Source organism: Crinia signifera, chromosome 8 (assembly GCF_055691185.1).
Source record: "Crinia signifera chromosome 8, ASM5569118v1, whole genome shotgun sequence".
NCBI classification, from domain to species: Eukaryota; Metazoa; Chordata; class Amphibia; order Anura; family Myobatrachidae; genus Crinia; species Crinia signifera.
In genome coordinates this window covers 58,623,656-58,690,538 of record NC_139224.1, presented here as the reverse complement: position 1 = coordinate 58,690,538, position 66,883 = coordinate 58,623,656, and the positions used below count along the sequence as shown (strand labels likewise).

The window sequence follows — 66,883 nt, the reverse complement described above, 5'->3', positions numbered from 1 at the left end:
GTACCACACATATATGCCCCCACAGTGACAAATATTCCCCCAGTGCCACAGATATGCCCCCACAGTGCCAAACATATATGACCCCACAGTGGCAGATTTGCCCTCACAGTGCCACACATATGCCCCCACAGTGACAGCTATGCCCCCACAGTGCCAAATATGCCCCCACAGTGCCATACATATATGCACCCACAGTGCCAAATATGCCCCCACAGTGCCACAGATATGCCCCCACAATGCCATACATATATGCCCCCACAGTGGCAGATATGCCCCCACAGTGCCACACATATATGCCCCCACAACTCACTGTCTGTGTCTTGGCTGCTGCTGCGCTGCTGCTGCGTTGCTGCTGCTGCTGCTTTCCTGGGGACTCGGAGGGGAGGGGAGCGGAGCGCACATGATCACGCACCTCGCCTTCACAGTGTTTGCCTGAGCCGTCAGCCATTCATAGCTCGCGGGCTGGCTCCTAATTGGCTGCCGCCCGCGAGCTCTGATTGGCTGACAGCCAAGTGAGCGAGGGGAAGGAGAGACGCGATGCGCTCCCCTCCCCTCCCCTGGGAAATTAAAAAGCTGTGGCGCCGCGGACGGGGAGAGGAGGCAAAGGCGGCGCTGGGGGGAACTGCCAGGCGCCCCGGCTGTTTAACAGAGGCTGACAAGCCGTGCGGCGCCCCGGGCTGCTGCACGGCTTGTCCGCCTCTAAAAACGGCCCTGTTTGGATGTAACGCCCATTTCCCTTCCAGAAGTTTCTCCCTGCTCAGAAAATCCGCCTCCACATTCTGGATACCCGGGATAAACACTGCAGAGATGGCCGGGACATTCTTCTCTGCCCACTGGAAGATCCTGCAGACTTCCACCATTGCCAATCTGCTGAGCGTGCCCCCCTGGTGATTTAAATAAGCCACAGCCGTGGCATTGTCTGACTGTATGCGAAGGGGAAGGCCCCTTAGTCTCTCCTCTGCCTGCGACAGTGTCTGCCAAACTGCACGCAATTCTAGAACATTGATTGGTAAAAGCGATTCTGCTCTGGACCACAGACCCTGAAGTCTCAAGTCCAGAACGACCGCTGCCCAGCCCTGGAGGCTGGCATCGGTGGTGACCACCAGCCACTCCCACGACTAAAGAGACTGACCCTACTGAAGAGAATCCAAGTCCGTCCACCAAAGTAACGATGTCTTTGTCTCCTGAGTCAAAATCACTGTCTCTGATTTCATGGTCTTGGGATCCCCTGACCAACAGGCCAGAATGTTCCACTGGAAAGGCCGAGAATGGAACCGAGCAAACTGTAGGGTTTCGAATGTTGCCACCATCTTGTCTCGGAGTTTTAGGCACTGCCACACCGATGGTGTAGGAAACTGCAGAATCGTCTGCACCAACTGACAAGTGTTCCTCGCTTTTGCTTCTGGAAGGAAAACATGGTGAAGATGTGTGTCCATTATGACCCCCAGGAATGTAGTGTCTGAGTAGGACACAACTGCGACTTCTGCAGATTTAGAATCCAGTCGTGGTCCTGCAAAAAACGAATAGCTGTTGAAAGATTCAGCTGTAGTTTCTCTGCTGACTCTGGTTTGAACAGCAGGTCGTCCAAATAAGGGATTACTACAATGCCCTGTAATCTCAGGGCTGCCGCCATCACCTCCATAATCTTTGTAAATACCCTTGGGGCTGTAGCCAGCCCAAAGGGAAGTGCTTGAAATTGCAGGTGTAAGCTCCCTATTGCAAAACGCAGAAAGGATTGATGTTCTCTGCAAATGGGAACATGCAAATATGCGTCCTGAATGTCCATGGATGCAAGGAATTCCCCTTGCTCCAGGCTCAACAGAACCAATCTTAGGGACTCCATTTTGAAATGGTCCACCCAAAGGTGTTGATTTAACGATTTCAGATTCAAGATTGGTCTGAAGGAGTTGTCTGGTTTTGGTACCAAGAAAAGAATGGAGTAAAACCCCTTCTTTTTTTTCCTCCTGCGGTACTGGGACCACTACCCCCTTCTCCAGAAGAGACCTTGCCGCCCCCAGCAGGGCCGTTCTGCGGTGTGTCTCCCTGGGCAAGGGAGTAGATTGAAACCTCCTTGGAGAAGTTTCTTTTAAGTTGATCCTGTAACCCTGGGACACTATGTTGAGGACCCACGGATCCTGGTTTAACAAGGCCAAGTGTCCCTGTACCGCAAGAGGCGACCCCCACACCGATAACCGACTGGGAAGTCTCTGTCCTGTCATTGTGCAGGTTACTCATCTCCCTTGGATGCCTGTTTCTTTGAAAAGGCTCCAAAACAGGACTTTGCGGATTTCCCTCTTCCTGCATTGAAACGCCCCCTACCGGCATGGCCTCTAGAGGATGTGCCTTCTCTAGAGGAGGTCCGAAAGGAAGACCGGAAGACAGCAAACCTGGAAGAGCTACCCTTTGCTCCTGACGTGGGAAGGAAAGTACTCTTTCCCTACTGTAGCTTGTTTTATAATGGTTTCCAACTCCGAACCGAATAACAAATCTCCATTAAGCGCCAGGGCCTCCAAAGATTTTTTGGATTCACGATCAGCCTCCCAAGCCTTAAACCATGAAACTCTTCTGTCATAAACAAACACCGCTGAGATACTAGAAAGCATTTAAACTGCTTAACATGTATATTCTGCTGCTGCTTTAAGCTTTTCAGCCAAAGCGAATGCCTCTGTGTCTGCCTATAAGCCGGAACAAAGTGTATTTGCCCACGCAATCATGGCTTTAGACACCCATGCGGAAGCAATTACAGGTCTAAGAGAGAAACCCACTCCCTCAAATGTGGGTCTTTAAATGCCGCCCCACCTTGTACACGTAGGAGCGTGGCTTTTGAAAGTCTGGCAACAGAAGTGTCTACTAATGGGACTTTTTACAGAAAACAACAGTGCAAAATATTAGGCGACAGTACTGAATCGAAGTATGGTGTGTACTTAACTGTCTGCTGGGGACCACAGGTCAGCGGGGTAGCGTGGCTCAGGAGAAACTTGTCACTCTGCAGTAAAACCTTCAGCTCCGCAGCCCAGTGCTTCCAAAGGCGCCCAAAAAGTGAAGAGACCATTGTCCCTACCACAGCGGGGTCTGTGGCTCTTTGGCGCCATCTGCCCCTGTAGACCACTCCCACAGGCATCTTTTCCTGTTTCCAGTGCCTCCCCTTCTGCTGGGGATCACTTGGAATCGCCCTCCTGGGCTCCTGTGACAGGCTGCGCCCTCCAAATGGCGTCCACCGTGTAAGCCCGACTCCAAGATGGTGGTCGCCATCGCGGGGACGCCTGTTCCCTTAAGTTATAAGTCTGTCTCCGAGTCTTACCATTCATTTTTTATGCTATTTTTAAAGTTTTTTACTTGTATACCTTTCATGTGTGGGCAATCATTTTCTAACGAGGTCAATCCAGACCAATTAAGGAGGGTATTTATACCCAGACCAAACCATGTGGCAGTCACCTTGAAAAAGCTGTCCTGGAGTGACAGCGAAACCGGTTGGTGTCACCTCAGGGACCTGTCAGAGATTTGCCAACCCCATCCTGCTTAATCTCTGGATCTGCACCAGCACTTTCCTGGCAATTGGACTCTATTTTCCAGCACATTGCACTTTATTGAGGAGTATTCACCGTCCAGTCAAAGCAGACTGTGACCCCTCTTGTGAGCAGTGAGGAGAATTAACATTCGGGAGTGCCATCCAACAGGCATAACAGTCTTCTAGAGAGGATCCCCCCAAATCGCAGCCCCCCAAAAGGACTGGGACACCTCCACTTATTGCTTGGATTACAAAAATTCTGGACTCCATCTTCCTCCTCCTGCACCAGTGCCGGGACTGTATGAGTGACAAGAGCAGGTTATATTACCCCCTCATCATTCTGCTGACAGGTTCCCCCCCCCTCTTTTATATATTTGCCACACTGTATATATATACATATTTTTATATTACATGTGAATAATAAATAGTTTTGTTATACTTTTATCTAATTGTGTCATTAAAACAGCGCTGCAAATTATCTCTTTTTCCCTACGATCCCCCCCTGCGGGGAGCCGGTTTAGGGGTCCCCGGGCCCCAGAAAACTTCCTTTCCATGGAAGTCAGAAGCGCTGCGCAGGGAGACCAGACAGTGTCTCCCTGCGCACAGGACGCGCTTCTGTCAGCTCCTGCTGCGCTCTGAGTTTGAGGATTCTCAAAGAATCCTCACACTGTTCCTGCCTAACTGTGTAAGATTAATAAAATAAACACTATCTAATAATAAACTAATAAACACTATAAAACCTCACTAACACTATCTCTATCCTATTTTAATTACATTCATTTATCTCTCTCTTTTTATATAGCTTCGGGTTCCTATCACTAATTATTAACACTTAGTATATCACTGGCATGCCGCACTGGGCTTCCCAGCTTATGATGGTTTTTTGGGGTGCCGCACCCTGCACCTAGATATAGCGCTAGGGACCCCCAATATACAGAGAAGCCTTGACGCGGCTTGGGGGCATAGCATACACCTGCGCAGGTATATGTAACCAATATCTCTGAATTCTATTATCATGTAGTGTTCTAGATTGGTTACTAGCATTGCTCAGTGTGCTGAGGGAAAAAATGTCTTGTTTTACTTACAAAATATATGGCATACAATGCCATACAATGCGATGCGATTATACATTGTATAAGCACCCTAATGGGGGCTTACAATGTTAAATGGACCCCCACGCCACCCCCACTATGAACGTTAACCCGAAGCGTGGCGAGTGCAGCGAGCCCGCGAGGGGCGGCGGTATGCGTCCTCTGACCTTTTCATACCCCCACTATCCACATCGGCGCAGAGTTGATTCTATATGGTGTGGCGAGCGCAGCGAGCCACCGAGCCCGAAGCGTGGCGAGCGCAGCGAGAATACATGTAAAGTAATACGTGTCCCCTCCACGTCCCCTCAACTCCACGCCAACGTGGATAGTGGGGGTATGAAAAGGTCAGAGGACGCGTACCGCCGCCCCTCGCGAGCTCACTGCGCTCGCCACGCTTCGGGTTCACCTTCATACTGGGGGTGGCATGGGGGTGCATTTAACATTGTAAGCACCCATTAGGGTGCTTAAAAACACCCATTAGGGTGCTTATACAATGTAACATCGTATATAGGGGCCTCAAATCGCATCGCTGTGCATCGGGTGGATGGCATGCGATGCGATTAAAAATCGGGCTCCGATGGGCGCCGTGATAATACACAAGTACCATCGGCTGATATCGGTCCATTGCGCTCTCCCGTGGATCTTTTGCTAAATCTTCTGACCTTACGTGCTGCATGAAAGATCAGAAGATTTAACAAAAGATCCATAGGAACGCACACGGGATCTTAAGAAAAATCTTTGGTAAAGATGTGCGCTTGCCTGAAATCTTTTGTCCAGGACAAAAGATTTCAAGGCTAATTTATGCGCACATTTTAAGATCGTGTGGGCACCTTTAGACTTTAGCACCAATTAAAATGTTTAACTTTGCAGTCTTCACCACAAATCAACAAAGAATAGATGTCAATGGGGCAGATGTATGAACCAGCATTAAGTGCAGAAATGCACTTAACGCTGGTTAACTGGGGGGATTACGATTACCTGAAGTGCGCTAGTGACAGCCCGCCGAGTTACGCTCGGCGTGGCTGTCCCCTGCAATCACCCCAGTGTTTAGTGGCCGGGGCGATGTATTAACAGCTGCCCAGGCGTTAATACGCCCCGGCCGCTTCGCCAGCTCAGGGCTAGCGTTGTCCTATCCCCCACTGCAGGGACAACGGTCCTGCTTGTGGCTTGGGCTGCACTGGAGATCTCGCGGTTTTAGCATACCCATTAGAGCCGGCCGGGTGAGAGAGGGAGAGTGCGCATGCACGGTGCGCCGGGGGAGCCGATAAGGAGAACGCTGAACATAACGGCTTTCCTTATCTGCCCCAATATTCCTAGAAAAACTGTACTGCAGAGCAAGCGTGTCATATAATGTATGTCTACATCTAACAATAAGGCCTTGTCTACAGAAGTAATAAAATTGCAGGGAAACACGTGCACTTATTCACCCCCTATCATAGATAAAACATAGAATAACAATTATTTACAGGTAATCACTGACACGTCAAAGGAATCTGTCTTCTGCACCTGGCTTGGACTGTCTCTTTAAAACAAGACGTACTTGCTGGCTGCCGCTAGGGCACATTGCTAGGCGCCGCGGATGAGACGAGTCAGGTGGGTGTAGAAAGATGGCTTCCTGTTAGCTGCCTTGGGAGCACCAAGGTGGTAGATCTTACGCACTTAGAACTTGACATAACATATAATTACTGGGATATGATTGATAATGTGCATTTGTTCCGTATGGTCCGGGTGACTAATTTAGGGTTGCAGCAGTAAGGGCAAGTCTCTCGCACAGCTTCGGCGCTAGGATGTGACGTCATCACCAGACAAGGAAGCGAGGAATAGGTGGCGGCGCAGCACGTGTCGTCTGTACAACAGTGTGCTTGTCTAGCGATCGTGAGTTTCTTTTCGTCACGTCTAATATGATACTTTAATTATCGTGAGTCTGTATTGATTCTGGGACATGTAGTTCCGCTGTGCTTTAAAGGAACAGGTTGATTAGACTGTGTATGCGTGTAGGAGACGTTGTTGCACATGCACAGAAGCTGGTTGTTGGTGTAGGTCTGTGTGGTTCCCAACCTCAGTTCTCAAGGACCTCTTAACATGTCACGGTTTCCAGGTCACGCGGAAGGTGCACTTATTATTCACTGACACATTTTTACAGATCCACAGGTAGAGCGATACTGTGTGAAAACATGGAAAATATGAACTGTTGGGGTACATGGGGACTGAGGTTGGGAACCACTGAGTAGGTGCCCATAGCAATGAATTAGCATCTAGCTATCATTTATTTAGAACAGTCTCTTAAATGACAAGTTAATTGGTTGCTCTGGACAACTTAACTATCTTATTAGATACTCCCATTCCCAATCATCTGTACAGTAACTCCAGGATTGGGTTAAAACTGGAAAAACCTGGAATGCTAGACTGGTTCCTGCCACTGAGGAGCCTGTATTGCATATCACTCTCTTGGGTAGGGATGGCCATTGATTCCTAATTATCGATGGTTTATGGCTGATGAAGAATAGTTTTGCATCGATGGGTAGAACACAATGGCATACCTCCCAACATGACCCATTCCAGGAGGGACACAATGCTCTGTTCCTGGACATCCCTGTTCATTTATGATTGCCATCACCTGTTTTAAACAGGTTAATGGATAACAAAAGTGTCTCACCATAGGTGATTTTAATCATAAATTAAGATGAAGTCCAGGAATAGAGCATTCTGTCCCTCCTGGAGAGGGTCATGTTGGGAGGTATGCAATGGTTTCCCTCCATTGATGGCAAACATAACTGAATAGGGTACTTGTTTCCTAGCACGGCCACAATCGCGGGCATCGGGTGTCATTTTTAGTGGTCTGCGACGCGACCGACGCGATGCCCCCGATTTTGCCATTGAAAAAAGTCAAAATCGCGGTACGCGTCCTCCGACCTTTTCATACCCCCACTATCCATGTCGGCGTGGAGTTGAGAATAGAATAGTGTGGCGAGCGCAGCGAGCCACCGAGCCCGAAGCGTGGCGAGCGGATGCGGATACCTTCACAGGTAAACGCGTCCCTTCGCGGGCTTCACAGGTATCCGCATCCCCTCGCGGGGCTCGCTGCGCTCGCCACGCTTCGGGCTCGGTGGCTCGCTGCGCTCGCCACACTATTCTATTCTCAACTCCACGCCGACGTGGATAGTGGGGGTATGAAAAGGTCGGAGGACGCGTACCGCCGCCCCTCGCAGGCTCGCTGCGCTCGCCACGCTTCGGGTTCGCGTTGATCGTGGGGTGGCGTAAACTACTTTTGGGGGGACATTTCACTGTTCAGGGGTGTTTTTTGGGTTTTCTGGCCCATTTACCATTGTTCCCTATGATGATTTGGGTAAATTGAGCCATTTAACATTGATTCCTATGGGAAATCGGGGGCATCGCGGGTAAATTGAGGCATTTAACATTGTTCCCTATGGGGAAATCGCGGGCATCGCGTCGGTACCATCGCACCCGATTTTTTAGTGCATGCGATGCCCCCGATTTTTCCTCACGATCGTTGTGGCCGTGCTAGGAAACAAGTACCCTGAATAGTTTATTATTTCTCCCCAAGGGGCCAGGAGTCAGAACACACTGCACATAAATACCGGATCTCAAGCAGGTTTGCAGTGTGAAAGCAGAACAGAGAGCTATAAGACAGCGCAGTGCATATGTAACGAGCCGCTCATTACATATGCACTGCACTATCATAGCTAATGCCTGAGTCCTATATACCGGTTCAGAGCCGTTCATACTGCATAAAAAAGTCTCTGAACCGTGTAGGACTCTGCTTTTTACCCGTTTGCAAATACCGGTTATTTGTAACCGGTAAATGCAGACTGGTTCTTTCACACTGCAGCTCTAACCGTTTTAAAATGCTAAAAAAAATCGTCAATATACCGGTTAAGAGCTGCAGTGTGAAAGGGGTATGAGTATAGCTCTGCCCCTGACTCCTGTAAAGCCCCACCCCCAGAGGCTAATCAGTCAAAGTAAATTGAAGACCATCGATACGTAAAACCATTTATGGTCATCCATTGCATAGTTCCCCCCCAGGCTTTTTGCTCCAGACCATTCTGTTTTTTTTCCAATCTGCGTAATGCACAATCTGCGGTTTATATCATTTTTTTTGAGCCAGCTTTAATGAACAATAGCAAAGACAAAATCAAAGTAAAATAAAAAAAACTTTTTTTTTATTTAATTTATTTTTAGAAATTCTTCAGACTAAAGTAGTTTGCCTTGGTCTCCGGTAAAATGGGGAAAAAGAAGAAAGTGCACGCTATACGACAGGAGCTGGTATTTGATGAGGAAAAGAGGACGTAAGTGCTAAATCCCAGCATACAGTATAAGATGTGTTTTAATAATTCACAATGAAACTGCACATAAATGTTACTGTAAATTACAAACTGTAGTTTATATATGGTCCCATTTATAGTTTGTCATAATTCTGTTTATATATAAATACCTATTTCTATCATTGTGCAAATGTTCCAAACTCTGCCCTTTTGGAGTAAATCTGGGTACACGGGATGCAGTTAAAATCCCGGCGGTCGGGATCCCGGCGTTCAGAATCCCGACGCCGGAATCCCGACCGCCGAAATGCTGACACATTCTCCCTCCTGGGGTGTCCACGACACCCCTGGAGGGAGAATAAATTAGTGTGCCGAGCGTAGCGAGGCACCCGGCCCGCTGCGTGGCGAGCGCAGCGAGCCCGCAAGGGGGGGCGATCCACGTCCCCCCCTTGTCGGCATTTCGGCTGTCGGGATTCCGGCGTCGGGATCCCGACCGCCGGGATCCCGACCGCCGGGATTCAATACTGAATCCGGGTACACACCTCACAGATATATCTGCAATCAGTCAACCAATTCAGGTAAGCATATACACTTAGGATTAATAAAAAGAAGACAGAGGCAAAGGTCTATGATACAGACATCATTACACATCATCGGCTGTGCCTGCAGCACAGCCACTACCACATCTAGCTCTTTGTACAGGTGACCAAATGACCACCCATACATTGGGCTACAGGGACTGGCATCAATGCTGGGCAGTGAAATTTAAATGCCTACCCATTTGTGATGTCAGCAAAGACACTATTCTATTCTATACACTTAAGGCCCCCATACATTATGCGATTTGGGCCTGATTTCACCCGATTCGGATGAATCGGGCCGTGAAATTGTCCCAAATCGCATATTTTGACACCCTGTCCGACCCGATGCGCGGTCCCGTGCGGATCGGAGTCGGGCAGTCGGACCGGCTGCACATAAGATTTCCTAAATTTTATGTGCAGTCTCCAGGCAAGGTCAGCAAGCGGGGGACGCCGGGGAACTGCGGGAACAGCCGGGCAAGTCAGCAGGCGGGGGACGCCGGGCATGGGGAGAGGCTGGAAGGGGCAGCTGACACACACACAGACAGCGGGCGGGGGAACGCCGGTGAACCGGCGAGGGGGAACAGCTCACGTGCTGGGCAGGAGGACCAGGCAGCCGCAGCTTCAATACAAATGAATGGGGAGGAGGCAGTGATTGGCTGAGAGCTCTCAGCCAATCACTGGCTCCCCATTCTTTGTATTAAGTTTTTCTTCCTTGCAGCTGCGGCTGCCTGCCTGGTCCTCCTGCCCAGCACGTGAGCTGTTCCCCTCGCCGGTTCACCGGTGTCCCCCCGCCCGCTGCCTATGTGTACACTGCCCCTGCCAGCCTCTCCCCATGCCAGGATCACAGTGTCCCCCCGCCTGCTGACTATTTGTCAGCTTACCCTGCCCAGCTGTTCCCTGCAGCTCCCCAGCGTCCCCCACCCGGCTCTCTCCCCTGCAGTTCCCCGGGGACTGCATATGATAAATCCATGAGATTTATCATATGCAAAATTTGGCACATCAAGTGCCTAATCGTGTGCCCCCCTCCCGGGGAGTTGCAGGGGAAATCAGGTCCGACTTGTCCCTAGGACAAGTCGGACTAATGTATGGGGGCTGATTGGCTGCTTTATGTGTCTTTGCTGACATCAAAATGGGTAGGCATTTAAATCTCACTGCCCAGCAATGAAGCCAGTCCCTGTAGCCCAATGTATGGGTGGTCATTTGGTCACCTGTACAAAGAGCTAGATGTGGTAGTGGCTGTGCTGCAGGCACAGCCGATGATGTGTAATTATGTCTGTACCAATAGATCTTTGCCTCTGATTGTCTTTTTGTTTATTAATCCTCCCCTAGCTGGTAGTATTTCATTAACATAGTGTTGCAACTCGATTATGTCAAGTTGTTTCCACTTGGGCTCCTGCAGGAAGGATGACTATTTCTTAAGGTCCATACACACTGGACAGACTACACAGTTTGTATAGACAACAATGATGGGGGAAATCGCTTGGCTAAAAATCGCTCAGGGCATACACACTGAGCACTTTTCGCCCGTTTCATTTTTTTTTCACTGGGTTAGATGACTTTCCATAGCAGGATGCTATGGAAAGCCCGCCACTCATCTGCTGATAATACTAGCAGATGAGCAGAGGGGCCAGTGATGATGCGGGAGGCACGTACACAATGGGCTCAGTCGCCCAGTGTGTATGGGCCTTGACAACTTATACCTGTAACCAGCAGTTCCCAAACTTTTATGAATCACAGTGCCCTAACGTACCAACATTTTCATCACGGTAACCGTAGGCCAAAGGTTTCTTATGGCAAAATTCAGAAATAAGAACTGTTGAAGTAAATAAGTTGTGCTTACCTGTTGTTCTTATGCTCAGTAATGTGGTGGTTGGAGAGTGATGTGCTTTTGTTTATCCACATATTTTAAAATTGGCAACTACCAGAACTGATCCTCATTGCCTAGAAACAATCTGAATTGGTGCTGGGCGACTAAGTCTGGGGCCACAAATAGCAAACCGGCCTGTCCCGCTGCACCGCACGGTGACTGCACACAGGCTCCTATGTGGCCCCCCACACATTAGCTGCTGGGCCGCAGCCGCTGCCTCCTACTATAGCATGCTGCAGTAGGACGAGACAGCTGGATTTTGAGAAGAACATATACATTGAAATGTATGTATTCACACAGTGTGGCTGTGCCGTACTGTGTAACGCTAGAAATCAGGTCAGCAGTGGTCAGATCCTGTTCTGCAGGATTTGGCCATACTGCTTTGTGTGACCCCCACACAGCCTCCTTGTTGCCGAGTGGGTTCCGCTGAACTATGACGTCATCCTAACTCAGGTCCCGCTATGTGTGGCCTCAGCCTAACTCGTGGCACTATTGCATGTGTCCTGTTGCACCCAGTTTCATAACCATGACATTTTTACATGTGCTATCAGCACCATTGTCTTCAGTATATGTACTTACATTTGCTGTGTACCAGTATTCAAAAATTCATGTTATTATTCAGTTTTCACAAACAGCTGTCCAAAAATATACATTGCTTGCTGTATATGTAGGGAAAAGCATCACCCTTTATTCTTCTGATAAACCCCTGAAACTTACTGTAAGCATATTCATTTGACTGAAAGTTCTTGTATTTTATGGCTAGAGTTCATGTAAACTACATCTTATACCCCTTTCACACCAGCCTAATTTGCCGGGATTACAACCCTGCTATGGAGCAGGGTTGTTCCAGGGGACCTGGCCGGTGTGAAAGGGATAGGGGGTACTTACCAGGGTTGCCGGTCCTCGATGTGCTGTCACGACGGGGATCCACACAGGCCGCGGGTGCAAATTACAGAAAAGATTGTGGATAAAGATAACGCAGCTCTCTGGTGCCCTTACTGCGCCGGAGAACTGCGTCATCTGCGCCCGCCGCCTGTGTGAATCCCCGGCCTGCACCGAGGACCATCTACAGGGGTTAGTACTCGCCGCCACACTTAAGCTGCCTCCCCGCCGCCAGCACGCCTCCTTCCCACCCCCTTTACACACCAGAAAATGCAGGGACTTTTCTGGTATGAAAGGGGCCAACCTGGGAATGGCCCGGCATGATCCCTGGGCCATATTCCCGGGTGGGACCCTGCATTTTCTGGTGTGAACGGGGTATAAGCCTCCATTGCTTATCTCTTGTATACTACCTCATATCATGCCCAATGTTTGCCTGAACACACAACAAATAATTTCATTGAAGGGTTATCATAGATGCAAATGTGCTGTAACAGTCAGTCTAGCTTCAAATGGTCTAATACTAATGAATGACTATAAACTGTTGCTATGGGTAACCACACACCTGCACTTTTATGTTAGTATACCCAACCCTGTGTGGGGATCTGAGCAACCATTTACAAGCTTATCCATCTGTTGTAGGGAATATTTGACTGGTTTTCATAAACGCAAATTACAGAGGAGGAAAGCTGCCGTGGAGGAGATCAAGCGCAGGATTAAGATAGAGCAGAAAAAGATGAGAGAAGAGGTAAATGATTATCAACAGAAAGCCACCTTTTATAATTTGTTTGATTAGCAGGACTTCAATATATTGTGGACAGGGACACCTGATTATCTGATGGGAGCATTGAAAATGAATGTAAAATCTCACAAATTGTAAAGGACTAGGAAGCAGTTTTCATTGACACTGTAAAGCAACACTTACATTGCCTTTAATTAAATAGATATTCACTGAGACTTGTGAACTGTCAACAACATATGTTCCTTCCTTACAGAGACATAAAGAATACGTGAAGATGCTGAAAGAGAGAGAAGAAGCTTTAGGTGAGCAACTGTCGGACATATTTCTAGATTAGGTTTTAGATCATTGTGAAGTGTAATTACAACCAGTTATTTATAATACTGAAAACCGCTGCTCGGTCAAATTAGTAATGCCCCACAGGTGCTGAAAGGCAGGAGTGCGATGTGATAGGGCCTTTTTGAATTTCCCTGGTCCAGAAACATGGCTTTTCAACCTGGGTTAATCCTGGGTCGGATCAGGGTAGCTGTGCAGTGTGAACGGGTGACCCAGTCCTATTTACACTATTGAGGATGCCGCTCCACCCCTCCCCATCTGCCGTCAGCGACGGGGCTTATTGTTAGGTTGCTGTGGGTAGTTAAAGTAGTAGTAGTAGCAGTAGTAGTACGTTTATTTATAAGGCGCCGAAAGTGTCCGCAGCGCAGTACATAGCAAACAAAAAAACAAATTACAAGGTAACGTACAGGGTGTGTTGAAAGATACAGTATAAGTAGGGGTATAGCTGGTAGAACTAAAATCAGCATCAGTTCAGAAGTAGGTGTCAAAATTGTCAAGGAGACTGAAGATGAAGTAGAGGAAGGAAAGAACAGGACAGGAGCACAGGTGAGGTAATGAGGTAGGGTGAGTACGTGAGGAAGGAGGGCCCTGCTCATAAGAGTTAACATACTAAAAATAGGTGAGTGGACGAACGAAATACAATAGGATAAGTAGGAACGGAGGGGAACGGAGGCAGGATAGGAGGATCAAAAGAGGTTAGGAGGAGGGATAGGCTAGTCGAAAAAAGTGGGTTTTGAGGGAGCGCTTGAAGGAGGTAAGGGAATCAGATAGCCTGATGGGTGGTGGGAGGTTGTTCCAGTGCAGGGGGGCAGTGCGAGAGAAATCTTGGACACAGGAGTGGGAGGAGGTGATTAGGTGAGAGGTCAGTCGGCGGTCAGCGATGGAGCGAAGAGGACGGGAGGGAGTGTGGATAGAGATCAGTGAAGAGAGGTAGGGAGCTGTGGAGGAGGAGAGAGCCTTGTAGGTGGTGGTGAGGAGTTTAAAGAGAACTCGGAAAGGAATGGGGAGCCAGTGAAGAGATAAACAGAGGGGGGAGGCGGAGGTAGAGCGGCGGGAGAGGAAGATGAGCCTAGCAGCAGCGTTAAGAATGGATTGGAGAGGTGCGAGGCGGGTGAGAGGTAGCCCAGAGAGAAGGATGTTGCAGTAGTCAAGGCGGGAGATGACAAGAGAGTGAATGAGAATTTTGGTCGCGTCAGTGGAGAGGAATGGTCTGATGCGTGAGATGTTGCGTAGGTGAAAGCGGCAAGACTGTGAGAGAGCACGAATGTGGGGGGTGAAAGAGAGGGAGGAGTCAATGATGACACCGAGGCAGCGCGTTTGGTCGGTGGACGTGAGCTCTGTTTCACCAATGCTGATGGATATAGTGGGAGAAGAGGGGATGTTCGGGGGATGGAAGATTAGAAGTTCAGTTTTAGCCATGTTTAGTTTCAGGAAGCGTTGGGTCATCCAGGCTGAGATGGCCGTGAGGCATTCGGAGACCTTGGACAGGAGTGATGGGGATAAGTCGGGGGAGGAGAGATAGATTAGGGTATCATCAGTTAAACCTTGCAAATGCCGGGTTGTTCCTGGGACGGTTTATAAGAAAAATGAGTGGTGCGCTATCACTAAGCAGCCGGCACTGGGTTGTCAAGCCCAAAATATCGTATAGGAAAAAGGGGGGATGTGCCGGCGCTGTCTGCTTCAATAAAGTATACTCAATGGTTTTGAAAAAAATGTAGAAATTTATTTATTACATTAAACTAAAACATTTCATATATAAAACACATAATTATGTATGCATACATATACACTAAAAAGGGGGGATAAAATCAAAAGATTTACTTGAAGCTGCGGAATATCACTGCTGTAGATTTTGGGGTGTAAAGCAGTATGCACAGTACAAAGTCTATGACTTCAATTGGGGAAATAAAGTTACCATCCTTATGGTGTTTTGCCTGGATATGGATTGGTTCCAGGAGAGTGACTCCAGAGTGTCCTTGCCTTGATGATATAGGCTCCCTATTTGGCGATGTCCTCTTATTTTGGCTGGAATTAGGGATATGGCGTGTACCCCAGATGAAGGTCCAGTTGGAGATGAGGCTCTTTGTCGTCGTCGGGACTAGGACTGGTCACTTGTAAAATGGATGGAGGGTCCAAATAAGAATTATATCAGGCTCAACGCGTTTCCCCGGCTGTATCAGTGGCCGGCTTCCTCAGGAGCAAGTGTGGACTGGTATTCCCAGCTCAGTTTAAATAGCAGTTGGATTACTCTCTTGATTGGTGTTTGATTGTTACACCTGTTCTATTAAGCACCTGTTGTGGTGCACTGACATTTACTCACATCTAGGTATGCATATAAAATAAATTATACAAAATAAAATAACCATTGAGTATCAGTATTTATAACTATCAGTCCTGGAGGCAGATAGGACTGATAGAAACATTTTGAGCACAATAAACACAATATAAATGAATAATGCACATTTATTATGGTCACGTGACCCAGAGCTTATGATCAGAATAAGTGATCCTTACGTAATAGGCCTTTCTTTCACATCTTTATGTTCCGATTCTTCTCAGTGCGGCGCGGGGTACCCAGAGGCACCTCCGTCCACCTCCGATTGCCGGTATCGGTGGTATGAACGGAGAAAAACCTGTAGGTAGCCCGCGCCGCGTCCGCCGCGTTGCTTAGGAACGGGCGCGTCAGCGTGACGTGTCGTACAAGGTGACGACGCACAGTGTGACGCTGCTCCGTCCCGTGAACGAGGAGACGCCGGTCCTGCCCCCAGCTCCACAGGGAAGCGTGCGCCCAACGTGCATTAGCTTGCTGCACGTGAACACACGCCCCCCGCGTTGCCGGGCAACAGTGTTCCTGGGACGGACCTGTGTCCAAATTCCCGGTGCGACCCAGCATTTGCAATGTAAAAGTGGTTTTATTTTATACCACTTTGTGTGGCTAGGTCAGTTTTAATTTTATCGTATATACCAATGGAAAAATGAGGGAAGGTATTCAGTAGGGCAATGTCCGCACGGCAGCGGGCGGCCCCATTAGCATATGGGAACGCCTAGTGTTTCATGGGAATTCCTATGAGAAAGCTGTGCGTTCTTATGCTAATGAGGCTATGACGCGAGTGCAGGGGGGGGGGGGGGTTGGATGTCAGCTGCCCACCCATTTCTTTCCCAGCTTGCATGCATATGTAAGAGACTTGAAAGTCACTGTTATATGCGTGCACGCACAACATCTTTCGATAATTCTCTCTGCACAATTTACATCTGCCCCACCTGCAGTGCACTTGGTTTTGTCCATTTGAAAAGGAATTTGCCTTTGCGAGTGAACCAGAGGGCCAGTGTGTGTACTTATAAGGAAAGGCTGTTATGTGGATTTAAAAAAAAAACAAATAACGTCCAAATACTTGCTGGGGTAGCCTTCCAATGATGTAGGAAATCAATACAGTAAGATAGCGTAGACAGGCGGCACTCTCCAGACTTTGGGCAGTATTCAATGAGGCTATAAGGCGAATTTCTGACTAAAACGGTGAATCACCCTATTCAATGACCATGATTCACCGAGTAGCAATCGCTATCTTTTTATGGTGAAGTGGAATGTGAACTTTTAAAATAAAATGTTTTGTTTTTTACAATTGGTGTCAAAAAATCTGGAATTTTATTCTGAGGAGGGGCATGCTATTTTTATTCATGTGCTGTAAGCACATGAATATATATTTAATTTAAAAAAATATATTTTTTATTTATTTATTTATTTTGCACAGAGCAGCCAGTCACTTCACCCGATCATTACATATTCATGATCGGGAGTAGTGAATATACCCGGTCCCCTGCTGGCACCCCCGGGGGGGGCAGCCTGTGCTGCCTGGCACCCGGGGAGCCCACCTCCCCCCCCCCCCCCCACAAACGTTCTGGGGCAGGCAGGGAGACTTCCATCTCCCTGCCTGCCACCATCCTCAGGCTCCCTGCGGCGTCCGCCGCAGGAGCTCAAATTCGCCATTCAGGGGCAGCGAGCCCCTGACTCGTTGAATACCGGAGCCGGCGAGGCTCCGGAACGCAGCGAGCAGTGGCGAATGTGCAGCGAATTCTAAACAGGATTTGCTGCAGGTCGCCGGTATTCACATTGAATACCGCCCTTTGTCAGAATGAAACAAGCCTTTATTGATCATGAATATATATTAAAAAAGTTATTTTATTTTTTCTTTAGAGGAAGCGGATGAAGTGGAGAGGTTGGTGACCTCAAAAACAGAGTCTCTGCTGTACGACCATCCCAATCACACTGTAACGGTGACAACCATCAGTGACCTGGACCTGTCTGGTGTTGGTCTCCTTCCCCCTGGTAGCAGACAGGTATGATAATAACCACACTATTGCCTGGGTTCTTTATTATTTTCATACTGCATGTTCATGGAGGCTACCAGTGCATTGACAGAAAAGATAAGTGGATTGGTGTATAATTCCGCAAGCAACCATTTGGTACTTGTTTCCTAGCACGGCCACAACGATCATGATCGCGGTCATCGGGGGTAAAATCAGGGCCATCGCGGGCATCGCATGCACTAAAAAATCGGGTGCGATGGGCCAGACGCGATGCCCGCGATTTCCCCATAGAGAACAATGTTAAATGCCTCAATTTACCCGCGATGACCACGATTTACCATAGGAAACAATGTGAAATGGATCAATGTACCCAAATTATCATAGGGAACAATGGTAAATGTCCCAAAAACACCCCTGAACATTAAAATGTCCCCCCAAAAGTACTATACGCCACCCCGCGATCAACGTGAACCCGAAGCGTGGCGAGCTCAGCGAGGCCGCGAGGGGCGGCGGTACGCGTCCTCCGACCTTTTCATACCCCCACTATCCACGTCAGCGTGGAATTGAGAATAGAATAGTGTGGCGAGCGCAGCGAGCCACCAATCCCGAAGCGTGGCGAGCGGACGCGGATACCTTCACAGTTATACGCGTCCCCTCGCGGGCTTCCCAGGTGTCCATGGCGACGCGGACACCTGTGAAGCCCGCGAAGGGACGCGTTTACCTGTGAATCTATCCGCGGAGGACGCGTACCGCCGCGGCTCGCTGCGCTCGCCACGCTTCGGGTTCACGTTGATCGCGGGGTGGCGTAAACTACTTTTGGGGGGACATTTCACTGGTCAGGGTTTTTTTTGGGGGTTTCTGGCCCATTTACCATTCTTCCCTATGATGATTTGGGGAAATTGACCCATTTAACACTGTTTCCTATGGGAAATCGCGGGTAAAGTTACCCATTTAACATTGTTACCTATGGGGAAATCGCGGCCATCGCGTGTGGACCATTTAAGCATTTTTAGCCGCACACGACGCGACCGACCCGATTTTCACTGTTTTCAATGCATTTCAATGGAAAAATCGGGGGCATCGCGTCGGTCGCGTCGCAGGCCCCTAAAAATTACCCCCGATGGCCGCGATTGTGGCCGTGCTAGGAAACAAGTACCACCATTTAGTTTACTGCAGGAAGAAATATTTGCGATAAACTTGCTTATACAAGTAAATTGGATGGAGGTTCTGTCAGATTGCATCATTTGTCCCTACTTTGTAATGCCCTGAACGATGGCATCACATGCAGTGGTTTACCTCAAAGGTTTATAAAAGCTGACCACCAATAGCCACAAATTGCACCATTATGTATGCGCACGTGGCCACAGAACAATGGCATTATTTGGGTTAAATTGTTGAAAATAATTAGATGTTTTTTACATTAGTCAGTCATCCGCTATCCGGGTACTGTATGCGAGAAGTTACATGCCATCTTCACTAATACACTGCAGTGTGGCCCATTTATATGGGTTACCATATAAGAAATATCAACATAACTGTTTGTGTGACCAGCAATATGCTAGTTATGCTGCTTTCAGACCGCATAACTGGCTTTGACCCTGTATTTGGAAACGTTTCCAAAAACGGGTCTGCCAGATAAAACCCCTTTCACACCGCAGCACTTAAACGGTATATTACCGTTTAAGTGCCGATTTTTTGACACTGGCAGACCCGTTTTTGGAAACTTTCCAAATACAGGGTCAAAGCCAGTGCAGCCTTCAGCCCTCCCCTCCGTGCAGCTCCCCCCCCCCCCCCTCGCGTGTCGACCGAGAACATGTCGACGCCCCCCCGCGCATGTCGACGCCCCCCGCGCATGTCGACGCCCCCCCCACCCCACCCCGCGTGTCGGCGCCCCCCCCCCCCGTGTCGACTTACCCCGTGCCGGTACCTCCGTTGTGGACTGCAGCTCAGTATGCTCGGAAAGCACTTATGAAAAAAGTGTCTTCCAGAAAATGGCTGCCCCATAGGAAACCCTGTTTAAAAAAACTGTCTTCCGTATAGGGGGCAGCCATTTTCTGAAAGACACTTTTTTCATAAGTGCTTTCCGAGCATACTGAGCTGCAGTGCCGGGAACCACAACGGAGATACCGGCACGGGGTAAGTCGACACGGGGGGGCGCCGACACGCGCGGGGGGGTCGACACGCGGGGGGCCGTCGACACGCGCGCGGGGGGTGTCGACACGCGCGGGGGGGGCTCCAGTGCTGTGAATACTTAATGAGCGCTCATTAAGTATTCACTGTGCTGAATTTAGGACCCAGCTCATTGGCTGGGTCCTAAATACCGTTTCTGAGCCGATTTTTGCGCTAAAATACCGGTTCAGAAACGGGTAGGACCCTGCATTTTAACCGGTTAGAAAAAACGGCATTTTCTAACCGGTTAAGTGGGACTGGACCTTTCAGACCGCACACATTACCGTTTTAAAACGGTAAAAAAACGGCAATTTACCGTTTTAAAAGTGCGGTCTGAAAGGGGCATAAGAGAAGACCATACAGCCATGACTGTGTACTGCAACCTGGAGCATTTATTAGCTGTAATTGGTTAAAGCACTTCTGTTTTTGCTACCATAGTTAAACAGTGCCCTCTAGAGGACAATTTGGTTATAAAAGTCAGCTGATGCATTGCAAGCTATAAGAGTGTGTATTTCAGGGAACAGCACCATAATCCGTTCTGGGTGTGATCAGGGTTAGGCTGCAGGGGAGAGGAATTAGGGAAAGGGTAAGCATTAGGCTTATGTTCTTTAGGAAGAACTGATGGGAATCTTACTGTCTAAGTGCCGGTGTCTGCATCCGGACTACCAGCATCCTTAACACTAGGGGTCCCATAACGCACCCTATTGATGTTCCAGTGGTTTCTGTACTGTCCTATTCCATGCAGGCCATTTGGGTTTAATTTTTTACACACCAAACATATATTTATTTTTAGATTTCTTGTACCTATTCTGGTTGGCACTGTTTTTATTATTATAATTTTGCTTTGACTTTATGTGGGCTTTTTACTTATTTTATACAGTAAAACTTCCTGTAAATTGGATTACCATTATATTTAGATTCTTTCTCTTTAAAGTGCATTTACAGTAACATTGTCTTGTGGTGGTGTAAAGGGACCTGCAGAGGAGGACTTATGTGTTATGTGCATGAGACAGTCTGTGATCTATATTTTCTACAGGGAGAAGATGAAGAGACAAAGGAAGGGGCACAGCCTAAACCCACAGTCCCTCTGCCCAAACAAGCTGGGAATCCGTTACTGTCAAAGAGGTAAATACCTGATGGTTCTGTAGCTAGGAGCTTCCCGCTGTGGTTCTCCACTCATTACACCTTACACCTACAGATCTTACACAGGTGGTTAATGTATCAAATAGAAGCATCTGGGTAAACCAGTCAGAATAGAGCAATGCTGAGACTATTACATCAGTGTTTTTACGGCTGGCAAGAGACCTCAGTGTCTTTAAAGTAGTGGTGATGGCGTGGCCACCTTTGGTTAAGAATTGTGGCAATTTAATGGCAATTGTTTACAGACGTGTGCAGAAGTGCAGTACACATAGATTGGGTTATGTGTGTGTGTTAATTTGAAGTACAAGGGGGGTAATTCATACTTGCTCGCTAGACTGCGTATATTTGCTGCCTAGCGAGCAGGTAAACGCCGCCCCACCGTCGGAATCCCCCATGCTACCATGTGAGCGAATGTGCATGAAACGCTGGGCGCGCCCTTCAGAACGCCCCCTGCCTGTCACTCGGGCATAGAGCACCCCTGGCTAATAAAAAAAATAGCCGTAGGCACTCGCTGTGGACATTTGCATATGCGCACAATCTTGTATGCACAGACCCCCAACATTGGGGACGGGGATGAATTTGAACCTGTGTGAACAGGTCTGAATCGGGCCCCAAAGGATAAGCAACTACAAATGTCAAACTGCAGCACATTAAAGTAAGCAATTAAGGAGCTGCCTGTAAATTGTAGGGTATGATTTCTGGGCATAGTTTCCCTGAAAAATCCACATCAATCCTAATCATTACTTCATGGTACTGCGTGATGCCCTTCCTCCCATATTGAAGTGCTTGATCCTGACAGAAGAGGTGTCTTGACAATGCCCCGTGCACAGAGCACCTGTGGTTGGTTTGATGAGCATGACACTGATGTCGGCCACATGGCATAGCCTTCTCTCTTACCAGGTCTTATTATCATCTAGCTTCTATACGATACTGTGGAACAATGGTGGAGACAGTATTTGCCCCCATCATGGATTAGATGTCTGTGATCCTCCTGTACAGGCCACACGTGGTGGATCAGCACCATATTAACTTACTTCATATTAGTATTTCCATTGTTTTTTTTGTGTAATAAATGTACATTAGGTAATATGCCCTCTCTCCAAAATACTATTCAGTATCTACTTTCTCAGATTGCTGCTCTTAATATGTTCGTTCCCAGAAGTAGCACTTTAGTTAGCCCGTGGCTTATACTGGTCATAAAACGATTCCTTGTTTTGTAGTAATGTTTTTCCCCATAGAAAGAGGCTATGAAATGCTATTGCTTCTATATGGGTTGCTGCTAGCAGAATGGGACTTACCAGCATTTCTGCTTATTAACCAAATACAACAGTCCCTAGGATTAGTTGCTGCAGTAAATGATCTGTGAGAACTCATTTAATTAAAGCATGTTTCTTGTGTATAATTTATAACTCCTATTACTGTAAGTCCCATTTATTTAATAGTTTTTATTGTTTTATGATGTTATGAGGAGAATCTTTACCCAATTGCTTCACACTGAAAAAAAAAAACAGAATACCACATGGCTCCTCCTACTTCCCCTCTTTGTGTTTCTCTCTCCTGCTCTTTTCTCAGTTTGTAGATTTTGGCAGGATTTTCTTTGATTGACAGGTCAACTGTTTTATGAGAGATACGGACTCTAGCTACTGATTATTACCATATGTCTGACTTGTACTAGTCCAATATCTGTTATTGTGTTCCCCTGTACTGCCTGCTTATATGTTTATGCAATAAGTGTTTTTATTAAAAAATTTTATAATTATAAATCATGACTATATAATGTATCCTGGTGTTTTAGGGTAGACAAAAAAAATATAATGAAAATCTGGTTTCAGGTTTGTCAAAAAGCACTGTATGTATGTCATAGTTAAAAGTGCATATATATAATTTTTTTGCACGCTGGTCTAAGGCTAGACCAGGCTGACACTCTGGATACTGACACCATAAATAAAGAAACTATACCATGTCGGGTGCGGTCAGCGTTTCTGAGGTCTTTACTACCTCTTTCGTCAGGGCATATATATAATATTTTGTTTAAATATAACATCTAGTATAAAGGATAAAACGCCATGTAAACCGAAGCAGCATGGTAAGTGTGGTGGATTTAATTTCTGCCACCGTGCACTGAGATTCTGTCCGACAAAACTCTAGTTTGTATAGATTGTAAGCTCCACTGGGACATGAACTGGAAAGCTATTCCTGTGCTGCAATGTGTGTGCTGTCTATGTAACTGTAAATAAACCTAATAAGTGTATGTAAGTGTCTATGCTTTGCCTGATATTTAGTGGAGATGTGATCTGTCCTTGCAGGATTTGCAGTCTCACAAAGTCTCTCCATGTTCGAAGTCAACGTAAAACGAACAAGCGCCCATCAAGGAATCAAGAGAGTACAAAGCAAACGGGAGTGAAGACGTCTGGACGCACGAGCAAAACCCAGCGCAGGAGACAGACTGGCAAAACTAGGAGGAACAGAGACTAGATATTCGATCTGTATTCCACATGTATGCTCTGCTCCAGCAACACACAGACTTTACACCAACGACGTGCCAACACCAACTTACTGTGGGTCTCCAGATGATTACTATTCAGTCTATAAGCAAGCTGGTGTTCATTCAACAATGCTTCACAATTCTGCAGGGAGAGCGAATTCCCAAATTACAGAGCAACATGATAAAGATTGTTTTTACCGATCATTTTTGTTTCCTGCTGTTTGTTGCCTTTGATGTTTGAGTCCTATCACAGGTAGCAATTTGTTACAGGTCATTCAGCCTCTACTGGCAATTAAATGGATTGAAGGTCCAATGGGGAGTCCCTGTGCTTTTCATAGAGCTACTCTGTAGCAAATGAGGAATAAGGGGGCGTGGCCGCTTGTTTAAAAAGCTCCAGGTACTGTGTACGATATGTGTATGACAAGACAAGTGGTTCCCGTATCATGATACAGGTAACAGAAGGGAGGGGGGTGGGGAGTGAGGGGGAGCTGTGTTCATATTAACCATGTAAGCACTGTGCATATATATGGCATGCAGTGCGGGAATGAGATTCATGTATCATGGTTTTTGTTTACAAGTAAATGGCATGTTTGCGGTAATCTAGATCTGGCACATGTTCTTGCAGTCCATTTAATATTTCTATCATGCACATAAAATTTCTTTATATTTTAAGTCCTCACAAATGTTTTTCTTCAACAGTCTTGTTACTGGGACTCCTCCATGAGTGAGATGCTTCATTCCCTATGTTTGTTTGTATGCAGGATAAGTTACTAATTGTCCATTTCACAAGTATTTACAGAACAGCATTGCTATAGGTGTACTCACATGACTCGTGTATGTAGGTGCGACCAGTGAGAATATATAAAAACTTTTACTTGGTTTTAAAATAAATGATGTTTAGAAACCGTCTTCTTTATTGTACAGTTCTCAGGGTGCTCGGAGATTGTGATGTTTCATATGCAGACATAAACTGTGTCCTGGAAATATACATTATTTAGTGGTAGAACAGGTGTAGTTGTTTTGTAGCTCTTGTACGGGTATGTATACCCTGGGGACATCGGTGCTATAGGACTGAGCTGTGATCATACAGGATATATATGTATATTTAATCTTGATAACAATGTATTTTCTAACAATAGAGTCTTGTGCAATGTGATACTTGTTTCATCATTTATAGCACTCATTTGAGGCCTGACCAAGAACATTTTGTATCAGTGTTGGCGATTATAGTGCCAGAACATACAGTGGGAATTTGTAGCCTGCTCATCTAATGCTGCAATTTTATCTGCTCCCTGGTCTGGGCCAGTCCTCCACCACAGACTCTTGGAGGGGCAAAATAACATTCTAATACCCCTTTTTACATTACACAAATAACCTGGGTTATTACCAGGTCGACCCGGGTTTAGGTGCAGTGTGAAAGACTCAGACTTCATAACCTGCATCGACCAACCTGGCAATTCCATCCGGGTTTTTACGATGGGTTTAGACCCCGGGTCTCCCTATGTATAATGGGCAACCCAGATTTAGTGTTACAGTGCCGTGCCGGGTTGGGCCCGCACCGGCTTTGCCATGGTAAAATGGTCTGAATATATTCTAGGACACAAAATGATTGCGTTATGAGTGTATTATTAGTGTTTCTTTTATGGGAGCAATGATTTCATTTTGTTAAACATGTATTTCATGATGTAATTACAATTTACAGTGACATTAAAATGAAATATTAAAATGTATTATTGACAAGCCATAATCCTTGGGCCAATTTAAAATTGATTGTGAATAATAAACTGATTGCCTGCTGCTTCCTATACAGGTGTTTACTCACCCCTGAATAAGGCCCCTTTCATGCTGAACCAGGATATTGCTGAGTTGCTGACTTAATGACCCGGATCAAAGTGCGGTCTAAATCTTCTAACCTGGGTCGAGCAACCCGACACTTTGACCCAGGTAACAAGAAGAGTTAATCCCAGGTTGCCCTCTGTATAATGGGTGACCTGGGTTTAATGTGAATGCGCCAGGATCCAGATTAAGGGTGAAAGCGGCATGTCTGCACGGTACTTATATGTTAGTTGGGCGCCCATTAAGCAATTTGCTTAGTGGGCTATTCTGCGTAGGGAAATCGCATTGCATGGGCCATGCAATGCGATTTTCCTATGTAATTTATTCACTGTTCTCTCAGCCCCGGGGTATAGCATTGCATTGCATTGCATCTGCCGCAAAACCACATGCGATCGTGCAGATGCGATTTTATAGGGTGTGCGACGCCATGACATTAGGTATACAATAATATGATTGTATGTCCCAAAAATAGGTTTAACGCCCGCCCCCCCCCCCCCCCCCCCCCCCCCCCCCCCAAACACACTATCCACGCCACACTGAAGCGTGTGACGAGCGCCCACGGAACGCGTCCTCTGATTTTTTTAATTACCCCACTATCCACGTCGGTGTGAATGTGAAGTTGATTTTATATAGTATGGCAAGCACAGCGAGCCACCGAGCCCGAAGAGTGGCGAGCGCACGAGGAATACATGCAAAGTAATCTGCGTCCCTTCGCGGGGCTCGCCACGCTTCGGGCTCGGTGGCTCGCTGTGCTCGCCACACTATATAAAATAAACTCCACGCTGACGTGGATAGTGGGGGTATGAAAAGGTCGGAGGGCGCGTTCCACCGCCCCCCGCCATGCTTCGGGGTGGCGTGGATAGTGGGAGGGTGCGTAAAAGCTATTTTTAGGACATACAATCATACTATTGTATACCTCATGTAATGGCATCGCACACCCGATAAAATCGCATGTGATTTTGCGGGAGGTGCGATGCTATGCGATATTGTGGTGTAAAAAAAAATTACATTGAAAAAAATCGCATCGCATGCGATGCGATTTTCCTACATTACCATCCGTATGCTAATTAGGCGCCAACTAACATATAAGTACCGTCTGCACAATAAATAAAAAGAAGAAAGCACTGGCAAACAGTGTTGATTGTATTTATTTAAATGTATCACTAAAAGTATTTAATGCATGAAGAGAAATAATAGTCTTATACCACATTTAAATTATACATACAAATTGTTGTTTTTGTTCAATTGGGGACATAAAACCTTTTTATGCGACGTTCAAGACCAAAGGAAGAGATCTTTAAATACAGCCCTTATAAGATTACTAGTAAGCCCGCTCAAAGCTAATGCTTCGAAAGCTAGTCTGTTTCCTTGTGATTGCCCCTGTGTTTGTGCAGGTGTGAGAGAGCAAGAGATGTAGTTTCACTCGCTGCCAACAGATGGCAGTGTTTCAGAAACACCCAAACGGACACTAGACAGATAGATATCTAGATAGATGATTCTATCTCCTTGTAAATCCATCTGCTAGCTTCCACTCTAAATGTCCACGAATATTTCTCCACCTATTCATAGAAAGCTTTTGTAAGTTTTAGATGTTTAGGGGGAATATTCAATTCCGGACCCTATTCCAATGCTGTAGTTTCTGACCGCATCAAAGGCTGTTGTCGACGAAACAGATCCGACAAAAAAAAAAGTCCAACCCAGATTGAAGATTTGTTGCAGAATCCTTTATATAGTAAGTATTCAGCCCAGCAATGGCACCATGCTCGAAGCATGGCTAGAGCAGCGATATGGTTGTATGTTTTAGTGTTTATGTTGACTGTCGACATAAGGGTAAAAAAATATATATATTTTTTAATTATGTCAACTTTTTCCGCTGTCGACCTAGACTCGTGTCAACTTTCCTGCATGTCGACCTAATGACTGTCTAACAACTTGCTGGTGACCAAATGATCCACACCGTAAACCATTACCTTCACAATTCTTCTGTATTACCAGTGTTTGTACTTGGATATCTCTTGGGTGTTTTGCAATTCCTAAAGCTATATCTGGAGATCCCTTTCCTGACAGCTATGACAAGAAACTCAGGTTTTGGTGCAAGCAGGTTCACCAATATTGGGCAGTGTGTTGATTTCTGCAAGCAGCTGTTATGGAGAAATTGGTGTAAACTATATGAATCCATCCTGCCTTGTGTTAAAGGTGCAGGCTGGTGGTTGTGACCTTTGTGAGCCTCATTGCTGCATTTTGGAGGGTCCCCCATTCCCAATGCTTCTAGAGAGACCCCTCTCTGCAACTGTTAATTGTTTTCCACAGTAATGGTCTAGTTCAGTGGTTCTCAAACTGTGGGTCCTGACCTTTTCAGTATGGGGTCACGACTCCATGTTGTGACCATCAGGCTGATGACTTTTCTAATCGTTGCCAGTGATTCCAAGAGTCTGAAAAATCTGTTCAATTGTCTGTTATTATACATAATTTTGTGCCTCCACAATGCTGCCATACATGTGCTGTCTGCTGCCTGCACAGGTGATGTGATGACCTTCTGCAGCAGTCACTTGCTGGGGTCCTGTAATTTATTTTTATTGTCTGATGGGGTCCCAGAGCAAAATAGTTTGAGGACCCCTGCCAGGGGCGGATTTAGGGATGAGGGCGCCCCTAGGCACAACAATAATGTTTACTAAGTAGGACAGTTACAGGGGTAGTATCTGCATGTCCTTTCCATTTACACTCTATTTAATATGGAATATAGTACAGTACAGTGGATATTTTGCAGTTGTAGGTACATTTTGGGCTGACAGTACTATCACAGGCATCCAAGTGCCGCCCCCAAACATGTGCCGCCCCTAGGCACGTGCCTAATGGGAAATTCAGCTCTGACCCCTGCTCTAGTTAATGTTATGGCCCATGGTGCCATAATTCACATTATACCACACAAGTGCCAAGTTTAACATATATTCAAAGTATTCACCAGAGGCAGTGGCGTAACTACCTTATTGTCGCCCCCCCCCCGCCGCATATTTTTCGGCGGCTCCCTCCCCTTGACGTACCTGCCCGGCCGCATCAGCCTGTCACGGTCCCGTCTATCCCAGCGCCGGCTCCTGCTGCTATAATGAAAACGAACTCTTAGAAAATGGCTGCCCCCATACTGCAGACAGAAAACTGTCTGCAGTATGGGGGCAGCCATTTTCTAAGAGTCCGTTTTCATTATAGCAGCAGGAGCCGGCGCCGGGAGATATGGGACCGTGACAGGCAGATGCGGCCAGACAGCAGCGGGTAAGTGGTAGCTATAGCCCCGCAGACCCCCGGCGCCCACAGGTTCTCTGCGCCTCCCCGCCACCGCGGGGGCTGCGGAGCTATAGCTACGCCACTGACCAGAGGAGTCTATGCAAAGTTACATATGTTCAAACTACTTGGGGAAGCAGCAAAATTAGACAAAAGCAGCTGTGCTTTCTTCATACTAGAAGTTGGTTTCCAATTCAGTTTTTAGTGACTTAGAATGAATCCAATGCATCTTGTGCTTGATTTGTGGCAGTACGAAGAAGTCGCAAAGGGATTAAGGGGGGTATTTAATCTCGGGTCATGACTGTGTCTTGACTTTGGCCCGTTTGCACTGTCCTGCTTGCCGGTCGGCGAAAAGGGGGCATGTCCGCGGAAACGACCATGGATTGTCGAGATACGGCCATAATCTCGTCAATCCATGGTAGTTCTCTGCAAAATGGACAGCATTGAATAGGCCCCCGCCACTATTTACCCAGTAGGAAATAGCCGCGGGCATTGAATATCCCCCTATGTCTGCACTGTATGGCAGATGACTAAGCTCCAAGATGCATTCATGGGCCATAAATTCAAAGGCTACCAGCACTTGCATAAGGCATTAGTTTGCATACAACTCCCCAGTGATGGTGCGCTGCTGTATAAGTGGTATGCTTGCCACCATTTGCTTGGCTACACTGCACTCCTGTAAAAACTTCTATCTGGGGTTCAATGGGACTACTGATTTTTGGTCTCAAAGGTGAAGCTGTAGTTCAAGGGGATGCGGTCATTTGGTCTACAGCATTATGGTCAACAGTCATTAGGTCAACATGGTTCTAGGTCGAAAGGTCATTAGGTCGACAGCCAAAAGGTCGACATGGAGTGTTCACTGTTTTTTGAGCCAACATCTGCCGACAGACGGTATTTCATGCCCTACCATCCACTAGGGCATGGTGGGAGAATAAAATAGTGGGCCGAGCGTAGCGAGCGATGCACTTTAAACTGTGTCCATGTCAACTGTGTTGACCTTCAGGTCAAAAAACAGTGAAAAAACCCATGTAGACCTTTTGACGGTCGACCTAGACAATGTAGAACTAATGACCTGTCCCCATGTCGACCTTTCCCCATGTTGACCCAATGGTGTCAACCTAATGACTGTCTACCATAATGCTGTAGACCAAATTATCCCAACCCAGTTCAAGTATTCATCGCTGCAGATGAAAATGGTCCCAATTCCTTCATTTAGCATAATTCTTGTTATGAATATTATACAATTATAAATACAAAATATTTTCCTCTACCTCCCCCATGGCAGCCCTCACTCATGGGTTTCTCCCTTCTGGGTAGTGCATTTGGAAAGGAAAGAAAGACACCAGTCCCAGCCCCCATAAAAGGGCTCCTCCTCCTTCCTCCTGTGTCTTTTTTTCCTTTCCGGGTAAGTGCAGGTGTAGGAGGTGGACACTGGCTACCTGAGAAAGGCTTCCTGAAGGTCTCTGCGGCGGTTCTTACCCCCTGCAGATGACCAGGTCTCCCTGTTCGTTTTGGAGACAGATTTCATGGCCGCATGCGGTCCCCCCCGGGGGCAGCTTCAGGCGGTAGCGTCCGCAGGAGTGACGCGTGGGGCGGCGCGGGATAGCGTTGCCGCGTCACTGCCTGGCCCGTGTGCTGAGCACAGAGCGGGCGGACATCGGCGGCAGCGCGTGGCAGCGTGCGCGGCGCCGGCGAGTGACGCGATTCCGCCGCTGCGAGCGGAGGCGTACATTAGCCGGCGCCTGCAGCAGGACAAGGGGAGTCAGCGCGGGTGTCGCCACAGGATCTGAGGTCTCTCAACTACCGGGTAAGGCGCCGGTGGCGCACGCTGCTACACAGTGTTTTTCCTCAAAGTATAGCGGACAGATGTCTTAAAGTCTGGGAGCTTACTATTTCATTTTCTCCCTGTTAAATTGTCAGAGGGTTATTTCAGTGACTGTGCGCTGCTGCCATGGAGGAAGAGCGCAATATAAGGAAGTCAGGGTAAGCTATCAAGTGCTGTGTGTGTCCACCTATATTAGAGTTAGTTTGGCTAGCTTACTTAGTGAGTTGTTTTTGTTTTTTTAGGTCCGAGACCAGCAAGGATAAAGAAAGTAGATCTAAGCATAAGAAGCCACATTTGGATAAATGTGCAGCATGTGAAAAGGGGTTACCTCAAAAGCATGTCGGCATACTGTGTGACGGTTGTAAAACCCCCCAACTGCAGCCAGCTCAAATAGCAGGCTTGGTAGAGATGTTAACTGCTGCATTAGCTGAGAAGTTTGTGGCTAAAGCAGATGTGGAGAAAAAGTCGTCCAAAAGAAAGCATATTATTGCTAGTGAGGACTCTGATGATTCAGTCCGGCAATCTACCAGTGCAGCTATGCCAGATTTTGATCTGGATCAAGGGGAGGAGGAGCCTAGCCAGGATAAAGTAGAGGCTGAGGTTAACCCCGATATGATCGATAATCTGCTAAACTTGATATATAAGTCATTAAATATTGATGATCCGCAAGAGGATCTCAGTCTACAGGAAATGCTGTTTAAAGACAAAAAGCGCAAAGGGAAAGTGTTTCCCCTGTCCAATACCCTGAAAGAAGTGATTTCAGAGGAGTGGAAACACCCAGATAGACGAGTGGTGACATCAAGCAGAGTCAGCAAGATGTACCCATTTGATAAACAACAGGTGGCCTCGTGGGAGGTACCACCGAAAGTGGACGCAGCAGTGGCGAGGTTGTCCAGAAAAACCACATTGCCTCTTGAAGAGGCCAATATTTTCAAAGACCCAATGGAAAGAAAGATTGAGTTGGGTCTTAGGAAACAACAGTTGGTGGCAGGCACCGCTTTAAAGCCAGCAGCGGCTATGGCCGTGACATCCAGAGTGCTGAGAGGATGGTGCCAGCAACTTGAAAGTGACATGCTGGATGGCCTCAAAAGATCTGAGTTGCTCAGAATGGTGCAGGATGTACAACTTGCGGTTGAATTCCTATGCGAAGCATCATTAGATTCTGTGCGCCTGGCGGCAAGGGCCGGAGCTACAGCGGCTGCCACTAGAAGAGCCCTCTGGCTAAAGCCCTGGGCGGCGGACGTACAGTCTAAGAATAGACTATTATCAATGCCTTTTCAAGGGGACTATCTTTTTGGAAAACAATTAGATGATTTAGTGTCCAAAATTTCAGGGGGAAAATCAGTGTGGTTACCCCAAGACAAGGCGGCTAAGAAGACACCGCCACCGAGGTTCAATAGATATCAGCAGGAGTTCAGAGAGTCACGGGCTTATAGGCCAGGAAGGCCGTACAGAAGGGGATCTTGGGTTTCCAGGGCCAATTTTCGAGGCCAAGGGAACAAAGAGAGCAGGTTCGCCTCCAAAAAAGACCCCCAATGACGCCAACCCACAAAAAGTGTGAGCCAGGTTGCTGAAGTTCCAAAGCGCCTGGCAGGAATCCACATCGGACGAGTGGGTTCTAGAGGTAGTCCGTTCAGGCTACAAGATAGACTTTTTAAGGAAACCAGGCGACTTCCTGGTTCAGTCTCCCATTCCAGAGGATTTGGAAGAGAGGAGAGCGCTGTTATCCAGCTTGAAGGAAATGCTGGACCAAGAGGTAGTCAGCGTAGTGGCAAAACCGCAACAGTTTCAGGGATGGTTCTCCCGATTCTTTGTGGTGAGGAAGGCCACAGGAGGATTTCGGACAATTCTAGATTTACGCAGACTGAACAAATTCATAAGAATAAAGTCGTTCAGGATGGAGTCAATAAAATCAGTTATGCTGGATCTCAATCAAAACGACTTCATGTCCTCAATAGACCTCAAGGACGCCTATCTTCACGTCCCGATCTTCGAAGGGCATCGGAAGTTTCTGAGGTTCAGGGTACAAGGGGTCACCTATCAGTTCAATGCGCTTCCCTTCGGACTGGCAACGTCGCCCAGAACGTTTACCAAAGTGTTGGTGGTCATAATAGCGTGGCTAAGAAGAAAGGGGATAAGGTTGTACCCTTATCTGGACGACATCCTGATTGTGGCAGAATCAGAAGACCTTCTAATACAACACACGGCGGAAGTGGTAAACTGCCTAAAATACCATGGGTGGCTCATAAACGAGAAAAAAAGTCATCTCGCCCCGACTCAGAAAATTCAGTATTTGGGAGTAATCTTAAATACTCGAGACATGAAGGTATCTCTGACAGAAGTCAGGAGAAACAAGCTATTGAAAAAAGTAGAATGGATGAGAAAGAGGTCAGTGGTCTCATCTCGGGACTGCATGGAGACCTTGGGGCTCATGTCAGCAGCCCTAGAAACAATACCATGGTCCCGGTTTCACATGCGAAAGCTACAGGCGTGCTTCCTGTTACAATGGGACAAAGACAGCAAGGAATTGAGCCAGCGGATAACACTGTCAAAGGCCGCCAAGAAAGATTTGGATTGGTGGTCCGATACGGAACGTCTAGTACAAGGAAGAAGCTTCGCCACCAGAGAGCAGGTGGTGATCACGACAGACGCCAGCCAGTATGGCTGGGGGGCAACCTGTGCCGGCCAGATAGCTCAAGGCCACTGGTCGAGAGAATGGCAAGCATCCCACTCCAACCTGAGAGAGATGGAGGCGGTGTATCGGGCATGCGCTCACTTTCAGGATCAAGCGCAGGACAGAGAACTGGTTGTGAGATCGGACAATCAGGCGGTGGTGTCCTATATAAATCATCAAGGGGGCACGAAAAGCAGGGCACTATTAGAACAGCTCTCCAAAATCGTCGAGTGGGCAGAAATCAGGGTGGTAGGCATCTCGGCAGTATTTCTTGCAGGCAAGGACAATGTGATAGCAGACCAGCTGAGCAGAGAGAAATGCTTGCCAGGCGAGTGGGCCCTCAACAGCACAATCTTCGACAGTTTAGTGAGAAAGTGGGGCAGGCCACAAGTAGATTTGATGGCAACAAAAGTGAACAGGAAAGTACCAGTCTACTTTTCAAGATTCCGGGAGCCCCAGGCCGCTCAAGTCGACGCCCTGACGGCAGTCTGGGACATGGACACGGCATATGTCTTTCCTCCAATACCGGTAATCCCAAGACTGCTAAAGAAAATTCAAAGGGAGAATGTACAAGTCATAACGATTCTTCCTTACTGGCCCAGGAGGCCATGGTTCAGCACGGTGTGCAGACTGACAGTAGACGGCCCATGGAAATTGCCAGCAATTCCAGACTTGCTATCGCAGGGACAAGTAACGAGGGCACAACCCCCGTCTTGGAACCTGACGGCCTGGTTACTGAGACCAAGGCATTAGAGGCAAAAGGATTTGACAAAGAGGTTATCGGGACGCTACTTCAAGCCAGAAAAAGTTCCACAATGAAGACATACTATCGAATGTGGAAGAAGTACATGTACTGGGCAAGAAACGAGCAGAAAGACCCAAAGTTAGTAGCGACAATATTGAGCTTCCTACAGAAAGGCCTACAGATGGGCCTCTCAGCTAGTACCCTGAAGGTGCAAATATCAGCACTAGCCTCTATGCTAGACTGGGACGTGGCAAACAACAGGGATGTGCGCCGGTTCATGCAAGCGGTGAAAAGACTGAAACTAAGGGTCAGAAATCCGTTGCCACCGAGGGATTTAAACCTGGTACTGGGTGTTCTCATGGAGGACCCTTTCGAACCAATACACGAAATACCACTCAAATTGCTATCTTGGAAAGTGCTATTTCTGGTGGCCATAACTTCAGCCCACAGGGTCTCAGAGTTGCAGGCACTATGGATAGATGAACCTTATCTCAATTTCTATGAAGATAAAGTAACCCTAAGAACAAATCCACAGTTTGTGCCGAAAGTCGCATCAGAATTCCATGTAAATCAGGAAATTGTGCTCCCATCCTTTTGTTCCAAACGGTCGAACAGCAAGGAGGAGCGTCTCCATATGTTGGACGTTGTCAGGGCCCTGACCGTGTACAAACAGAGGTCAGCAGAAGTGCGACAAGCAAGAAATCTGTTTATACTGATGGAAGGGCATAGAAAAGGTCAGGCGGCGTCCAAACAAACGCTATCAAGGTGGATCAGGGAATGCATCTTAAAAGCGTATCAAATAAGAGGCGCGGTACCGCCTGAAGGACTTAAAGCTCACTCCACAAGGTCGGTCGCCTCATCCTGGGCGGAGAAAGAATCCGCTTCAGTTTTAGAACTATGCAAAGCGGCAGGGTGGTCGTCGGTGCATACCTTCACAAGGCATTACAGAGTCGATGTGATGTCATCATCAGATGCCAAGTTTGGGAGAAGAATCCTGAGCGCGGCAGTCTTGTGAAGAAGTAGAAGAAAAATTATTATTATTTGATTATTATAGCCGAAGTAGTTACGTGAGTATTAACCCCCCCTGTGTTGGCATACTGCTTGGGTATGACCCATGAGTGAGGGCTGCCATGGGGGAGGTAGAGGAAACACTGAGTTATTACCTGGTAATGAGTTTTCCTCTACTCCACCATGGCAGCATATATTCCCGACCCTCACTGGTTGTTATTTATGTGGTGTGTACTAACCTGTTATGTTTTTTAGCTGGAGAATTTAAAGACACAGGAGGAAGGAGGAGGAGCCCTTTTATGGGGGCTGGGACTGGTGTCTTTCTTTCCTTTCCAAATGCACTACCCAGAAGGGAGAAACCCATGAGTGAGGGCTGCCATGGTGGAGTAGAGGAAAACCCATTAACAGGTAATAACTCGGTGTTTGTCTGTGGGCCCTGACTCTTTAAGGTCCATACATATGCTTAGAAGTGTGCTTAGCGATGTGTGTTATGAGATTTAGGCTAGCCGATTTCCCTTGAACTTCCCGGTGTCTAGACTACTAGGGGGTGTATACATGCGTCGACCCAGTGTACAGCTAAATAGTGTTCGATATCGTGTCATTTTCAATTAGATTTTGCTTCTATAAGCAAATACATGTCAAAATCGAAACGTGTAGACTACATAACACACACAGCGATGCGTGCTAAGCAACCTGTGCTAACCAATGTTCTGTATGCACTAGCTAGATTTTGCCTACATGTGCTAAAGTTCTGAGCCTGCAATTATGACACGCAGGACCGTGCATCACCATTGCTATGGAGTGTGTACACATGGAGCGTTTCATGCTTAATTTCTAAGGGATCTAGACAAATTGCTTAGAAAATATGCAAAATTCGCCCCGTATGTATTAGAGATGTGCGGGCTCAGATTTCCGAGATCTGAGCCTGCATGGATGTCATCAATCCGAGCCCGGTTCGGAGCTTCCCGCCCGGCGCCGGATTTCACGAGGCTTTAAATAGCGGCTTCTGCGCTCGCCATCTTCACTCCAGTCTAGGAGCGGGTTGGGAGAGGGTGTGTTGGTGCTGCTGCTGGGACTTGAACTGAAGTTGTCACTGGGGCTGTCTGCTGGGGCTCTCTCAGTGCTGCTGTGTACTCTGTCCTCCTCTCTGCTTAGGGTGGGATCACCCTAGCAAGGAGGACAGTCAGCTGTGTAACACTAAACTGATAACTGATTCTGCTGTGTGTGTAACTGTGTACTTGTAGTACTACTGTCTCATCTGTGCTGGGGACTACCTCTGGTGCTGTGCTGTACATAATATTATATATATAGTCCACTGGTGCGTGCTAGTGCCTGCACTGAATAGAGGCTGCCAGTACCTACTCAGTCCACTGGTGCCACTGCCAGTGCTACTGCCTACCTAGTAGTACCTAGGCTATTATATTTAATTAATAAATAATACCTGTCCTGCAGCACTGTAATTCCAGGCTGCTGGTGCCCTGCCAACCAGTACCTACTGCAATATAATTATTATAATATTCTGCTGGTGCCTGCCTATTACTGCCGTATCTACCTGTCAGGTGCCTAGTACTGCCGTATCTACCTGTCTGGTGCCTAGTACTGCCGTATCTACCTGTCTGGTGCCTAGTACTGCCGCATCTACCTGTCTGGTGCCTAGTACTGCCGCATCTACCTGTCTGGTGCCTAGTAGTGCCGTATCTACCTGTCTTGTGCCCACTGCCTAGTACTGCCGTATGTTCCGTCTGGTGCCCACTGCCTAGTACTACCGTATCTACCTGTCTGGTGCCTAGTACTGCCGTATCTACCTGTCTGGTGCCTAGTAGTGCCGTATCTACCTGTCTGGTGCCTAGTAGTGCCGTATCTACCTGTCTGGTGCCTAGTACTGCCGTATGTACCGTCTGGTGCCCACTGCCTAGTACTGCCGTACCTACCTGTCTGGTGCCTAGTACTGCCATATCTACCATCTGGTGCCCAATGCCTAGTACTGCAGTATCTACCTGTCTGGTGCCTAGTACTGCCGTATCTACCGCTTACATGAGACACATGTTTGTGCCGCACACTTGTGTGGCTTAGCATAGTTATCCAGCTACCTCTGTGCAACCTTTTGCCCTAAAAACAATAGTGTAAGGCACAGGTCTTCAACCTGTGGACCTCCAGATGTTGTGGAACTACATTTTTCTTTCATGCCAATGGTGGTCACTGGGACAGTGGGGTGTGGGTGGAGCTTCAGCTACAGGCACCAAGTAGAATAGAGTTCTTCGAGTGCAACCCAGGCTCCTCCTCCTCCACGCCCCTAAGCGGGTCCTCCATGTGAGGTGACGCGTGCGCTGTTTACAGCGGGCACCGCTATCGGTCGAGTCACCCGGGCGGGGTGCAGCCCGGGTGACCCTGGCAGTGGCACCCAGTCCTTTCTGCGCGGCCACTAGACCACCAGGGCGCCGTACTGTGGAGCGCCATTTTTGTTAATGGCGCAGGGCACTGATGGTTCCAGGGGAGGCGGGGTCTTGATCCACAGCTCCCCGCCTCCACGCTCAGAGTGGCACAACGCTGGTTTCCCGCCTGAGCTTAGCTTCCCCACGCCCAGCAGCGTACTGAAGGCGCCATTACGCGGGACTCACTGTGGGAGAAGTGCACCGGAATCCCTGCTCCTCTACACGCTACGGGAACAGGTTTTTCAGCAGCCCTCTGCACCTCAGTATTTAGCTGAGCATCAGAGAGGATAGTGTCTTTCTTTCTTGTCATCCATCTGTATACCTTTATAGTTTCAGAGGGTGTTACTGTCCACTGTATTATTGTACCAGTGCATACAGGGCCTGTCTGTGTTAAACAATGTCACAGAAAAACCCCAGACCAAAGCCAGTAAGGGATTCACCTAAGCTGCATGCTTATACATGCACTAACTGCAAGGAGAATTATTCCTCCATACAGGACCAAGCTGGTTTTTGTGAACGCTGTTCTGCACAAGGCTCCCTGGGGGGCCCTTCAGACCCAACGCAGGGGGAACCCAGTTGGGCATCCACTCTCTCTTTCAGCGGCCATGAAGGAGTTAGCTACTCAGTTAGCTGCAACCAGAGAGTCTGCTGCGCAGCCATTGCCGGCGCAGCCTGCTGCTGCTGCATCAGAGCCGGCCTGGGTACAGGGTTTATCCACCTCTGTTCAGGATTCAGTCCAGGTGTCTGCTTCTCTGCAGTCTGAATTGAGGGCTCCACCTAAACGCTAAGCACAAGCTCCTTTAGTCTCTAACCAGTCAGATACTGGGGATGACTTGGACGATCAGGTGCTGGTCGACACGGATGATGATGTCGACATAGACGAACCTGATAAGGAGGAAAGGATGACCCAGTCCAGAGTAGACTCCTTAGTTAAGGCTGTTAGGATGTCTCTTAATATACAGGACACCCAGACCACAACACCTGACACACTTCTTTTTAAAAAGAAAAAGGAGTTGGCTCTTTTTCCCTCTAACTCAGACTTAGAGGAGGTCTTATCTGAGGCGTGGCAACACCCTAACAAAAAGTTTTTAGTGTCTAAACGCCTTATTTCCCTCTTCCCGTTCGCTCCAGCGGACCGTAAGAAATGGGAGGAGCCCCCACAGGTTAATGCTCATGTAGCCCGCCTGGTTAAGGCTACTACCCTTTCTATTCCTACAGTGGCTTCTCTTAAGGATCCTACTGATAGGAAAATTGAACACTGCCTAAAATCTGTGTTTTCCAATGCTGGCGTGTCAGCAAGACCAGCCATGGCCTGAGCCTGGGTAGCAAAAGCAATTGCAACTTGGGCTGACTCTCTGCAAGAGCAGATTACCTCAGGGACACGTCGCTCAGAATTATTATCGACAGTGGACCTCATCAGGGAAGGGGCCACATACCTGGAAGAGGCAGCGATAGATGCCGCAGCTCTCTCCTCTAAAATATCAGCATCTTCAATTGCTGCCCGTCGTGCACTTTGGTTGCGTACTTGGAATGCAGACTCTTGATTCCAAGAAAGCATTAGAGGCCCTTCCATTCTCAGGGGAGGTTCTGTTCGGCTCTGAGCTGGACAAAATTGTAGCCACCATTGCAACGTCCAAAACAGCTTTTCTGCCTTCGGCACCAGCTAAACCCAGATCTCAGTCCTTTCGGACCTTCCGCCCACAGGGGAGACCCAGAGGCCAGCCTTCTTCAAGGGCCCAGGTCTCCACAAGGCGTCCATCCGCTCCCAAGACCAAGCAGTCCTGGGCGGGTCGCCGTTAGGCCCCAAAACAGGCCGACAAGCCCTCAACATGAGGATCAGGCGGCCCACCAACCACATCAGGTGGGCGGTCGCCTGTTGTCGTTTGCCGGGGTATGGCAAGCCACTACCACCGACAGGTGGGTAAACACCATAGTGGCACAGGGTTATTCCCTCTCCTTTCAGGGGCGTCCACCATCTCGGTTTTGACAACAAGCATGCCCCAGGAGAAGGACAGAGCGGCTGCTCTGACCAGCTCCATTCGCTCCCTGCTAGCGGCAGGGGTCATAGTACCTGTCACACTTTCTCAGCGAGGAGCAGGTTTCTACTCAAGCCTGTTCCTGGTGACAAAGCCGGACGGGTCATACCGACCCATCCTCAATTTGAAGGGCCTGAACAAACATCTCTGTGTCCCCAAGTTCAGGATGGAGTCCCTCAGGTCTATCCTGCAAGCTCTGGAACCGGAGGACTTCATGGCATCCCTGGACATCCAGGATGCCTACCTCCATGTACCAATTAGATCGGACAGCCAGTGCTACCTCAGGTTTGCGATCAGAAGCAACCACTACCAGTTCATAGCCCTTCCCTTCGGGCTGTCGACCGCGCCACAAATCTTCACAAAGATTATGGCCACCATGGCGGCGGCCCTAAGGGCTCAGGGCGTTCGTCTGCTACCATATCTGGACGACCTCCTGATATTGGCACAATCTGCCCAGACACTCCAGAGGCATCTGGAGCTAACGGTATCCCTTCTGCAGACCCACGGCTGGCTCATAAATTGGAAAAAATCCTCAACAACCCCATCACAGCGGATGGTGCATCTAGGAGCCTTGATAGACACAAAAACCCTAAGGGTTTACCTGCCAGAGGACAAGTGGATACCCCTCAGAGACCTCCTAAAGTTCTTCCTGAAGCAACACAAAGTGTCCGTGCACCTATGCATGAAGGTCCTAGGCAAGATGGTCTCTTGTTACGACATGGCGGAATTTGCGCAGTTCCATTCCAGGCCCCTGCAGAGGGAAATGCTGCGTCACTGGAACCGTTCCCAGCCAAGCCTGAAATCACAGACCTTTGTTCTGTCCAGGCAGACCCGTCTGTCGCTCACATGGTGGCTCAGTCCTCTAAACCTTCAAAAGGGGCGCCAGTTTGTCATCCCTCAATGGGTAATGTTGACAACGGACGCCAGCCTCCGAGGGTGGGGAGCTGTTCTGGCAGAACATTCCTTCCAAGGCCGATGGTCAAGGGAGGAGGCGCTACTCCCAATAAACATATTGGAGCTAAGAGCCATCCTGCTAGCCCTCAAGTCGGCAGGCCCTCTGGTCCACTCCAAGCCGGTGAAAATACAATCGGACAATGCCACGGCAGTGGCATATGTCAACCACCAGGGGGTGACCAGGAGCTTGACAGCCATGAAGGAGGTAACATCGATCCTGCAGTGGACAGAACATCACCTGTTAGCTTTGTCGGCAGTTCACATCCCAGGGGTTCAGAACTGGGAGGCCGACTTTCTGAGCCGCCAGGACGTACAATCGGGCGAATGGGGGCTCCACGAGGACGTGTTCCAGGAACTGGTCAACAGATGGGGACTCCTGCAAATAGACCTTATGGCCTCAAGCGTAAACATAAAGTTACCCTGCTACGGAGCTCGCTCCAGGGACCCACAAGCATATCTGGTGGATGCCCTGTCAGCTCCATGGCCATTCTCCCTGGTCTACATCTTCCCTCCAGTGGCTCTGCTTCCGAGAGTCCTCAGGCGCCTCAAACAAGAGGGAACCACAGCAATCCTCCTGGCTCCAGACTGGCCCCGAAGAGCCTGGTACACGGACCTTCGGGAGATGTCCCTGCCGCCACCTTGGCGGCTGCCAGCTCGTCCGGACTTGCTAGTACAAGGACCATGCCTTCACCCGAATCTGCACAGGCTAGCTTTGACGGCGTGGCTCTTGAAACGGAAGTTTTAAGAGAAAAGGGTTTTTCATTGCCAGTCATAAAGACCATGATAGTAGCAAGGAAACCTTCTTCTTCCCGGATCTACTATCGAATCTGGAATGCTTTCTTCACCTGGTGTGCAAAGAAGAGCTTTCCGCCTAGGGAGTTTCGGCTTTCCAGGGTCCTGGCCTTCTTGCAAGCAGGCCTGGATTTGGGCCTACGGTTGTCCTCATTAAAGGTCCAAGTCTCCGCGCTCTCTATTTTGTTTCAGCGGAAATTGGTAAAGAGGATGGCTATACAGACTTTTTTGCAGGGGGTCCTTCACATACAGCCTCCCTTTGTACCCCCAATCCAACCTTGGGACCTCACATTGGTGCTCTCAGCACTGCAAAGATCACCGTTTGAGCCTCTAGAATCCTCAGAGCTCAGATGGCTAACGTGGAAAACAGTGTTTCTGCTGGCTATTTCCTCAGCCAGAAGGGTTTCGGACCTGTCAGCCTTGGCCAGTGTCTCTCCATATCTGGTGTTCCACTCAGACAGGGCAGTCTTAAGAACTAGAAAGGAGTTCCTACCCAAAGTTATTTCCAGTTTTCACATGAACCAGGATATCGTTGTTCCTGCTTTTTCCCAGTTGGAAGACTCCCCAGAGTTACGCTCTTTGGATGTTACAAGAGCTTTAAAGGCATACGTTACTAGGACTCAATCAATTCGCAAGACATAGGCCCTGTTCGTGCTCTATGATGCAAACAAGAGAGGCTGGCCTGCAACGAAGCAGACACTGGCTCGATGGTTACGGTTAACTATAAAGCAGGCTTATGTGTCTTCCAATAAGCCAGTTCCATCTTCTATTAGAGCCCACTCCACGCGTTCGGTAGCGGCCTCTTGGGCGGCTCATCAGGGAGCCTCTGCAGAGCAGTTGTGTCGCGCGGCCACTTGGTCTTCTCCACACACTTTTCTAAAATTTTACCAATTTGACACGTTCACCAGGGCAGATGCTGCTTTTGGGCAACGCGTCATTAGTGCAGCTCAGGTGCGTTCCCTCCCATAAAAGGGACAGCTTTGGGACGTCCCACTGTCCCAGTGACCACCATTGGCATGAAAGAAAAAAGGGGATTTTGGTCCTACCTGTAAAATCCTTTTTTTCTGAATCCATGGTGGACACTGGGCGCCCGCCCTCGCACACTGATCTACAGTAATGGGGGATGGCTTACACCTTCCTGAAACTTATTCTTCCTTCGGGTTGCTGGTTTCTTTCCTGTTTCTCTTCCTTTTCCTGTACCTTGCGGGTAAGCTGTTGAACAAACTGAAGCCTGTAGGGGCGTGGAGGAGGAGGAGCCCGGGCTGCACTCGAAGAACTCTATTCTACTTGGTGCCTGTAGCTGAAGCTCCACCCACACCCCACTGTCCCAGTGTCCACCATGGATTCAGAAAAAAGGATTTTACAGGTAGGACCAAAATCCCCTTATCCCAGCATGCCCTGAGGGTTTTTGGCATGCTCTTATAAGAAAAAATGTAGCAATGCATGTTGGAAGATGTAGTTTCACAACATCTGGAGGGCCACAGGTTGAAGATCCATGGTGTAAGGTGTTCAGAAATAAGTGGAAATTAATGTTATTGAGGTTAATAATAGCGTAGGAGCAAAAAAAAAAAATCCAAATTCTGCAATTTTAGCAGTTTTTATGCATTTTTAGAAAAAATCAGAACCCAAAATGTTTAGGGAGTGTTTTGGCAAAACCCATATAACCCAAAACCTGAAGGTGATCAGAACCCAAAACGCGAAAAGTGGCCAGTGCACATCCCTAGTATGTATGCCCCATTATTAAAGTTTGGTATGTTGCACTCCAGTGGAAGTAATTGTACTAGAACTATCTTTCTTATGTGCTTTTGACATCGGAGATCTTTTTCATGCACTGGCTTTTTTCCACTCATTACGATCATTTTAACCATGGTATAAAAAAAAAAAGCCATCTCTAGAAAATAGGCCCCATCATTGACTGAAGTTCAGTCATCCCTGTTGTAACCTGAAAAGGCAGTCACTCTTTCCAGCAAAGCTTAGGAAATGGGGTGATAACATTGTGTTACTGGATCCTCCCATTCATACTTATGGTATGAAGGTCTTTGAAAACATAACGTGGTGTCTTCATAGACAACTTAGCTATTGACTCCACTGTAGCATGTAGGACTCACCTACATTATCTTCTTTAACTTAAGGCACTACATTTTCCATTCTAATGTGATTCCATAATGGGAATTATTGTGGCAGCCCTCTGTCATGCTTATGGAAACCCACTGGACAGGACGCCCCCCTCCCTGTTTTTTTTTTTTCTTTTTTTTCCCGCTCCTTCCTGTTTATTTGATCTTTTTCCACCATGGATTTTGATGATCCTATTTTTAATTACTGCACATTACAGTCAATGGATAGTGGGGGTTTGAAAAGGTGCTACAGTCCTCTACCTGTCACCTACTGCTGTGTGGCATATTGTGAACTTGGGTTGGGGTGGATTAAGGGGGCCCAAATTATATATATATATATATATATATATATATATATATATATATTCACAGCAGAACGGACGGGTGGCATTCCAGAAATAAATACAGTAGTCAAGTGATCAGGTGATCCAACGTTTCAAATGTTATTGCAACATTTTTCACACCCTGATGAAAAATGTTGCAATAACATTTGAAACGTTGGATCACCCGATCACTTGACTACTGTATTTATTTCTGGAGTGCCACCCATCCGTGCTGCTGTATATTGGAGCGGGTTTCATCCCCCTCTCCTGGGAGGGCATCCGAATAGTTTTGTTTCTACTGCATGGAGTGCCAGCCAGCGGCAAACGCAGGATTTTCAGAAGGGGGTTTCCAGAGGGGCGGAGCAAAGCCGGGTCAGTTAAAGTATTATAGATAGACCAAATGTGTATAAATAATAATAATAATAATAAATATATATAGTGGAGTGGTCTTATTATTCATAAATTTCTGGTGGTCTGGTGGGAGGACAGCTTGCTTGACTACAGATATCTCCAGTTCCTGAAAATAGATTTCTTAGATTTTAATAGAATTAAAAACTAGAGAATCCCACCTACCAAATGGTATTGGGGACTAGGGGATCAGAGTTCAGGAGGCAGAGCAATCTGCCAACGAGTATATAAAACTACATACCAGGTGTGTGGAGCTGGAGCAGTAACCAGCTGCTGGAAGGCTGATATCTCTGGTTCTCAGAAAAGTAGAGACAAGCTACTAGTGTCCATCAAAGGGGGAGAGTCCCAGCTTTTGGAATATATCCTCAGAAAAACTCTAAGTCAGACAGAACCTGAAATATCTGATTAGGAATAGCAATTAACAGGCTTGGATGGGGACCACTGCTTTGAAGTCAGATATCTCCGGTTCCCAAGAGCCGATTTTAAAAATTCTTGTACCCATGGAAAGAGGGGACTCTCAGCTTTCAGCCTAGGGCTCTTAGACTCCTGGGGGGTTTCTGGGTACTCAGAAACCCCCCCTGCGTGCGCTACTGCCGGCCACCCTCTGGACCCACTATATATATATATATATATAGATATATATATAGATATATCTATCGCTGCATTGCTAGAGCCGCTGAGATCCTCACAGATACAGACTTCCATTACCCTCCTGCTCAAGCTACAGAACCATAAGTACCTGCACCATACCCTGTATAAACCTGCCTGTTACATACAGGTTGAGTATCCCTTATCTAAAATGCTTGGGACCAGGAGAATTTTGGTTAATGGATTATTTTGTATATCAGAATATTTTTCTATTTCAATTATGTATCTAGAGGTATCTTGCATTTATGCTGTATAAACACATCAACAACATGAAATGCACACAAATATATTTTTATATGTGCATAAAACAAGGTTTCAAAAACATGAAACAAAGTTTGTTTAGTATCTAAGGCACTGATTTTAAATGCCAAGCAATCATATAGTTACATATCATGTCCTCAGTAGTGCCAATTACATATCATGTCCTCAGTAGTGCCAATTACATATCATGTCCTCAGTAGTGCTGTTACAAATGTCCCCAGTAGGTTTTTAGCAAAAATTTATTTTTATTTCACTTTCTGGAATGTATGGTTTTCTGAATTATTTGGATAAGGGACACTCAACCTGTACCACTATATTGCATATCTGCAGTTAACCCTTGACTACTGTTAATTATGTGCTCACTAAAATAAACCACATCCCTGGTTAAGCTTCTAAAAGTGTGTCATATAACAACACACCGCTATATACTCAGCCAACAGGTTATAGACCCAGACCAAGCGTGCTTAGAAGATTAACCCCCAAAGTACTTGAGTGCTAGCACTGTATATAAAAGAATGCACAGACAAGTCTGAAGTGACATTTTTTATGGAAGAGTTAACAAGATGTATAATACAGGGCACAGTATGAACATTACTAAACTGAAAGGTTCAGCGAACTACACAATGTGGAAGTTTGCCAGGGAGAAGCTATGGAAGGTCACAGTAGAACCAAGGGACCATCCAAACTCAGACGAGGTAGACAGAGCCATCGGAACAATAGGTTTAGCTGTGGAGTAGCATGTCTATTTGTAAATTATTGGGAAAGAGTCCACCTGGGACATGTGGACAGCCCTGCGAAGTGCAGTATGGAACGACGTTGAGTGCCTGCAAGGACATGAACGACTACATCGATAAAATCTTATCGATAGCTGAGCAATTGGCATCTGTGGGAGCACAGGTGGATGATGAAGAAGTAGCGATGGTGATGCTGTAGAATCTGACAGCAGAATTTGACTTATTAGTAGATGCATTAGAGTCAAATGACACCAAGCTAACGCCTGAAATTGTAAGAGGCGAGCTACTGCAATTCCAGGAGTGTGTTCCCATCAAGGCCATAGCTGAGGGCTCTGCCTTGGTCGCAATCAACATTGGTTCAATTCTTTAACACCATGTGTACCAACTATAGTTACAGGGATCCGAAACAAGGTCCTTACTGCATCAAAAGTTGGGACAATCACAGTACGTTAAAGAATTGGAGGAGAAACAGTTGTTACAGACATCCAAGATTTGTTATTCGTGCCAAATTTGGGAAGTAACCTCATCGCTATCAGTGTGCTAGAAAAAAAGGGTTACAAAGTCCAATCTGAAAAGGGCAGGTATATGGTGCATAACAAAATTATTCCAGTTTCTATAAGGTGGGAGTTTGGATTATTAGATAGACAGTCAATAGGTCTACCCCAAAAGGTTGACATCTAAAAAGTTGATGGGATCAAAATGTTAACATGAAAAAGTAAATATATTTTTTCAATTTTTTTTGTCAGTGTCGACAACTGTCAACATTGACCTCCAATTATTGTAATGCATACCCTTGCATGGCTTGCTTTGCTTTGACTCTTTTGGCTGCCCTTATGTTAATCATTCCTTCACTCCTATTTGTGCTGCTTTGTGACATACGGTGTCTGGTGGTTTCTGTTCAACTATACTCTTAGTAGGGTTATAGGACAGAGGAAGAGCCAACATTTCTTAATGTCATGCGTCCTAGGGGTTCAACTTGTCTATGGTTCAGAGAAAATAATGTAATGGAACATTTGAAAATAAAAAAATATCCCCTTTTTGGTTTAATTTGGTTATTAATGGCATTATGGAATCTGTACATGTTTTAAATGCATTTTCAGGTACTTGTTTCCTAGCACAGCGCCCATCACATCGCATACCATAAGCCTTACAATGGTATGCGATGCGATGGCACCCGATGTTATACAATTTAAAATCGTATACCATCGCATTGTATGCCATATACAATGGTATACGATTTTAAATTGTATAAGCACCCTAATGGGTGTTTTCAATGTTAAATGGCCCCCTATAAGATTATTAATTGTATAAGCACTGTAATGGGTGCTTACAATGTTAAAAGCACCCCCACGCCACCCCCCAGTATCAATGCCAACCCGAAGCGTGGCGAGCGCAGCAAGCCAGCGAGGGAGGGTAATGGTCCTCCGATCTTTTCATACCTCCACTATCCACGTCGGTGTGGAGTTGAATTTATATAGTGTGGCGAGCGCAGCGAGCCGCCAAGCCTAAAGCGTGGCGAGTGCAGCGAGCCCTGCGAGGGGACGCGGAATACATGTAAAGTAATACGCGTGCCCTCGCGGGGCTCGCCACGCTTCGGGCTCGTGTCTCGCTGCGCTCGCCACACTATATAATAACTCCACGGCAACGTGGATAGTGGGGGTATGAAAAGGTCAGAGGACACGTACTGCCGCCCCTCTCGGGCTCCCTGTGTTCGCCACGCTTTGAGTTGGCGTTCATAGTGGGGGTGGCGTGGGGGTGCATTTCACATGGTTTAGCACCCATTAGGGTGCTTATACGATTAAAAATCATATAGGGGGGCCAAAATCGCATCGCATGCGGCTATATGGCATGCGATGCGATACAATGCATAAAATGCCATACGATTGAAAATCATGGGCGCCGTGCTAGGAAACAAGTACCCATTTTCATGAAATGTGTGGGAAATAAATTGCTGATCTTAACATTTATATGCTGATATAGTCATTTAGCGAATGGGCATTGTGGAGATTATAGGTTTGCCTGAGTGTATTCTGCTGTGATGCAGGTAATGTAATCTGGTATTTGGTCAGCAGCAGAAGTGTTAATAATCTAGCACCACCTGTTTGCTGGCACTCCTCTCCCCCTTCTCGGGTTCATCTGTGTCTTTTCTGCCCCTTTACTTATTCATTAGTCTGCTTAGAGTTGTATTATCTGCCTGTCACCAGAACGGTCGCATTACTATCACCCGCTGTGTGTCTGCTGCTAATCCAAGGGGGTCCACCTGTTAGCAGGAGCATCATTACGCGGTATGACATGGGCTGGGGGAGGGTGAGTGGCATTATATATACTGTATTGCCATAATGACTGTAAGATATGACTGAATAAGTACTGTGGGTGAGATGTAAATGAATGCTGTAACAGTGAAATGTTTTTGAAGAGGGAATGTAGCAAGGATGATACATAATTTCTATTTATATAAATTGCTGTACTTAGTGGGTGCCCAAACCCAGGGGTGTCATTTGTACTGTGCTTTATGTCAGAACAATGCTGTACAGGTATGAGAGATAGTGCAGGACTCAGGAGGTGCAAGATCTACAAGATTTCTACCTCAATGCCGGATTTGCATGAGCAGCCAATACTCCTATGTATGTACCCACTTGAAAAAAGGTTATTTTAAAATACGGGTAAGAGGAGGAATTGGGGATCCCTGTTCTTCATAAGGGTGCACAGCATCATTCTTCCCAATTACCTGATTTATGCACTTTCTATGTGGTCTTTATTTTATACTTTATATTTGTTTGCAGTTACTAAATATGTTTGGGTCATCATGTAAAGTTGTGAGTTTCCTGTGATAGATGTGTGTGTGTGTGTGTGAGTGAGTGAGTGAGTGAGTGAGTGTGTGTGTGTGTGTATACGGTATCACAGTCACTTTGGTGGGAGACACTGTGGGAAAACCACTAAACTGGTATATATTGGGTTTCACTATTTAATAAAATGGGAGTTCTATTTCAGATGGGATGTTGCTATGGAGAACCAATCAGATTTTATCTATTATGTTCTAGAAGGTGCTAAATAAATAAGAAGTCCCAAGTAGCAACATCCCATCTGAAATAGAACTCCTATCTTAGTACATAAACCCCAAAGAGTCTGATCATGCTGCAGATTGTGAGACATATTGCATTGGCAATATGGCGACAATTCAGGAAGTTCTGTTATAGGAACTGCTTGTTGCAGATTGGCTGGGACCGCTGGGGAATCAGAAACTAGAATCTCATTGGTAGTGCAGCGGTCAGCTGACCTGAGAGAAGATATGTCCGCCTTTGGTACTAGCGCTGTTCTGGCTTCAGGTCATGTTATCTAAAAGCCCCCATACACTAATCCGACTTGTCCTAAGGACAAGTCTGCCCTTGAGAGCCCCCCGTCAGCTCTCCGGGAGACTCGCTTGCGATTTGGCAATTGATGTGCCATTTTTAAATGCAATAAATCACATGCGATTTATTGCATGTAATCCTGGGAGCTGTTGCGGTGGTGGGGGGTGGGCAGTGGCATCCAGCCAGCGGGGATCTGGGCAGCGGCTGCTGGGAGCATGTAGCGCTATTTGCTGGGTGGGCGGGGTGCGAGCACTGCTGAATTTGAAAACCTATTTTGAAAAGACTGGCCGGATGCTGATTGGCTGAATTCTCTCATGTCATATCTCAAAATGTGTTTTCAAATTCAGCAGTGCTTCCCGCCACCTTGCAAATAGCACTACAAACTCCCAGCCGCCACTGCCCGGATCCCTGCTGTCTGGACGCTGCTTCCCAGCTGCTGATGCCTGGATGCCTACTGCATGGACGCTGCTTCCCAGCTGCCGCTGCCCAGTCCTCTGCTGCCTGGACTCAGCTGCCCAGATCCATGCTGCCCCAACCCCGTTGCTGCACATACAGTAGGTGTGTGCCAGCGGTACTTCACCGCTGGCACACACCTGAGGATTGGACCGACACATCACGGGTGCTAAAAAGACCCCACAATGTGCCACTGATGGGAACAATCTGATAGATTTAATGTGCAGCCCGTACGACCTCCCTCTGTACCCCTGTATTGCCTTTTGGGTATAGCTGTTCTTTTGTCAGGAAACGGGATGGTTGTCCATGGAGCATCTGACTCTGCTCGGGCTGTGCTTTTGGTGCGTCTTGAAAGGAAAGTATAGAAAAAAAATGACACCCAATCAGAGCAGCCTGGCAGCATTCACTGCCTTCTTTCCAGCCTGCAACCAGACAGTGAATGACAGTCAGCATGTTAATTGGTGCATGGCTGGAGCTATCCACCAATGAGTGCTGACAGACATGCACTGTATGGAAGCATGTGCAGAGATGGCTGAGGGTTGCAGAAAGGGTCATTTATAATTATTTAATAAATGTATTCCTGTGAATGGGTGCATAGGGGCACTAGTGCATGGCTTTAGGCAGGGCCTACAATGCAGTTATGACAGCCCTGGCTGGGATTGGCATAGCCTCTGATTAACGCTGATAGGCTAATATCTTGGTACATAAATAACTTTTTCCTGCATATTTGCCTTGATATACTGATAATTAAGTTTGTTTGATATCCTTATAAAATTGTAGAACCTGCTTTATGGCAAATGTCTTGTTTTTCCATTGTTTCAATGTATTTCTGTCATAACATAAACATTTCTTTAAGTAATAAACTATTGGTGAAATGGTTCTATAAACTAATAAAGTCAAAGAATTAGGGGGGTATTCAATGTCAGGGGCACGGCTGTCGAGCTAGCGCGACAGCCGTGCCCCTGTCCCGTTCTCGGTGAGCTCGCCTGGAGCTCGGCAGTCGGGATTCAATGTCCCGGCCGCCGAGCGGCGAGAAGGGGGCGTGGCCGCGAGTTGCGGCCGGGTAGTGACGAGCTGCAGCCGGCAGCTCGTCACTTCCCGGCTGTTCTCGGCAGAACGAGCCCGACAGCTAGAGATGTCGGGCTCGTTCTGACAGGAAACCCTGTTCAATGCTGTCGGGGAAGACAGCATTGAATAGGGCCCGTCGAGCATCTCCCCCACGGGAGATGCTCGACGGCCATTGAATCTCCCCCTAAATCTAGTTTCAAAGTAACTGAATTACCAGCATGGTCCAATTTCATATCTTATACAGGTTGGGATGTATCAAATGAAAAGTGCAAAAACATGGGGTTTTTTTTACCAAATTTTCAAAATGGAGGGCAACACTATACAAGCCTATGGGCTTCTTACTGCGACCTCCACTGAGCCCCGCGTCCCTCCACCAACCCCCCTCTCCTGCTGTCCAGGCAGCCTCCTGGTGTGCTGCTCAGAACTAGTGACCTCCTCCTCCCTAGCAACACCGACTTCCCCTTCCTGGTACAGGGAGGAGGAGCCCGAGCCATCTGCAGCTGGAGGCTCCCGCCCACAGTAGGTGTGAGGGACCCAAAGGGTCTTTTCATAAGAGCTGCCCTTTGCTATACTAATAACATATGTTAATAGTATACATATGCAATTATTGTCATTGTGATGCACGGCCAGATGTACAGTATTTTGCATTGTTAATAAATCCAGCCTACAGACTGATGAGTTATAACTGTAATGTAAACTAACTGCTTAGGATTTTCATTACTGTATATAACAAAGATGAGTAATTATTTTGAATAAAAGAAATGAAAAACGTATTGAAAATGTGACAGATGCTTGTGACTTTCACTTGCACGCAGAGTTCTGGTGACCAATCTGAGATCAGCACCCTATATTTTGACGTTCTTGCTGCTTCAGACACTTGTGACCTCTCCAACCCCTTGTGCGTTGTTTCCCCTGACTGTGAGCTCTATACATGGGAAGAGAACCAGAATAAAGAGGACAGGTGAGAACATTGTCAGACAGCACAAGTAGTAGTAAATTGTAAAATAGATTAAAAGTACTATCATTTTTTTATGTTTTTGTCAAAGGACCCACCGACATGATGTTTATTCTTGCTGAAACACTGTTCCACCTTCTGCCTCCATTTCTTATACCCCTTTCACACCAGCCACCCAGCAATTACCCAGCATTTTTAAGTGTCGGGTAATTTTGCCGGGTGCAGCCAGAAGCCGTTCACACCACCTGCAAATTACCAGGTTAAAGCTTTTCAACCCGGTAATTTGCTGCAAAACCCGGGTTTTTTGGTGGTGTGAAAGGGTCAACTTAAATCCCGGCTCTCCAACCCTGGTCAAGAGCAGGATCGGAGTGCCGGTATTTAAGACCCGTGTTGACCCTTTCACACCACCAAAAAACCCAGGTTTCCCGGCAAATTACCGGGTTGAAAAGCTTTAACCCGGTAATTTGTTTTGTGGTGTGAACGGGATATTACATTCACACAACCTTAGTTCTAATACTTAAAACTTTCCATGTAATGGGATTTATTATTGATATTTTTGAGACAGTTACAAATTCAGTTGAACCAGCCCAGTTTGAAAAAATCAAGCTTAAGGCCGAAAAGTCTAATAAAATATATAAAAAAAAAGATTTACTGTAGTTCCAAATTTGTATTCACAGCTTGCATTTAGCTAATCCAACCGACTATAATATTTTGCCTCTATGAGTGTGGTAAAATTTGTAGCATTTTTTTAAGGTTGTTTTATGTTAAACACAACTTGCTATGTCTTATTTTCAGATGGCAGGAAACATTTTCTGTAACCCATGTGAGTCACACAGACATCAGAGATGGAATCAGTTCTACGGTAATGCAAGAATTCTGTTCATCTTATTCTTGATTTTACTATCTTGGCCCTTATTCAGATCTGATCGCAGTACAAATTTGTTCTCAAAATGGGCAAAACCATTTGCACTGCAGATCGGGTGCAGAGAGAGTTAAATTTGGGTGGGGTGTGTTGAAACTGAAATCTAAATTGCAGTGTAAAAATAATGCAGCCAGTATTTACCCTGCACAGAAACAAAATAACTCACACAAATCTAACTCTCTCTATACATGTTACATCTGCCCCATCTGCAGTGCACATGGTTTTGCTAATTTTGAGTACAAATTTGTACTGCGATCAGATCACAATAAGGGCCCTAGTCCCAGGGTCTATGAACTAACATTAGTACATTTTTCACTCTGCTTTACCATTTGTGTTCTCCTCTATTTCCTAGGACAGAATGGAGCATAAGGCAGGGGCAGTGCCTGATTAACCAACAGGCTGATTAGTCTGCAGCCTAGGGCACCAGGACTGGGGGTTACCTTGCAGGTGACAGGAATAAAATTTAGACCTAATTTTGTTCCATGCTTGTTAGCTATCACCTGTCCCAATGTACTGTGGGGGTAAAGTTATTATGGTGACTGTGCCTATGTAACTTATTGGAACCATTACTTTCTGTATATTGTGCTACAGCGCCAGCTGGGCAGCCTAAAGCCAAAGTCTCTTTCACACACCACAATTATTAAATCATACTGTACATGCCAGTTGTTTAACCTTCTTTACATGCACATGGGCAGTATGAATGGTGGGTTCCTGAGCACCCATACACATGTGTTTGGCAGCATTACAAGGGGAGCTACATGTGTATTATACCCCTTTCACACCAGTCTGAATGGGTTGATCAATGTCACAGGATTTTTAACCCTGCTAGCCAGCAGTGTCGCTCCCTCAACCAGCCCAGGATACAGGACGGTGTGAAAGGTACTTACCTGGCTTCCCAGTCCTAGACGGGAACCTTCTGATGCTGCCATGCCTCCGCCCATAACTGCCCATCACTTTCCGTTGCTTTGGGGACAAAGAGCTGCTGGTCCACGGAGCTGCTGAGTGCCCTCGCCCGCCGCTTCCTGTCGCTACAAAGCACCTCCCACTGCCCAAACTATCTCTCCCCCCTCACTCCAGAAAATTCAGGGACTAGGCTGGCGTGTAAGGGGCTAACCCGAGAATGTAACTGCATGATCTGAGGACCGTATTCCTGGGTAAGTCCCTGCATTTTCTGGTGTGAAAGGGGTATTAACCTGGGGAACCTGGAACCTTTAATAAGGCCCCGGACAGGGGAACGCAGAGGATGCCTAGAAAGTGGAAGGCAAAGGGTGACAGAGAGAGAGAGATAGGCAAAAGGTGACAAATGGAGCATGATGGGTGACAGATGTATAATTATAAACAAGAAGGGTTTAGTTTGTCACGGGGTGGTGCACCTTATTAGAAATTGATAGAATGCAACCATCTCTATCAGCCCCCCCCCCCCCCCCCCCAAAAAAAAAAAACTTTCCCTGGGTGACAGGCTCAATGTTGTGTTTGGTGTGGAGAACAGGGGTTATGTACCTTGGTGGGAAGCACAGTGGCCTCTGCTTCCCAGTTTGATGTGTGTATACAACATAAATGCAAGATGCCTGAAGATACCTAATTCAAACATAAAAATATTCCAAAATACGGAATAATCCTTTATCCAAAATTCTTTTGGTCCCGAGCATTTTGGATAAGGAATACTCAACCTATAATGATATTGTCACCAACTTGGTGAGTTATCCTAACTCACACACCCTGAAAAGGGTGTGGGCCAGATTCTCTAAGCTTCAAAAGTGATAAAATGGAGAGTGATAAACAGCCAGCCAATCAGCTCCTGTCTGACATTTTTCAAACACAGTCTGTGACATGGCAGGTAGTAGCTGATTGGCTGGCTGTTTATCACTCTCCATTTTATCACTTTTGAAGTTAGAGAATTTAGCCCTGTGTGAGTTAGGATAAAGGATAAGTTGGAGCGCAGTTCTCAAAAGGGTGCCTTGGATATTCTTTTTTGTATTGACTATACTATACAGCTCTGCCTCTTCTGAGGAACTGAACCGTTAATATTGATGTCCACTTTTCTCTATTGGTAATCCAGTCCCTTTCAAAGGTTTTTGAGGCCTGGAAGATACGCAAAGGAATAGGTCCACCCCTTTTATCTTAACCCCAAATAACATTAAAATTGCATGCAAATTTTATTGTAGATTGGTTTTAATGCTTAACTTTATTACAATTTACAAACAAAATTCTGTATATGTAAACGTACACAAAGAACCTTTGTAGTTTGGAAAGTGTTGAGCATCCTGTGAAAAAACAAGGTAAGTATACAGCGCTGGGGTTTGACTGAATGAATAAACTAGTACATGAATAAAATTAATCACATTTATTAAACAATCATAACATGAATATACTGTATAAATCAAATTGAGAATTCTCAAAGAAGAAAAAAGATTATATAAAAATTGCTAGCATATTGCTCCAATATGAGGAAGAGAATGCAACAGTTCAATGCACTTGAATGTAAATGATTACCAGACTGATGGATGATAAGGGTGGCAGTATAGAGTGAATTTCCTTATGATAAAGATGGAGGCTCTTTATTAGCTCAGAAATATCAGCATATAAGTAAGCAGTCTTGATGGTGTAAATATACTTGGCTTTGTGGCTGGATGCAGATCTAAGATGAATAGTTCTCTTAAGATGCAAAACTGGTCCGGAGTGACAGTGTGCAGCAGTTTGGTATTTCTGAAGGTGCAAGAAGGAGCAAAGGCAGGTAAAGGCTAAACGCGTTTCAACGTGTTCATATGTCTTCATCAGGATCTGAAATGGCTGAGGTTGGAGAACCCATTGATGAGCTGCACCTAGGAGATATCACTTCTTATGTGGTTTTGTATTCTGTGATTTTAATACGAAATGTGGGTGTTCTTTTTCTGGTGCATGTTTTAATCGCAACCAAGAGTGTATTTGAATGTTATTTGCTAAATCTAAATTACCAATAAGGAAAATATCAATAATCAGTAATATTCTCAATATTAACAACTGCTGTATCCTTGGAAGTGGTGTATACTCCATGCAACAGAGTAAGACACTTTACTATAAAAACACCCTTTTGAGAACAAGCCTCCCACTTATCCTGGATGCATATAGTATGAAATCTTTTTATGTAAATTAGCGCTGACTTAATGATAATGTTATTGTAAAAACTGGTTTGACCTCCTTTCCCACATGTACAAAGCTCCAGACGGCAATGAGTTTGTTCTCAGTAGAACAATGCAATCTCTCGATGGAGTGGCCCAATAGAAGAATTGCCTTCGTATAATTCCTCAAGAGAGATCTTGCAGTTTGCGCATGTGCTGGCCCTCTGCTGCACATGCACCGAAAAACGCCAAGATCATAAACAAATCTTATTAAAGGAGCTGTGGCTTGCAAGTTTAATAATAATAATAATAATAATTGTACACGCATATGGTGTTACTAAATGCTGCTATGCATGAGATCAGGGATTGGGTGTATCACATTCAAAATGTAATGTCTGATACCTACCACCCATAGAGGGATGTAGAAATGCATCTCAGAAGCTGCAACTGTAATATCTACATGAGTAGTGCCTCTGATATATGTTCAGGAGACTGTAGTCTGAAGTTCAGAACATAGATAGTTGTGGGTTCTAGTTCAAGCTTGAGAGGCTTGGTCAGAGGCGTACCTAGATATTCGTAAGCCCCATAGCAAAAGTTTTTAAGGGCCCCCTATTTAGTAACGGATGATGAAATATGTATGGAAAACATATTGGTTAGACAGCAAAGATGGGCCCCCTTCAGCTCTGGGCCCCATAGCAGCTGCACCCCCTGCTCCTATGGTAGTTATGCCCTTGGGCTTGGTTCCAAATCACCCTTTAATCCATGAATAGTATGTATAAAAATGATGTTGCCAGTATGTGCAGTCTGTGCGTAGCCCAGGACTTACTCAGTGGCTGCAATTGAAGAAGTCGGATTGGGGCTGGTGCTGACGTCACACGCCTTCCCTTCATATGCCTGGGGACGCTTGCGTTTTCCCTGACACTCCCAAAAAATGTCTGGTTTCTGCCCACAGATGCCGGCTTCCTGTCAATCAACATGCGTACAGCCAACAATCAAAAAGTAGCAGGAGTTATCGCATGAAGGCCTTGCGCTTGCGTACTACAAGCAGAATGCACACGCAGTCTATCAATATGTGCAGTCTATCAATCACTTGGCCTGAAATTCGCAGCCAGGTCTGAATAATCACCATTGTCAAGAAAAACTAAGGCTACCAAAAATAAGTGTTGTGCAGTGTACCATTTTTTTTATGTCACACCTTAGGTAAAAGTTTTTAATTGTGTATACCTGTCATCCTTAGCATCAGTTATGTGGTGGTGTACAGTTGTGCTTCTGATTGTCAACATATTTTATGATTAGCAGCCATCAGTACTGGTTTTGCCTATCACCTTAAGCATAAATCATTTATTTAGTTCTGGACCACCAATCCAGTTTAGGGAACCACTGGTATAGTGCATTTAGTCAGCAGTCACCGACTCGGCATCTCTGGCCCAGGCAGCACCAGTGGCATGCTGTACCTTGAGATTTCAGCAACCTGCCAGTTCAATTGGTGATTGACCCTTTTAAACATTCTTTAACTTTTTTTCTGAGCCATAATCCATAGCCATAATCTTTAAACCCTGTGGTCTATAGCATAGCCAAAGGACCATGATCATGTCTCAGCAAAAACACAACTTGTATTGTTTTCCGTCTATGTTCTCTGGTCCTTAGGTACAAGTAATAGACAGATTGTTGACATACATCACATATCTTTTTTTCATTTACCCACTCAACCTAGAGATGACACCCTGTTACTGACCATATGACTATTTATTTCCTACACTCCTCAGGGATGGGGACTGAAACGTTTCTACAAGGAAGTGTCTGAGCTATTCGAAGAACAAGGTGAAATGCAGTTTTCCGGAAATTATGGGAACTTTCCCATGAAGTCTCCACAACAAAGTAATGCTCCTACACAGAGAAACTCAAGACCCATGAGCACTTCTCTGTACCAACAACAGAAGACATCATCCCCTGTGAAGTCCCAGCAAAGGAGTATCTCTCCTTTGAGATCCCAGCACAGAAGTCCCTCTCCTGCAAATATGCTTCATAGAAGTCCCTCTCCTGGAACATCACAGCAAGGAAGCTTCTACCCTTTGAGATCTCAGGAGAGAAGTTCTTCCCCTGTCAGATCCCAACAAAATAATTATTCCCCTATAACATCCCAGAAGAATGATTCATCTCTAATGAGATCACACAAAAGCTATTCTTCCATGGACTCCTACCAAAATAACTCACCTGTCAAAAGACAGCAAAGAGATGTTTCTCCAGTGAGAACCCAGCAAAGGAGTGCATCTCCTGTAAGAACTCAGGTGAGAAGTACCTCAACTATGAGACCACAACAGAGAAGCGCCTCTCCCGTGAGAACCCAATCTAGGACTAACTCCCCTGTGAGAACTCTGACCAGAAGTACATCTCCAATTATGTCACAGGCAAGAAGTTCTTCTCCTTTCAGAGATCAACACAGGAGTGTATCACCTCACACTTTTCAACGGAGCACCTCCCCAGCCAGATCACATCAAAGAAGTGCGGAGGGCATCAGCCAGTCTGGGAACTTCATTAGAAGATCTTCAGTACCAAAAACAGGTCTATCGGTATCTTTGTTTTGATTAAAAAGTTAGTTACAAAGTTAAATAACATATTTTACTGCACAAAATCTAAGGCTGGTTATTTACAATCGATGGAAAAAGTCTACTGGGTCTCATATCTCCAATCAGTTGGGGCTATTGCCCATTTGCCAATGATTGGGTTGGGTTGTCTGAAAAAATCCAGCATGTTGGAAATCCTCCAATTTTGCAGATTCTGACCCAAAAAGGATTAGAATTAGCAAGTCTGGTATTTTTTACATACCATATTTTGCCGATCCCCTGATGGATTGGCATCTGGCAATCGGGCTGTAGATGTATGGCCCACAGAACTTGCTCAAGAATCTGATAGTTTGGCCAGATGGTATTTTAGTAAGGTACTTCCATTCTTGGTTCAAAGACCACATGCCTGACATTCTCCATTTCACTTTTTAATTCTTCAATCACATATATCTTTATTTTTTTAGCTTGATAGTTTATAATATCTTAAATACTCATATTAAATTATGTGTTAGTTGTTGGCCATTTTATTATTTTTTTGTCTAGAATGAAGGCCCTATTGCACCTATCATCATTCTCTTAACATGTTAAATTCACAGCCAATGCAGAACCCTTCAATAAAAACTGTGCTCAGAGAGGACGTGTGGATGTTTCTCGTTATGGGACTGATCGAGGTGCCTCCCAGTCAGCTTTCTCTAATCAAAGTGCATCTCGTGTAAGGCAAGATCCTCCAAACCTCGGAGTCAGTCGTCGACTTACGTCATCCACTAGCTCCCTTGACTCTGAATGTAGTCCACGAGGAGCATCAAGTCGTATGCATTATACCATGCTTGCCGATATACCACAAGCCAAGCTTTTGAGACCTGACCTTAACCGAAATGTCAAAAAGAAATCGCAAACACACAGTCCTGGGAAAGCAGAAGTGGAGAGAATATTTGGAGAGGAAAGGAAGTAAGAGCAATGTTGTGATAAGACATTAATGGGTCAAGGTAATAGATTATAATGGAATACCCCAATATCTTTTGAAAAACATAATGGGAACCTGCAATATATTCCTGTGTATGGAAAATTTCCTTGAGAGGGGGAATAATTTCACTAATTTCTTACTTTAACTGTTGGGGCACAGTATCATTTTTGAGAATCAGCTACATATATATAGTTAGATAGGTTTTGATTATGATCTGGTTATTGTATGTATAGGTTTCAGACTTCATGAAGATTTGCTTCATGAAGAGATGGGACTAATAGGATAATTTTTTACCTTTTTGAGTTATATTTCACTTGAATGAACAGTCCCTCTTCCTGGAAACAGTAGTTCTCTTGTACTCATCAGAAACCAAGAAGGTGCTGGGAGGATCTTTTGGGCTTCACCAATCCAGGTTGCAGTAGGAATGTCGGTACTTGTTTCCTAGCACGGCCACAAATCTTGGCCATCGGGGGTAATTTGAGTGGCCTGCGACGCGACCGACGCGATGCCCCCGATTTTTCCATTGAAATGCATTGAAAACAGTGAAAAATCGGGTCGGTCGCGTCGTGTGCACCTAAAAATGCTTAAATGGTCCAGACGCGATGCCCCCGATTTCCCCATAGGGAACAATGTTAAATGCCTCAATTTACCCGCGATGACCACGATTTCCCATAGGAAACAATGTTAAATGGATCAATTTACCCAAATCAGCATAGGAACAATAGTAAACGGGCCAAAAACACCCCTGAACATTGAAATGTCCCCCCAAAAGTAGTTGATGCCACCCCGCCATCAACGTGAACCCGAAGCGTGGCGAGGGGCGGCGGTACGCGTCCTCCGACCTTTTCATGCCCTACTATCCACTAGGGCGAGGAGTGAGAATAGAATAGTGTGGCGAGCGCAGCGAGCCACCGAGCCCGAAGCGTGGCGAGCGCAGCGAGCCCCGCGAGGGGACGCGGATACCTTCACAGGTAAATGCGTCCCTTCGCGGGCTTCCCAGGTGTCCGCGTCGCCATGGACACCTGGGAAGCCCGCGAGGGGACGCGTATAACTGTGAAGGTATCCGCGTCCCCTCGCCACGCTTCGGGCTCGGTGGCTCGCTGCGCTCGCCACACTATTCTATTCTCACTCCACGCCCTAGTGGATAGTAGGGCATGAAAAGGTCGGAGGACGCGTACCGCCGCCCCTCGCAGGCTCGCTGCGCTCGCCACGCTTCGGGTTCACGTTGATGGCGGGGTGGCGTCTACTTCTTTTGGGGGGACATTTCAATGTTCAGGGGTGTTTTTGGCCCATTTACTATTGTTCCTATGATAATTTGGCTAAATTGAGCCATTTCACATTGTTTCCTATGGGAAATCGTGGTCATCGCGGGTAAATTGAGGCATTTAACATTGTTCTCTATGGGGAAATCGCGGGCATCGCGTCTGGCCCATCGCACCCGATTTTTTAGCGGCCGCGATGCCCGCGATGGCCCCGATTTTACCCCCGATGACCGCGATTATGATCGTTGTGTCCGTGCTAGGAAACAAGTACCGGAATGTCTATTGATCGGCCAAATGCCAATACCCCGTTTAGCCCTTTCTCTTCTTAAGCTAAACTTTTTTGTGCTATTGTGTCTGTGCTATGTTTTTTGCTATTACTGTATGTCTTTTCTGTTATAGTTATATTTCTCTCATTATGTGGACTTTTCTTCATTTCTCCACTGTCGTGAATCACAGGACAGCAGAAGTGCTTGAGGCTTTTCAGGCCTTGGAGGCTGGACTTATAGAGAGTCTTTCTGGGAAGAACACAATAATGCAGTGGAGACGAGCAAGGCGACAGTCAACCCCTTGCCTGTACCCCGAGGTAAGAGTTCACTGCCTCATTGATTTGACAAATATGGCAATATACTATGGTAATTTATGAACTGGACGCCGTGGTGCCGCTGATGGCTGCCTAGGCGCTGTGCAGCTTGGCGGGTATATGTTTCTCTGTGTGATACTGTACTGTCCCTGCTTATACAGCTGTGCTACTCGGCGAGCATGAGTTGCCGTCAGCGTTGTGTCAATGTAACCTATGTAACGCCTCCCCCCTTCATCCCTGCTTGATGCTGCACTGTATATCCACAACAAATTCCGAGTAAACCTGGCCAATAAAGTTGATTCTGATTCTGGATATAAATTGAGATATGTATGCACTTTGCTCAGGGCCAGATTAGGCCTTCAGGGGGCCTGGGGGTCACTTTAGACAGGGAGGCCCCCTCCTACTTGTCATCACTGGCCGCAAACTGCATGGCAGAATATTACACTGTCAAAACACAAAGTAAAGGCAGTATAAACTTGGTCAATGGGTAACTGCAGGGGGGGGGGGGAGTAATATAAACATATATTACCACATGGAAAGCCTAAAAGTGACAGGCATAATTTGCTATTTATAGGAATCTTTGCGAATGCGGCAGGAGCTGAAGTTCCGGAGAGCGAGTCTGCACCCACCTCCAAGAACAGATATGGTAAGCACACTACAATAGGCACCAACAGTGCTGTGAACAAGTATTCACAATGTATAGCATGGCAGTGAATTAGCAGCGCTATGCGATCACCATGCGAATGGTTAGCCACCACCCTGCCAGAGTAATCAAGCCCTTCACAAGGCTGCAATTGAGTAGCAAAAATGTTGCAGCCCAGTGAAAAGCTGCATAGCCATTTGCGGCTCACTTACCATCAAATGATTTCACCAGTGTATGCAGCCTGTGGGCAGGGCCGACAACAGGGGGGGACTATTGGGACAAGTGTCCTGGGCCTGGCCACTCTGACAGGAGGAGAGGGCCCGCAGCACCCCAAGCCTCGTCACTACACAGCTGTTGGCCTGCACTTTGTCTGCCGCCCACCGCACAGCACATCATCGCCTGCCACCCGCCTCAGACATTAAACCCCGCAGTGCGGTGGGCAGCAGGACAGCTGACAGCAAAAAGCCACCACAATTGTGACATGACGACGTCACGCCGCCCGAGGATGAGGAGGACACCCGCTAGCCGAAGGACAAACCAAATCACAGACCGGGATACCCGGCGACGCCGCACAGGGGAGCCAGCTATTCAGGTCTGAATCAGGCCCCTTGTCTGATGTAATCTTTCCTGTGCTGCCAACACTTCTTTATCTTATGGCCACTAAACCATGACATATATACAGAGCTGTAGCTGTTCAGATCACAGATTCACTCTTGCAATTTCAGAATAAATGAATTATTTTCCCAAGAGACTTATGATTAAAGATTGATTGTTGCTGAGTATATTGGAACCTGTTTTACCTGTGGTCTCAGTAGAATGCACAACAATCTATGACTCATGGGTTAAGGCTCCTAATAAAGGTGTAGTTAGGTTTCTCCAAGTCCAATAGGAATAAGAAAAATTACCCAGTATAGACTTAGGTCTTATTCAGGTCCGTTCATTCGGACCCCTTAGTTCACAAAGAGGTACGATGGTGTGTGTCTGCACTGGTGCACGCACCCAAGGGTGCAGGGGGGGGGGGGAGGCATTCCCATGAGAATACTGGGTGTTCTCATGCAAATGCTCCGATGACACGGGTGCAGGTGGCGACTAGCTGACATCACCGGATGTCAGCTGGCCCCCACTTCCTCCTGAGCATCCACGCAAATATATGTGACTTGAGATCACCTTTATATGCGTGCACCTTCACCATCATTCGATGGTCGCCAACCATCAGATGATGTGGGTGGATCCCACTAGGCTGCGAATGGATATTACTGTGTAACATCCATTTGCAGGCCCTTGCGAATGAGTGGTGGCCAGGCCACCATTCGCAAGGTGGGGTTTGGTGGACTCGCAAGGCTTCGAGTTCACAGCTTTGCAAATCAACCAGAATAACCCCCTTGGGGGGCAGGGGTATTTAACAAAATTAGCCTTCAGATTATGCTTGAGCTCCCCCATCTATATGTATACATATAAACATTTTTGAATGAATAATTGAGACAGAGACATATAGAGCGGTACGCCATTCTCAAAGTGGAGACGGAGGGCCTGATTCAGAGATAGACAGAAATGAAGGGGGTAATACTGTGCAGACACCGGAAGCCAATGGATTCAGCGAGTTTCACACTTGTCGAGCCATTCGCTCCAGAGGGGGTGGGCAGGGGCGGTGAGGGGGCCGGATCAGGGGAACGGCTAGCGGTTTATGGGTGTCCCCCATGAAAACGCTGTTCCGTTCCCTGGGAACGCGGGAGGGCCGATGACTGCCAGTGACGGGTGGCTGACGTCACCGGACACCAAATGAAATAAAAGTAAATTCATACTGATGTTTATTTCCATCAGATGGAGAAATCATTCTATGGTGACAGAATGTAGTAATAATAATAATAGTAATAATAATAATAATAATAATAATAAATGTTAAGCACACACAATATTCAATAATAAAAGTGCAGTACATACTGTATTCACCAAGTTGTTTCATTGTTATTATTATTATTTATTATTTATTAACAGGTTCTTATATAGCGCTTTACAGAGAATAATAATGCAGAAACACATAACGAATTACATCACAAGACAAGTACATGGTAAATATGGATAGTTGCATAAGGGGACAGGACACTGAAGCAATCATCAGGGTGGCAGAGGTTTATATATTCTAAGAAAGGCACATGAGGAGTTATACATATAATGCTATTACAATGAGAATTTGGTATATTGAGGGTATCACAAAAAGGGTCCCATTTATCAACAAGCTTTAGCTATTTAGAACTTATGTATGATAAATGGTTCTCCTGCCAATCAGCTCATACAGTAACTTACATGTCATTTGGGAGCTGATTGGCTAGAGCACAATTTATCATATGCAATGAGTTTTAACTAGCTAAACCAATTGATAAATGTGCTCCACAAATTAATATTGTGGCTGAGTGCTAGGAAAGTGCGCACGCATGTACTGGCTGCAGGAATTAAAGCATTGTGTCTTTGTGCAGGAGTTTGGTGGTTCAAAAGCTAGAAGTGCAAGCAGCCGTGACGCCTCACCACACCGGACAGTGGCTCAGGTGAGGGGGGACAAGAAGCAGATGGTTTAAGAATTAGGAGAAACTGAGGATGAATTGTATTTTCTAAAGCTGACCACCTATAGGTTAAACACATAGGGGTATATTCAATGCTCTTTGCTCGCTGTCACAGCTCGCATGGTCAGTACTGAACTGACCCCCCTGCACACGCCGTTTCCACCTCGCTGGGTTTTTACAGCGAGGTGGAAATGGCGCCTGCGGCCGCCAAGCCAGCGAGGCTCGCTGCTATATGCAGCAGGCTCCCTGCATTAGCCACGAGCCTCGCTGTTTAGGGAATCCTTGCCATCATCGGACAGTGAGGATTCCCCCAAAATGTTAAATACAGTGAGTGTCTTGCGTGGGGGTTAAACAGCGAGGGTCGCTTGTTTTCAGCGATCCCCACCGTTTAACCCCCTTAATATTCAGTCATATCTGCTAACAACTAGGTATCTCTAATAGGGACAGACAGCAGTCCAAGAGCCAGAGTGGATTAATCAGAATAAGATACTGTGGCCAATAGGTGCACTGGATAAGGGGGGTTATTCTGGTTCATTCGCAAAGGCAGACAAAAAGTTGGCAACTATGCGTTAACACAGGATGACATAATGTCACACATGGGACGGGCCACAAAGCACTGGGATGTGCTGCGCCAGTTAATGCACCCAGGGGATGCTCCGAGCGGCTGTAAGCCTGTAATGTTGTCAAGGTGTCTGCCCGGAGCATCCAAAAGACATTCCAGGGATTACCGCTGCAGGATGCCATTCCTGCTTGTAAGTACCAGAAGAGGCAGCCACCTATATTCCATATAGTATACAGTGGGCAGGAGGAGCAATTCAAAAGAAAGGTGTTTCATTGTTATACATATAGGGCGGTATGTAATGCTGCCCGAGTTTGGTGACAGTGCGGGATGCCGGTCAAACTCGGTCAGTTTTTTTTAAAGGGGAAATTACTTACAAGGCAAAATCATGCCTTTTAAGTGATTGCCCCTTTAAAAAAATATCCTAGTTCGGCCGGCATCCCGCACTGCCATCTAACTCGGGCAGCATTACATTCTGCCCATAATGCTATTAAAATGTGATCATGAGAATTTGGGAAATTGGGGAATATATATTAATTACTGTACTGAATTAAGAAGAGGATTCTTCACCATTAGAGCAGTAAAATTCTGGAACTCATTACCTATGGGGGTGGTTACAGCAACTTCTGTTAATGAATTTAAATCAAAACTGGATGCATTCTTGGCCACTAAGGAATCCTGTAGATATGACTTACTTAGTAGTTACAAGTTAGATAGGTTGAACTCCAGAGGCGGAATAAGCACGGGGTGACAGGGACGGTCACCCCGGGCCCCCACACATAAGGGGCCCCCACACCAGCACTGCTGCCTGTGTTGGGCTCCTGTCGCCCCATACTCGGGCAGCGGGGTCGGGCAGCACAGACGGGTGGCGCAGCACAGGCGAGCAGGGGGTCACTGCAGCGGCTGGGCAGTCAGCACCGGGGTCCTTCCCGCCAATGGGAAGTCAGCGCCAGGGTCCCTGCAGCGGATGGAAACTAGTAGCCAGTACCGCTACTAGTTCCCATCTGCTGCAGCGACCCCCTGCACTCCTGCGCTGCCCAGGTACCAGCCTGAGGGGGGGTGTCTGTGGGGGTCCCCACAATTTTGTTGTCCTGGGCCCCCACAGACCTTAATCCGCTCCTGTTGAACTCGATGGACAAACGTCTTTTTTTCAACCTTAATTACTATGTTACTATGTATATAAAGTCCCCACTACATAATATTGCAGCTGTGTGTGAGGAACATGCGCACGCATGTACTGGCTGCAGGAATTAAAGCTTTGTGTCTTTGTGCAGGAGTTTGGTGGTTCAAAAGATAGAAGTGCAAGGAGTCGTGACGCCTCACCACACCGGACAGGGGCTCAGGTGAGGGGGGACAAGAAGCTGATGGTTTAAAAATTTTGCGTAACTGGGGATGAATTGTATTTTATAAAGCTGACCACCTATAGATAAGACACATACTGTACATTTCAAAGTACAGTAAACTGGGTTTATCACGTCTCTGTATATGTCACTGATTGTTATCACTGTAGGTTTTATTCTTCTCCTTTAAGGAAATAATTTACGATTCAAGCATATTGTGAAATGGAAAGTATTCAGTCATATCTGATAACAACTAGGTACAGTATCTCCAATAGGGATGTACAGCATTCCCAGAACCAGAGTGGATTAATCAGAATAAGATACTGTGACGGATTCAGTATGAAATCCTGGCGGTCGGGATCCCGGCGTTCAAAATCCCGACGCCGGAATCCCGACCGCCGAAATTCCGACAAGGGGGGGACGTGGATCGCCCCCCCCCCCCCTTGCGGGCTCGCTGCACTCACCACGCAGCGGGCCCGATGCCTCCGGACACCCACGGAGGGAGAAAGTGTCGGGATTTCGGCGGTCGGGATTCCAGCGTCGGGATTCTGAACGCCGGGATTAAACTGCATCCCACTGTGACCAGTAGGTGCACTGGATAAGGTTCTATTTGTGTGTGGTCATAACTAACATGAGCATGAGCATATCATACATAGCATGGCTACCATAATGCAGCGTTGACTACTTTGAAAGTCTCCTCTCCAGGAGAAGCTCGGAGAGGAGACTGTCAGCAGCCGTTTGGGGGGCGGGGCCTGATGTAGGCTTTTGATTTATCCCATGTAATTTCTGGAGAGCTGCAGAGGCAGGAGGACTGGGCTGCGTGAAGCCGGGGGCTGTGGGTGCAACGGTGGGGTGGGCAGCCTGCAGTGTCCGGGAAGCGCTGTGCGGACACTGTGGACAGCAGCGGCAGAATGTGAAAAAAAAATATCAAAAGATGTTGCTGATTGGCTGAGAGAGCTCTTCAGCAGCGAAGCAGCAAGGCCGCTGACTGGCTGAGAGAGAGCACTCCTAGCCAATCAGTGGCAAGCCTATCTTTTGAATTTTGTTTCACATTCTGCCGCCGCTGTGCACAGTGCCCGCACATCGCTTCCCAGACATGGCGGACTGCCCGCCCTGCAGCT

At 46.8% G+C, this 66,883-nt stretch overlaps 2 protein-coding genes across 4 annotated transcripts; both read left to right on the top strand.

Moving 5' to 3' along the window:
• The first annotated feature begins 6,146 nt into the window (after positions 1–6,146).
• NOL12 (nucleolar protein 12) lies at positions 6,147–25,110 on the top strand. Of its 3 annotated transcripts, none has more exons than XM_083156499.1 (7): positions 6,147–6,192; positions 8,800–8,906; positions 12,849–12,954; positions 13,202–13,250; positions 17,474–17,616; positions 20,792–20,880; positions 23,202–25,110. In XM_083156499.1, exons 2-7 carry the CDS (start codon positions 8,842–8,844, stop codon positions 23,368–23,370), a joined length of 621 nt encoding a protein of 206 aa, XP_083012625.1. In that variant the 5' UTR covers positions 6,147–6,192; positions 8,800–8,841; the 3' UTR covers positions 23,371–25,110. The 3 variants fall into 3 exon arrangements, with proteins under 3 accessions (XP_083012625.1, XP_083012624.1, XP_083012626.1); XM_083156498.1 differs by lacking the exon at positions 6,147–6,192 and adding an exon at positions 6,213–6,474; XM_083156500.1 differs by lacking the exon at positions 6,147–6,192 and adding an exon at positions 6,645–6,750.
• A 20,340-nt stretch (positions 25,111–45,450) lies between these two features.
• Positions 45,451–63,878, top strand: LOC146027230 (uncharacterized). The gene is made up of 8 exons (XM_083158182.1): positions 45,451–45,633; positions 51,133–51,278; positions 52,068–52,134; positions 57,059–57,854; positions 58,453–58,804; positions 60,539–60,665; positions 61,237–61,308; positions 63,780–63,878. The coding sequence occupies exons 1-8, from the start codon at positions 45,451–45,453 to the stop codon at positions 63,876–63,878; spliced, it is 1,842 nt and encodes a 613-aa protein (XP_083014308.1).
• Positions 63,879–66,883: the final 3,005 nt, after the last annotated feature.

Excerpts from the sequence above, each read along its gene's own strand:
- NOL12 (XM_083156499.1), top strand. The coding sequence starts at position 8,842 with ATGGGGAAAAAGAAGAAAGTGCACGCTATACGACAGGAGCTGGTATTT. Across the intron at positions 8,907-12,848 it reads TTTGATGAGGAAAAGAGGAC|GGAATATTTGACTGGTTTTC; the intron begins GTAAGTGCTAAA and ends CATCTGTTGTAG. Across the intron at positions 12,955-13,201 it reads AGAAAAAGATGAGAGAAGAG|AGACATAAAGAATACGTGAA; the intron begins GTAAATGATTAT and ends CCTTCCTTACAG.
- LOC146027230 (XM_083158182.1), top strand. The coding sequence starts at position 45,451 with ATGTCTATTTGTAAATTATTGGGAAAGAGTCCACCTGGGACATGTGGA. Across the intron at positions 57,855-58,452 it reads ATCTTCAGTACCAAAAACAG|CCAATGCAGAACCCTTCAAT; the intron begins GTCTATCGGTAT and ends TTAAATTCACAG. Across the intron at positions 61,309-63,779 it reads CACCTCCAAGAACAGATATG|GAGTTTGGTGGTTCAAAAGC; the intron begins GTAAGCACACTA and ends GTCTTTGTGCAG.